This window comes from Equus przewalskii, chromosome 15 (assembly GCF_037783145.1).
Source record: "Equus przewalskii isolate Varuska chromosome 15, EquPr2, whole genome shotgun sequence".
NCBI lineage: Eukaryota > Metazoa > Chordata > Mammalia > Perissodactyla > Equidae > Equus > Equus przewalskii.
In genome coordinates this window covers 42,005,294-42,077,382 of record NC_091845.1, presented here as the reverse complement: position 1 = coordinate 42,077,382, position 72,089 = coordinate 42,005,294, and the positions used below count along the sequence as shown (strand labels likewise).

Genomic DNA, 72,089 nt, shown 5'->3' with positions numbered 1-72,089 from the left:
ATTGGCACCTGTGCTAACATCTGTTACCAATCTTTTTTTCTTCTTCTTCTTCTCCCCAAAGCCCTTCAGTATATAGTTGTATATTCTAGTTGGAATTCTTTCTGGTTGTGCTATATGGGATGCTGCCTCAGCATGGCTTGATGAGCGGTGCCATGTCCGTGCCCAGGATCTGAACTGGCAAAATCCTGGGCCGCCAAAGCGGAGCACACGAACTTAACCACTTGGGCACAGGGCCAGCCCCTTGTCTCTTGTATTTTTGATGATAGCCATTCTAACAGGTATGAGGTGATATCTCATAGTGGCTTTGACTTGCATTTCCCTGATGCCTGTTGGTCATTTGTATGTGGTCTTTGGAAAGATGTCTATATGCCCAATTTTTAATTGAATTGTTTGGATTTTTTGCTATTGAGTTGTGTGAATTCCTTATGTATTTTGGATATTAACCCCTTATTGGATAGATGGTTTGCAAATATTTTCTCCCATTAAGTAGATTGCCTTTTCCTTTTGCTGATTATTTCTTTTGCTGTGCAAAAGTTTTTTAGTTTGATGTAGTCCCACTTGTTGATTTTTGCTTTTGTTGCGTGTGTTTTTGGTGTCATATCCAAAAGATCATTGTCAAGACTAATGTCAGGGAGCTTTTTCCCTGTGTTTTCTTCTAGTAGTTTTATTTTCAGGTCTTCTATTTAAGCCTTTAATCCATTTCAAGTTAATTTTTGTGAGTGATATAAGATAAGAGTCCAATTGAATTTTTCTGCATGTGAATATCCAGTTCTTCAAACACTATTTATTAAGGAGACTATCCTTTTCCCATTGAGTGTTCTTGGCTCCCGTGTCAAATATTAGTAGATCATATATGTATGGGTTTATTTCTGGGCTCTCAATTCTGTCCCATTGGTCAGTGTGTCTGTGTTTTTTATGGCAATACCATACTGTTATGATTACTATAGCTCTGTAATAAAGTTTGAAATCAGGAATTATGATGCCTCCAGCTTAGTTCTTCTTTCTCAGGATTGTTTTGGCTTTTGGGTTTTTTTGTGGTTCCGTACAAATTTTAGGACTTTTTTCTTTTTCTGTGAACAATGCCTTTGGAGTTTTGATAGAGATTGCATTGAATCTATAGAGGGCTTTTGGTACAACGCACACTTTAACAATATTAATTGTGCCCATTCAAGAACACAGGATATCTTTCCATTTATTTGTGTCTTCAATTTCTCTCATCAATGTCTTATAATTTTCAACGTACAGATCTTTCACTTCCTTGGTTACATTTATTCCTGTGTTTTACTCTTTTTGATGCTATTGTAATTGGGATTGTTTTCTTTACTTCTTTTTCAGATAGTTCTTTGTTAGAGTATAGAAACGAAACTAATTTTTATATGTTGATTTTGTATCCTGCAACTTTACTGAACTTTTTAATTAGTTCTAATAGTTTTTTGATGGATTTTTTAGGGTTTTCTGTATATAATATCATATCATCTGCAAACAGGGACAACTTTATTTCTTCCTTTCTGATTTGGATGCCTTTTGTTTTTTTTTTCTTGCTGAATTGCTCTGCCTAGGACTTCCAGTACTGTGCTGAATAGGAGTAGTAAGAGTGGGCACCTTTATCTTGTTCCTGATCTTAGGGGGAAAGCTTTTAACCTTTTACCATTGAGTATGATGTTAACTGTGGGTTTGCTGTATATGGCCTTTATTACATTGAGGTATGATCCTTCAATACTCAATTTGTTGAGTTTCTGTCATGAAAGGATGTTGAATTTTGTCAAATGCTTTTTGTGCATCTATTGAGATGATCATATGATTTTTATCTTTCATTCTATTAAAGTGGTGTATCACATTTATTGATTTGCACATATTGAACCATCCTTGCATCCCAGGGATAAATTCCTCTTGATCATGGCATATGATCCTTCTAATGTGCTGTTTGCTAGTATTTTGCTGAGTACTTTTGCATCTATATTCCTCAGGGATATTGGCCTGTAGTTTTCTTTTCTTGTAGTGTCCTTGTCTGGCTTTGATATCAGGGTAATGCTGGCCTCATAAAATAAGTTTGGAAGTGTTCCCTCTTCTTAAATATTGAGGAGGATTGATGTTAATTCTTCTTTAAATGTTTGGTAGAATTCACCAGTGAAACCATCTGGTCTTGGCTTTTTCTTTTCTGAAAGTTTTTGATTACCATTTCAATCTACTTATTCATTGTTGGTCTGTTCAGAGTTTCAATCTGATTCTATCCTCTGTCATCTCCACTCTACTGTTGAGCCCATCCAGCAAATTTTATATTTTAGTTATTGTATTTTTCAGTTCTATAACTTCTATTCACTTTTTTATAAGTTCTGTTTCTTTGATGAAATTTTAAAAATTCTTTCAAGAGAATAATTTCTTGTTGAAGCATTTTAATGATGGCTGCTTTAAAATCTTTCTCACAAAGATTGGTGCTAACATCTGATTCATGTCAGTGTTGGTGTATATTGGTTGTCTTTTCTCATTAAAGTTGTGATTTTCCTTGTTCTGCCTACGGCAAATGATTTTTTATTGTATCCTGGACATTTTGGATGTTATTTTATGAGGCTCTGGATCCTACTTAATCTTCTTTTGCATTAGTGAGCAGTCCTTCTGTTGAAGCGTAGTGTGAGGGGAGGGTGGGTGCTTATATTCATCTTCCTGCTGAGCCCTACCAACACCACCTTGGCAAAAGTGGAGTGCTGACTCACAGTGCCTCTTTATAGCGGCATGCTGGGCACTGTGAGTTTGCGGGTGAGTTCGACTCCCTGCTGGGTCTTCTTGATACCTTGAGTCTTGCTGATGCCTTCTAAGTGAAAGTAGGATGCCAACAGCCACTGCCTCCCTCGAGTGGGGCTGTAAACTCTGCTCCTTTCTGGGTCTCCCTGACGCTGGTGGAGGAGGTGGAAAATCAAGTGGCTAGCCCCACCTCATACTGTTTCATTCAGTCTTGATGCTGATGGGGTTGGAGGCTCAGTTCCACACTGGGCCCCCACTGACACCAACAGGCAAGGGGACCAGAGTGCCTGTGAGCTCTGCTTCATGCCATCTTATTCTGTCCCTTTCTGCTGGGTGGTTGAGGAGGTTCAGCTCCCCACTGGGCCCCAGTGACACCAGGCATGGGGCGAGAGTGGAGCACTTACCAACCCTTATTTGCGTTGCTTTGTTCAGTCTCCTTAATGCTGGGTGGGAGTGGAACTTCAGCTCTCTGCTGGAATTTCAGGGGCAGCATCTGCAAGCTTATCTCTTATCCCTTATCCATTGTCCTGCACTCAAGGACCACAAGTTTCCTGCTTCCTATTTACTCATCAAAGGTACCACTCCTTCTAAGGTCCCTGATGCCCCCTGCCCCTTGACCTCCTCATCACACATAGAACCCTCCCTGCTTGCCAGGGGACCCCTGAGAATAATTGGAGGGCAGTCATTCTGGCCTGCTTCATATTCCCAGTACCACAGCCACCTCTTCAGAAGCTTTGGGGTACCTGGAGTCCTTTGGCCTGAACGTGCCTGGGAGTCATGTCTCCTTGGCTGGACCATAGCCAATGGCTGACTGGGGTGGAAGCAGGGAAGCCCAGCTCCCTTGCCCACAGGATCAGGCTGGAGCTGGGTCTTTGTCTGAGTTCACCCCTTTCCCTGTCTGGCTTCCCCTGCATCCCTTTCCAGTTTCTCCTATAAGTTCTTCCTTAATAAGTCACACGTATGGGGAAAAAAAGCAAAGGAAGCCCATCAGATAGTACATCTTCCTTGTCCCCAGGCTGCTCTGTGCGTCCTCTCTCTGCCAGCCTCCCTGGGTACACTCCCCTCCTCCCAAATCTTTCCAGGTGCTTTCCAAAACTGATGTTCCATGACAAACAAAAGCATCCACACCATCAGTGCATAGCCCTGGCCTCACATGAGAATCACCTAGGGGGACTTTTCAAAAATATAGATGCTCAGATGACCCCAATAAGGTCAGAACCTAGACAGCCACGTTTTACAAAAGTTCTCCAAGGTGATTCTCACCTGTAGCCAGGGTCAAGAACCCACCTTGATTTGCTGTGTATTGGGATCATCTGCAGGTGCTTAAAAATATTCTGGATAAAATGGTAAGTGAAGAAAGCACAATCTATTTGATCAATATACGGTATAAACATTACAAACAATTGAAACAGTAGGCACCAAAGAAATGGGATCCTTTCATTCTTTTGTCAATTCTTTTCTATAAATTTCAAATTTTCTTCACTGAGAAGGTATATATATATATATATATATATATATATATACACCCTCAAACATATAAATAAACAACTTTCTTTGAAGTGTGTTTTACGTATCATTTCGAGTGTACGATTTAATGATTTTTAACAAGCTTACTCAGTGGTGCAATCATCACCATAAATCTGTTTTTCATCCCCCAAAGATCTCTCACTCCCATTTACAGTTACTCCCTGTTCCCGGCCCCAGGCAACCACTAATTTACTTTGTCTCTACAAATTTACCTTTTTGGGACATTTCATACAAACGGAATCATACAACACGTGGCTTCTTGTGTCTGACTTCTTTCACTTAGCATATTGGGGTTTTTTGTTTTTGTTTTTGTTTTTGTTTTTTTGAGGAAGATTAGCCCTAAGCTAACTACTGCCAATCCTCCTCTTTTTGCTGAGGAAGACTGGCCCTGAGCTAACATCCACGCCCATCTCCCTCTACTTAATACATGGGACGCCAACCACAGCATGGCTTTTGCCAAGTGGTGCCATGTCTGCACCTGGGATCCGAACCGGCGAACCCCGGGCCGCCGAGAAGCGGAACATGCAAACTTAATTGCTGTGCCACTGGGCCGGCCCCTAGCATGTTGTTTTTGAGGTTCATCCATTATGTACCATGCAGCAGTAGTCCACTCCGTTTCATTGCCTATTGTATGGACACCCATTTTGCCTATCTATTCGCCAGTTGATGGATATTTAGGTTGTTTCTGCTTTTTGACTATTATGAAAAATACTGTTATGAACATCCATGGCAAGTTTTTTTTGTGGACACATATTTTTATTTCTCTTGGGTATATACGTAGAAGTGAAATTGCTAGGTGATATGGTAACGCTATGTTTAACATTTTGAGGAAACGCTGAACTGTTTTCCAAAGTGGCTGCACCATTTTATATTTCCACCAGTGACGCAGGATGTATGAGGGTTTCGTTTCTCCACACCCTTGCCAACATTTGTTACTGCTTGTCCTATTTATTACAGTCATGCTAATGGGTGTGAAATGGTATCTCATCGTGGTTTTAATTCACAATTTGCGTTTCTCTAATGACTAATGATGTTGAGCATCTTTTCACACTTTATTAGCCATTCATAAATCTTCTTTGGTGGAATATCTGTTCATATCTTCTGCCTACTTTGTGATCGGGTTGTTTGTTTTCTTGCTATTGGGTGGTTTGAGTTCTTCGTAAATTCTGGATACAAGTCTTTTATCAGATATGTGTTTTGTAAATGTTTTCTCCCAATCTATTTCCTGTCTTTTCATTTTCTTAACGGTATCTTTCGAAGTGCAAAAGTTTTGAATTTTGACAAGGTCCATTTTACCAATTTTTTCTATTTATGAACCATGCTTTTGGTATTGCAGCTAGGAAAACTTTGCCTGGCTCAAAGTCTAAAGATTTTCTCCTTTGTTTTCTTCTAACAGTTTAATTGTTTTAGCTCTAACTTCAAAATCTATGATTCACTCTGAGTTAATCTTTACATATGGTGAGAGGTGAAGGTCTAAATCCATCTTTTTGCCTACTCGTACTTTTATTATGAAACTTGTTTTATAATGTAAATATTAATAGCAGCTTAATATTCCATTTCATGAACATGTTATAAATACTGGGGTCCTGGTAAGTGTTTACAAACTGCCTCTCAAAAAAAAAACAAAAAAAACCAGCACTGATTTGTAGCCTTTGCCAATTCCTTGGCGTAAATACTCCAACCATGTCCAATTTCCAGGTACCAACGTTACAGAACCTATCTTGGAGTTGGGAAGAGATGGCAGTTGACTTTTGTGAACTGCTACAAGCTGGCTGCAGCACAGAGTCGAAAGAAAGATTTCTTGGACTCTCAAGGTCTGGTGAATCTGTTGTTGAATCTGCTTAACCAATCCCCTGGGGTTTTTCCCCTCAATATACAAAAGGTGTCTGAAAAAGGAGGAAGAAGCAGTCTATTTTATTCACGGCTATAAATGAATGCTGGACTTCCAGGGGGTTTCTAGTTCTCCCTTATAATGAGCACAGCTGTGGGCAACATCCTTGCAGCCTTTCTGTGGTCACATTTGGTAATGCCTGTCATATTTACTTTCAGAACAACTCCCAGCCTTGCTTCCTGGTGAAGACAAAGAAAATCGAGTTTTGACAAAACAAGAGAAATACAAAGCTGCTTGAACTTCCGCAATTTTGTGAAGACACGTATTCAAAGTTTAAATTATGAGGGTGACTTCTCCTTTTTTTCTCCCTCTCAGGAACCAAGTATTGAATTAAACAAATGCTACAGGGCAAAATAGTTGTCTTGACAGGCACCAGGATGAGGTCAAGTGTGAATGGCCACAAGGTGTCAGCTTCCGGACAGTATCTTGTGCATAAAAGCAATGCAAGGAAATCACTGGAGTGTGACCTGTTTCAAAGAAAATGCACGGAGAAACTTCCTTATGAGGAAAAGCTTGTAAGAAGCATAAATAAAATGAGAGGACTGCTCTGGGACTGGTGCTTGTCAGGGTTAGTTACTAAATACCCGTCTGCAGTTCCATGGCTTTATCCACATTGTTACAAGGCTCGAAGGGGCAGAGGCCTGGGATGCGGGGAAGGGTAAGCGATGAGAGTTTCCGGGGAGAGGGGACAGTGAGTAGTGTGGGGACAAGAGGGTTTTGAGCAATTTTCACAACCTGCTGAGGCCTGTATCCCAAGTCTTTATAACTACTGTTATTTTAACTACCCTTTTGGATTAATACGAAAAGTGAGACTCAGAGACATGTTAAAGTGCTCACTCAGCGTCTGCTGGCAAATCCATCCCTGTCTTTTAAAGGCTGTGCTCAAGTGTACGCTGTGAGTCACCTCCTGAATTGAAAACTCAAACTCCACATTTTATCATGGCCTCCTGCTCTGCCCCATCTCCCAGATCATCAGCCCCCCTCCCCTGCCCTGTCCCGGCCCCTGGCTCTCCCAGCACACTGTGGAAGAAATGTTTTACAGTTCCCGGAGGGCATCACACTTCTGCGTCTCTATTCACACCATACCCGCATCCTAGAATGCTGATCCCAACTTGTTCTTTGAGGAAACATCTGCTCATCTTTTTCTTTTCTGTCTCTTTCTCTTTCCCCAGCTTTCCCACTCTCTATTCCCTTCCCCTTTTCTTTTTCTTCTTCATTTCTTTCTTTTCACAAAGAATAGTTTTCTTCCAATGTGCTCATTTAAAAAAATGGAGAGCCCTGGAAGAGGGTACAGAAGAAAACCAACATCACCCTTTGTGGTGGCTTTGTGTGGTGTAGGTCTAGTTAAGCTAGAACCACATTTCCCAGAATCCCTTGCTTGTAGGGTGAGCACCTGCCAGGAGAGATCATTGATGTGCGATCTGTGGGAGTGAGGCAACAGCCACAATGTTGTGCTCTGAGGGAGGAAGCGGGTGCCAAGCTGTGTCGCGGCTTACACACACTGTTGTCCATCTGCTGGCTCCCTGGCTCCCTGGCTCCCTGGCACAGCGCCTGTAGGTCCTTCTTCTCCCCTCCTGTTCCCGAGTCCTGGGCCAGGCACCCATGCATCTCCATGGTGAAGGTGCAGCTCCCCCTACAAGTTGTTCTCCACATGGTTTGGCCTCACGGGGTCTGGTGGTCTGTGTGGGTTGTGGTTTGTCCTTACAGTTCCACTTTGTCCTTGCTGTTGTCCATATCTAGCTTTCCTTCCTGACTGCCCGTGTGGCTGATCTATAGAGGCTTCCCACTCAGTGTTAGATGTGGAGGTGACAGCCTGCATAGACTCACCCACTGCTTCCCATAGTTGCATACAATCCAATTCCTAAACCTACTGCAGAGGTCCTCAAACTTTCTCAGTTCACAGTGCCCCGAATGTCTCAGTATGTTTTTCTCAGTACCCCTGGGCTGAGAGGAATACCAAACAATTCCACCAATTAAGTGGTTAGGTCCAAACAACTTAAGTATTTTCGTTTGTAGCTATCTGAGAAGAAAATACATATAAATTGAAATAAAAAGTAATATTTGATTATATTTTTAAATAATTAGTACCAATGGGATATGTCTATCTACTGGACATGGCCCAACTTCTCAAACCTTGGAATCCAGTTGGACACTGTCTCTCTTATTTCCTGTTCCATGCTGCTTTATCTCAAACCACTGGAAACCCAGTTTTGTAAAGATATGACAACTTTGAAAGGCATGTATTGCCATCTAATATTGAAACTGTGACCCATCTCAACTAGTAGTTCCCAGGGTGTCCAAGAAATATCAGGTATCAATGTACAGCCCTTGAGAAGCAGAAATATTCCATGGCACCCCTGTGAATTCATTGCAGCCCCTTAGCACACAGTTTGGGAATGAGTTATGTGGGCTCGGCGAACCAAAGAGTCGAAAGAAAGATTTCTTGGACTCTCAAGGTCTGGTAGTAGTGCTCCTTTATTCAGAGAATAGCATGGGGACAGGACCCATGGGCAGTGACGAGTTGCAATGTGTTGAGGGTTAGGGCTAAATTGATAAGATATGGGTACATGACTTATTTTTACCAGACAAAGGAAAGATGATGTAAAAAGTCATTAAAACAGTATCAGTGCAGGTGGGGTCTGGTTACTGTGTGGTCGTATAACTTTAGATATGAATCGGGTCAGACAGATCAGCATGGAGGCCAGGACGCCTTGGGCTTCTCTCCCTGGGGCAGCCCCGATCCACATGCTGATGGCCTTATCTCATGTCATTTCTCTGATCAAATCCAGATTGATACACACATGATCCCACAAACATTTTGGGTGTATTCTCTTCCTGTCTTTGTGTTCGGCAATATATTATAAAATATGAACCAGAAGAGTTCTGTATTTTTCTTTTTTATTTAATGTTAGTATTATGAGCATATTCACATGTCAATAAAATTCTTTAAAAATCGTTCATGTATGTATCATATGCCATATTTACCAATATTTATTTAAACCTTCCCCAGTTATTGAACTTTCCACCTGTATTCAATTTTACTATTATGTGTGAATACTTCCTTAAAATAGATTCCTAGGAGCAGTATTACCAGATGAACTTCTTAAACAATCTTAATACCTATTGCCAAATTGCATTTGAGAAATATTGCACTAATTTATATTCCCATCAAAAATATATGATAGCGACTGTTTCGCCTCATCATTTCCTGCACTATTTTAATTAATGAAATTAAATAAAATTTCTTCACTGTTTTAGCAGGCAAAAGAAGGATTTCATTTTCATTAGCATTTCTTTGATTACTATCATGGTTATTTTTACGTTAATGACTCTTGCATTTCTTCTATGATCTGTTTATATCTTTGTTTATTTTTTAAAATAATCAGGCATATGGAATAATTGTACAGTTGGAAAATCCCAATGGTTTTCTTATCGATTTGTAAGATTGCTTTATATTTAGGGGAGTTGACATTTGGCATCTTTGCCTTAATTTTTAGTTTTTTACTTATGTTATTTCTTTGCCATAACATCTTTGTATTTCCTGCTTTATAATGTGTGTCAGTATACGCGCAGGCAAATATCTCTCCCAGTACAATACTTTTCTTTCTTTCTTTTTTTGTGAGGAAGATTGTGGTGGGACACCACCACAGCATGGCTTGATGATTGGTGTGTACGTCTGCACCTGGGATCCGAACCTGCAAACCCCAGACCCCCAAAGCAGAGCACGTGAACTTAACCACTATGCCACTGGGCTGGTCCCCAATACCCTTCATTTTTGAAATTTGCTTAGACTGTCTCATCTGATTGCTTCTCCAAATGATATTTAGATTTATTAAATTAAATACAAAATGCTTCTGGGGTTGAACAAAGCTGCAAAGTCATTTGGTGCTGGCCTTTCAAGTCTCTGGTCAGGCGTCGTTTCATCGAGCCCAATTCCCCTGGTTGAACTGACCATCTCATGTGGCTCCTGCCCCATCAGGGTACACAGAAGGCTCCAGAGCATGTGTGGGTGACAGGCAATATATTATATAGTGGTCTTCGTACCCCTGGGGTCTTCATACCCCCGGAGTCTGGCTCAAGCGGCTTGTACTGAGTAAAGGGATAAATCAATGAGTGGGTGAGTATTGGCATATGGATGAATGAATAAACAAATAAATGGATAAATAAAATTTACTGGCAGCCCTCCTTTTCCCCTTCCCATGTCCCCTTCCAGAGACTCTTTCTCCTCTTGCTTTCCTGGGAGAACAGATCACAAAAGAGACTTACAGGCTTTCTGTAATTTAGTTGTGTCCAAAACGTCTGCTGATGGCTTCAGAAAATCTCACAGCTCCAGGCTTACAGGGTCCCTGTGTTTTAAATTATCCCAAGGCCTTGCCACAAGGCAGGAAAGACCGCCACCCACGGCCCTGGGAGGACTGGGATGCTGCAGATGGGAGGGGCGGGGCGGCACACATGTGAGGCTCACGCTGGAGGGCAGCTCTAGTTAAGGAGGTGTGCATGGGCAAGGGCTCCCACCACGGGGGCCTGGCAGGGGGATGCGGGCCTCCCAAATAACCCCTTCCTGCTTCCAGGAGGGACAGTGCTCAGGTGGAGACAGAATGGCAGCCCTGCCGATTCTCCTTAGACGGTCATGACGCCTCTTCCTTTCCTGCCGCCCAAGTTTCAGCCTTTTCGCTGTTTCTCAGCTCCTACCATAGAACGTGAGAATGGGAAATGAAAGGACCAGAATAAACCTTGGGCAACTTCAGAGCAGGATATCTCTGCTATGTCCAAATGCCTGCACAGCAGAGGGATGTGACTGCACGGAGCCGTGTCTGACACAGTGACAACCATGGACTTAAAAATCAGTGTTCTTTTTTCAAAATTTTACCCAGAGAATTTCATGGGAGAAAGTGTTAGTCATGCACTGAGTTGGTATATCATTTGAAGTGGCTAATTAAGAGGAAGACTGAGTGTGACAGGGAAGGAAATGTAAAATTAGCTAATGTCAGCGCTTCTACCTGCCCCTGCCAATACTGAGTCCTCTAAGTGTGGAAAAATCAAAATCTATTCCTTTGGGCTGATGTTTCTCAAGCTTTAGTTATTAGAATCACCGTTTTGATTTTTGCTACATCTTCACATGTTATATTACTTAAACATTGTACTTAAATAAGTAACCATATTTTAATTATAATAGTAAATCTTCATATGATACTAACCAGGTGCCAGCTCCTCTTCTAAGCCCTTCAGATGCATTTATTCATTTAATCCTTGTGACCACCCCATTGGATGGATGGTACTATTGTCTCCATTTCAAAGTTGGAGTCTCTGAGAAGTTAAGTAACTTGCCATAGTTACACACCTAATCAAAGACGTAAATAAGAAATGGAAGGCTATTATGCTAAAAAAAAAAGAAAATATAGGACAAAATGGAGAAACATTGGTATTTAAAGATGGGAAAGGAGCCCTTAAATTACACTTAAATAACGTAAGCCAAAAGACAAAACTTGATGAATTTTGTTTTATCAAGATTAAGGACGTCTATTCAATAAAGGATATTATACATTAAAGGAAGATACAGCTGAGACAATGATAGAAGTCCTTTGCTATGTCTAAAGCATTAAGAAATTAAACTCCAGAATCTACAAAGAACTTTTGCAAGTCAACAAGAAATGACAGCAAACCCAATAAAAAATAGTCAGAGATAAGAACAAGTAATTTACAAAAGAAGAAGTTTAAAAGCCTAGCAAGCAGATAGAGGTTCTAACTCATCAGTAATCAGAGAAATGAAAATGAAACAACTATGAGTGTCCCTTTTCTTGTTAGACTAGCAAAGATTAGAAAGCAGTATAAGGCCAAGTATTGGTAAGGATGTGGGGAGAGGCAGCTTCATGCACAGTTAGCGGTGACGTGGACTGAACTTATTTACTCTCTTTATAATCGATAGTTTCCAGTCCAAGTCTGTATGAGGATATTGCAGCTTCATTTGTGAGAACAGAGAGCTGGAAGTAATCTTGGTGTCCATCCCTAATGGAGTAGATAAGTAAAGCGTGGAGGATAGACTCTACGGAGTCCTGCACCACAGGTAAGAGGAATGGATTGGATATTCTACATAGCAATGTGGATGAGCTTGCAAACCAAGTGCTATGTTGAAAATTAAGAAACAGGTATTATTTTCCCAAATTAAAAATATTACATAAAAAACAACAGTATGTATTTTAAGGCATAAAAAGAAAATGAAACAGAATTACTGTATGATCCAGCATTTCCACTTCTGGGTATAGACCCAAAAGAATTGACAGCAGGGTCTCGAGGAGAGATTTGTTCACTCATGTTCATAGCAGCGTTATTCATAATAGCTGAAACAGAAGCAATTCAAGTGTCCATCAAAGGACGAATGGGTAAGCAAAATGTGGTAAATACATACAGTGGAATATTATTCAGCCTTAAAAAGGAAGAAATGCTGATGTATGTTACAACATGGATGAACCTTGAGGACATTGTGGTAAGTGAAGTAGCCAGTCACAAAAACACAAATACTGTGTGATTCCACATAAATGAGGGCCTGGCAGGAGGGACAAATGGAAGCTATTGTTTAATGAGTATGGAGTTTCACTTTTACAAGAGGAAAAGAGTTCTGGAGATGAATGGTGGTGATGGTTGTACAACATTATATATATATTTAATACCACTGAACTGTACACTTAAAAATGGGTAAGATGGTAAATTGTATGTGTTTTTTTGTAAATTTTTTTAAATTTAAAAAATAGGATAAAAAGAAAAGAAAATGATACACATTAAAAACCTTAGAATAGGGGGGCTGGCCCCGTGGCCGAGTGGTTAAGTTCGCGCGCTCCGCTGCAGGCGGCCCAGTGTTTCGTTGGTTCGAATCCTGGGCGCGGACATGGCACTGCTCATCAGACCACGCTGAGGCAGCATCCCACATGCCACAACTAGAAGAACCCACAACGAAGAATACACAACTATGTAGCAGGGGGCGTTGGGGAGAAAAAGGAAAAAATAAAAAATCTTTAAAAAAAAAAAAACCTTAGAATAGGACTCCTGCTTTTGGTCATGACATTTTTCCATTCATCTGTTGGTAGATGTTTGGGTTGTTTCCATACCTTGGCTATTGTGAACAATGCTGCAATGAACACAGGAGAACAGATATCTCTTTGAGATAATGATTTGGTTTCCTTTGGATATAGACCCAGAGTAGGATTACTGGATTACATGGTAGTTCTATTTTTAATTTCTTAAACTTCATACTGTTTTTCATAGTGGCTGTACCAGTTTACATTCCCACCAGCAGGGTACAAGGATTCCCTTTTCTCTACATCCTCACCAGGATTTGCTGTCTCTTGTCTTTTTGTTGATAGACATCCTGACAGGTGTGCAGTGATAACTCATTGTGGTTTTGACTTGATTTTCTTGATGACTAGTGATGTTGAGCACCTTTTCATGTACCTGTTGACTATGTGTATGCCTTTGGAAAAAAGTCTATTCAGGTCCTTTGCCCATTTTTTAGTTGATTCATTTGTTTTCTTGCTATCAAGTTGTCTGAGTTCCTTATATATTTTGGATAATAACCCCTTATGGGATATGTGGTTTGTAAATATTTTCTCCCACTCCATAGCTTGCCTTTTCATTTTGTTGATGGTTTCTTTTGCTGTACAGAACCTGGACCCTCGTGTACCAAAAAGTAGGGAAGTGCTCAAAAAATGATGGGAAGGCAGAGAAAAAGGACATGGGATCCAGCTTGAAGAGGCTCCCACTAGATAAATCTGGAACAATTTGTGCATCAAAATAAATAAAGACAATATTAAACTCTATTCCATTGAAGAAAAAAGGAATCCATGAGGTCATGGCGATATCAATAAATAAATGAATAAACAATTGGAGGAGAAAAGAAGCTTTTATTTTACATTAGAATGCCAACTAGTAATAATCACTTATTAATTAATAACTACAAAATACTTTACAGTGGAGAAACTGGTAGACACCTTCTAAATCAAGTGACAAAGTTTAACATCTTTAGTCACGGGGCAGGTTGGCACCATGTGCCTCCTGATATCATGCCCCCCAAAAGGAACCATCTACCAAGTAACTGTACTGTTCAAATATGTTGCGGTCACCAAAGACAAGAAAAGCCTGAAGAATTGCTCTTGATTGAAGGAAACTAGAAAGACATGACAACTGAAACAAGGGAGTCTGGATCCCGGGGTGATAAAGGCCGTTATTTGCAAAGTAGGCAAAATCGGAAAGACTGTAGATTATATGGTGATATTGTGTCAGTGTTAGTTTCCTGTTTTAAAAACATTCTGATGTGATGAGGCATCATATTTGCAACTTGCTCTCAAGTGGTTCTGGAGAAAAAATAGTATCTATTTTTTTATAAATATATATCTATAAAAATTATATCTATCTAGCTATCTATATATGTACCTATGTGCCTACCTACCTACCTATATGTCTATCTTTTGAGAGAGGGAGGAAGGAAGGGAGAGAATGATGAATTTAAGGCAAATGTGGCAAAATGCTGACAATCAGAGTCTAGGTGTGGGATACAGGAGTTTCTTGTGCTATTCTGGCAACCTCTCCGTAAGGGAGGAGTGGAGGAAACAGTAGGAACAACAGTAACAGGAGGTTGGGGTGTGACCGCATTCACACAGGAGCAGGGAAAGGAGGTGACAGGAGTGAGGCAGTTGGGAAGAGCTGAAGGTGTTCTGAGCCACTGAGGAGGGGCACTGGCAAGAGGCAGATCGCTTATCTGATAGAGTTGAAGAAAGATTGCTCCACTTTCCTGCTTTATGTCATGTAATTATCATAACAGCCCCGTGAGGTAGATACTAGTCTTATCCTCACTTTATAGATAAAGAAATTGGAGGCTCAGAGAGTCATCCATTCAACCAGCATGTACTGAGAGCTTACTATGTATCGAACTTTGCTGAAGTTACGCAAAAAATACTAAGTGTGATCGAATACGAGAGTGTGTGCATTTAGAAAACAATGCTGGAAGGAAATGCACTAAAATGTCAATATGCTAAGAGAGGCTGTGTTTGGGTAGTGAGATTACAGGTGCTTCCGTTTTCTTCTTTGGGCTTTTTACCCATTTCCAGTTCTCTACAATGAACATGTATGGCCTTTGTAACAAGAAAATAAATAATAAAATTATTTCAAAAATGGATTTGGAGGATGTTTTGAAATCTTCCTTGTTATGATATTGTTGGGGATCAAATATTGTTTTTTTATATACTTTTGTTTTAGGGGAAAATTTGCCCTAAGCTAACATCTGTTGCCAATCTTCCTCCTTTTTATTCCTTTCCACCCTTCACAAAGTCACAGTACATAGCTGTGTAGAATTGTCAATTCTCTGGTTTTCCCATGTGAGCCATGGCCACAGCATGGTACTGACAGACGAGTGGCGTGGTTCCATGCCTTGTTTAGTGAACCTGGGCAGCTGAAGCGGAGTGTGCCAAACTAACCACTAGGTCATCAGGGCTGGCTCTCATATATTGTTTTTTGATGCAGTTTTATTTTACCAAAGTAGCGGACAAATGTTTCTTAATTCCAATAAACCTCCTTCTTTCCACGCCACAGAGAGGGCTAGCAGGTTTATAAGTGGAGAGCTGACAACCAGCTTGACTCCCAAAGCCTATATTTGTCCACATTTTCTGTGTGGAAGCACAAGCCCAGGGCAGTGTGATCTCCTCCTCCCCAGACAAACGTTTTCCAGACCTTCATGATACCAGTTTCTTTGCACAAAGAAGGCATATGGCGGTAGTAGGTCCCTGCCTGAAGGGAAGGGAGGCTTGGTAAGAATACAACTCAAGTGTCCAGAAAGAGAGAAGCCAGCCCAATGGTGTCACTGTGCTGTAAGGGGACATCCATCCACTTAGGGTGCTTTCTCACTAATGGACTCCTTCCTCCCCTTTGCTGTCCTGGCACCACGGACTCCATAGCAGCCCCACCCATCCATCCTGGGTTCTGATGGCATCCCTGTGCCTGTCAACATCACAGAACGGACATCCCACCTGCATCTGTGTCTCCCAGAGCTCAGAGAGCTCACTTTGAACGGAGCAAGTCCTCAGTCGTGGTTGCTGGATTGAATTGATTTGTGCGAGCAATCAGGCGGAAATGGGTGGAGTAAATCAGGGTGCCTCCCTGGTGTGGAATTCAGTGCAGGCACCAGAAACAATGCTTTGGAATGATTTATTAGCCTGGAAAAGTGATCTCAACATACTAGTACTTAAAAACAACAACAGCAGAAGAGTGAGTACAATTGGAGTCCATCTTTGTTACAATCATAAATATACATAGGAAAAAACTAACTAAAAGAAAATACATTAAAAAATATACAGTGGTTGTCTTTGGGTAGTGGGATTATAGATGATTCTGCTTTTTCCCCCTCTGTATTTTTAAGCTTTTTTGGAAACAATTTTTGTTATTGGAAAAATAATTTTAAAAGAAATATATGTCTGAGGAAACAGGGAACAAAGACATAATAAATGAGAGATCCTTGGTGAGAGATGAAGTGTTAAGGACGCTAGAGTAAATAAGTTCCTTTGAACTAAGGGCTCTCTTATCCTTCTTAGAGATGGAGTCCCCAGCCTTCCTGGTAGGCATTCTCTTGCTTCCCAGCCTCAAACACCATCAGCCTGCACACGAGGCAATTTTTCGCTTATGGGTCCTATGTGGCAGCCCGAACCCTGATCCAGAAAACCAGAAGGCTTGGATGGAGAGCCAGAGGAAGAGAATCAACTGTCTCCTTTTGCCTGTTAGTGATTTCTGCAATAAAGCTGTCAGAATTTACTGCCACATCACCCAACTTATAGGGAAGGGAGATTCTGAAAAATATTCAGAAACAAAGGAATGGTAAATGGAAATAATGACTCTCTGTCCTCTATAGCTATTCAAGAAGTACGACACAATATATATAAGGGCTGTGTCTGGCCCGCTGCCTGAACTGTGGGACTGTAGTGAATATAAAAATTCTCTCTCAGGGCTTTCTTAGGTCTACCGCCAATAGCAGTTCCGCAATCCTGCTTCCCATTAGGTCTCGAGTTCTTCCATTATGAGTTCTGTGCTCCTCAGGGTTTCTGAGAGCCTGACCCTGCAGTGGGGTTGGGGTGGGTGGGTGGATGGAGGTGGCTGTGGCTTCTGATTGGCTCGGGGCTCAGAGTGGAGTCAACCATGGAAATCACCGCTTCCGAAATCATTGGTGGTAGGGTAGGGTCAGGGGACGCTACAGTGGCTTTGTTTACAAATGTTAATGTTCACAAATTTGAAATCCTTTTTGGGCCCAAGACATTCCCTGGCACCTTTTGTCCCATTTTGCACATTTATTTCCTTTCCACCAGGGAGAAGTTTGTGGCGAGGACTCAAGCTCCAGAGGTGGTTTAGTCTAGACCAACTTTAAGCTTCCTCAACCCTGAGTGGTGCAATTCTGTGCTGCAGCAGGTATCAGAATCTGGCAGGGACAGCCAAGCTGCCTCCTCTCTGGCCAGCATGCCTGGCAGGTCATTCTCGCAGGGTACTGGATGGGCCTCCAAGGGCCTGAGTCAGAACCCAGCAGAGAGTTCATGCTCCCCGGTGGAGGGGGACATGGAGCTGGCCCTGTCCAGCCTCTCTATGGAGAGGAAGGGGAGCCACTTAGCCAGGTGCACGGTCACGAGCCTGTGGAACAACTGGCGCAGGTACTTTCGGAACCTCTGGCCGACAAAGACGTAGATCACAGGGTTGACGCAGCAGTGCGTGTAGGCGATCACCTCTGTCACTTGTATGGCCAGGTCCAGCTGTTTGCTCTGCTCACACTCATTGGTGAAAAAGAAGTTTTGGAAAGCAGAAACAAACACGGTCAGATTGTAAGGGGTCCAAAACAGGAAGAAGATGATCATGATGACAAAAATCAGACGGATGGCTTTTGCCTTCTTCTCATTTGGCCGTCTGAGCAGAATCTTTATAATCCCTGTGTAGCAGATGATCATGACCAGCAGAGGCAAAACCAGCCCTAAGATGTTCATCTTCAGAGCCTGGAACTGTTTCCACTCTTTTAGGCTTTCAGAAGGGAAATGAAGACTGCAGGTGTAATGAGAGAATTCCCCCTGGGTCTTGGAAAAGCACAAGCCAGGGATGGAAGCCAAGAGGGCCAGGACCCAGGTGATGATGCTGGTCACGATACCCCAGGTGACAGTCCGGGCCCGCAGGGCAGACACGGCATGGACGATGGCCAGGTACCTGTCGATGGTCAGCAGGATGATGAAAAGGATCTCGCTGTACAAGCCTGTGTAGTAAAGCCCTGAGAGCAATTTACACAAGCCATCACCGAAAACCCAGTTATCCTTCAGCTTATAGTCAATCCAGAAGGGCAGCGTGAAGAGGAAGAGCAGGTCAGAAATGGCCAGGTTGAGAAGGTAGATGCTGGTCATACTTTTGAGCCTCTTGTATTGCATGAGGACCAGGACCACCAGGATGTTGCCGACCAGGCCAATGACAAACACCAGAGAGTACAGGGGGGGCAGCAGCTGGGCCCCAAAGGCCCTCAGCTGTTCCTTTTGGCATGGAGTTGCAACCCCGTAGTCAAATTCTGTTGTCATATCATAGTCGTTTGGGGTCACTGAAATTTCCATCCTGGCTTCTCCAGGTCAAGAAAATGGTTTCTGTGTTTACTTTGTTGATAAAGGCGATGGGCTCTGGACAACAAAGACAAGGCAGTGATTACATGTCTTCAACCACTTGACAACTGCTTACTGAATGCCTATTGTGTCCTGTGCCCTGGGATGCAACGGTAAGCAAGGAGGACCCAGATCTTCTCTTCCCTTGTGGAACTTATAGTCTAACTGGGGGTGCAGGCAATAAATAAATGAGTACACAAATCATTAATTCAATTGCTTTGGCAATGAGTGTTGTGAAGGGAAACTCCAGTGGGTGGAGAGCATAAACAAAGGAAGATCTCACCACACTACTCATAGCCAACATTTCCCAAGTGCTTCCCATGGACTCGGCATTGGACTTAGTGTTAAACAACCCTTGGAGGGGTGCCATTATTGTTCCCCATTTTAGAGGTGATGACATAGAAGTTTGGAGTGGTTAGGACACATATCTGGTGAGAACAAGAGCTGGACCTCAAACCTAGGTGGGTAAGCTGTCTTGTGCCCATTCCTGAAGCCACTTGGCTTTCCTGCTTCCAATCACAGAGCAATGGCTTTGCACTGTGGGGTCCACAGAAGGATGCTGAGAAGGAAAAAAGTTCTAACTGAGGGTTAAAAACTTACAGATGGATCTTGATGGCTTTTGGAGCTGCAATGATTCTCAGCCAGGGGTGACATAGCTCCAAGAAGGTACGTGAAAATGTGGTGTGGGCATTTTTTTTCTTTTTGGTTGTCTCAAAGATGGGGGCAGGTGGCAGTGCTATTGTCATTTGGCAGGCAGGGCCAAGGGTGTCCTGCAATGCAAAAATTATCCTACCCCAAACATCAATAGTGCTGCCATAGTGAAATCCTAGAAGGCCAACTCCATCCCTTACTAGATGAGGACACTGAGGGCACCGGAGTGGGCTCAGCCTGACCCACGTCACATTGCCATGAAGGGGCACAGCTAGGTCACTGGTAACTCCGTAGACCTGTGAGAGCTGTGAGGAGGATTCAGAGGAAAGTACAGGCCAGGTGGAGTGGAACGGCCTGGTGAGAAGTGGGGAGTCCGGGGAGGAATAGCACAGAACAACCTTGAGCTCAGCGACCAGGCGGTAGCCAGAGTTCTGCTGAAACAAGCTCTTAGGTATTTTTACCTAGGGCTGCCTTGAAACAAACAAAAAAGAACCACTGGATAGCTTGCTTTTGTAGGACTTCCCCCAACCCTTTCTTTTGAGCACTCATTTTCAATTACTAATTGAATACACCTCCCCAAAGATAGCATGGGCTTTGGTGTAACCTACCAGCTATGAGACCATGGACAAGTTAATCTACCTCTCTGAGCCTCAGTTCCTCCTCTGTATTGTGGGAAAGTAACTCTTACCTTGCAGGGCTACTGTAAGGTAATGTAGGAGAAAAGTGACCCCCTGGCTCTTACTGGGCCCTTAGTAAATATTAGGGTACCTCCTTCCCTGCAGTGGCCCTTCTCTGAGACCTGTCACCACCAGGAATGTCCCAGGTTCCAATCCTATTCTGGCTAATCTACCCCACTCCCCAAGTCCCCCCACCAAGTCTCTCTGTAGTTAATCTGGAAAATGAATGCTACTTGGCAATGATGGACAATGACAATCCCTCCCATGTGAGCTGCATTTTGAAATTTTCAATATATTGCCATCAGTCGGAATTGATTTGAGCTAAACGTCAATCAGTAAAGTAGGTGGTACCTACATCATAATTCCCATCTTGAACCTGGAGTGTCTAGTGCTCTTCCTTCTACACTGCTTAATGAATGTTTCCTGCTTACAAAATTCACATTTCTGCATGGGCTGTTGGAAATTAGGCACATGAGGAGTGTCGGGCACCCTGGCTAGGGGACTGTCATTTCCACTCAAATCCATCCCTATGGCTCACTCCTCCATCCCTGGACTTGCTTCTACCTGATCAGCTCTCTTTCTGGAGAAATCCAGGCTGAGAGTCACTAACCAAGCTGCGTTGGCGATTTCTGATTTCTGCTTCCTCTGCCAGTGCTGACAGTTCGGCTTGGCGGTCAGCACTTTTGGGTGAGCTGGCAGGTTTATCATGGAAGCAATAAGCAGCTTGGAGGCACAAAGTGCAAATGGTGCAACAATGAGCCTGTGGGTCTAGTTTCTGGAGAGTTTTGGCAAAGGTGAGGGCAAACTGAGTCAGCATTGTCAGGCACCGTTTGAAAAGAGAGTCTCCTCCATACCCCCTAGCCTCCAACTCCAGTCACTATTTTCCCAATTTGTCAGGCACCACACAACAACTCCAGGGTACGCTGCTCCTAAAGGGAGATCACTGGGTTGGGACCTTGGAGGAGAGGCCAAAGGACCATGTTGCCATGCAATCTGCCAGCACTGTTGTAGTCTGTGGCAAAAGTCTGCCCCAAGGTCACTGCACAGTGATCAGCTGTAGCCCTGGAGCCTGGAACCTTCCAGTGTCAGCATCCTTTAGCATAGGAGTGGGTGAAGTCTCCGAGTTGAGAAAGGACAGTCTGTGACAGTGGAGTGCCGAAGCTGGCTTATACTCGTTCATAAGAGCCAACAGCGGGCATCTCTTCCCACTTCTGCATTCTGCATGATGGTAGCTTGAAACTAATCCATGAATATTTACAGAAGGAAAACTGGCAAACATTAGAAATTAGGGCTCTTTTTTCAACATTGACCGGTACGTCAATGGCCCGCAGTCTGAATAGCCTAGAGCTGTCCTGCTAGTCAGCATGGGGACTAAAGGGTCAGTGAGTGGCACACAGCCTGGTGGCAGGCTGTGCAAACTTCTCGGAATTTCTAACTCTGAAAATCTGAGACCCTCCAGATTTTGTGGAGAAACAGTAGCCCCCTACCCCTCTGTCTTCAGAACAAAATTCTGACCTGCCTCTTTGTTAGTAGAGCAGAATGCATGCATCCCAAGAGGCCATCTGGCCAGCTCCCTGCCCACAGGTGGGTGAAATTCTACCTCCTCCCCAGACAGCCCACAGGCCTGATTTTGAGGATCCTTGGTTCAAGTTTTCTTAAGAAATTGATTCAGTATCTAATCATCCTTGCCTCTGAAAAGTTTTTTCTAATTAGTATTTCCCTCTTGCTATGATTTCTTCATATACCATGTTTGGTGTTCATTTACATGGGGAAATTTGTCAAGTAATTTCCTCTTGAGTAGCTTTCCACAGAAATTGCCTCTTGTCCCTTAATACTGGGCTGACTTTCTTAATCAGTCACCAGCAACCAATCATTCAAGAAAGCTCTCCCTTTTTTAAGCAAAAAACCTCTTATTTTGCATCTGAGCACACAGCCTTATAAATCCACCCAATCTCAGTCTTGCTATACAATTAATTGCTTCACAGATGCATCAATGAGCTCCTTAGACATTGGCCTGGCCCTCCAAGAATTCCCCACCTTTGAGGGGACACACAGGTAGACAAGTAATGCCCTGCGCAGGAGAAGGATGACAGCCTTCCCCAGCTGCATACCTGTCTTCAAAAAAGAGTGCCCTTGACAGCAACCAACAAGACAGAAAAGAAAAGTGCCACTTACTCTGGTTTCAAAGGATTTTGTCCACGAAGTCTCTGTTTCTGGGGCTTTTCGAGCCTGTATGACTTCAAGGCTCAAAATCCTGATTGAGTAGGAAGTGCTCACTTCCTGTGTGATGATGAAGACAGGACTCTGGGGTTCTCAGTTTTTCAGAATGACAAGAAAGGAACAAAGTTCTTCTTTCTGTATGGTTGGATGTCCTTGAATGGCCACAACACCTACCAGTGGTCAGTTCCTGGAGGCCAAGTTCATGCCAAGGCTGTCTCTGGTCACTGGGCTGCACTTCTCCCTGGGAGCTCTGCCTTAAGGGGATTGGGTAGGATGGGGTTGGGTGGAGTTGAGTGGGCTGAGGCGATGACAATGAGGAGTACCAGAACTTGTGAAGCAATCAATTGAAGGCTAGAAACGTGTGTGGGGGTGGCATGGGGGCAGGGCATACAGTTCTTGTGATCAGTGACTAGCCTTTTTTTTTTCTTTTAAAATTGCAAATGAGAGGATTTAAACATAACGCTGAGTCTTGTTCCTCAAAAAGATCTGGCTGATACGGTCTGAGAGAGGCTGCAGCTTCTCTTTGGCGCCCCCTATGTCCTCCACCTCTGACCGCTCTCTGTCCCCCTCTGCTCCCTTGTGTCCACCCCCCAAGTCCCACAGAGCAGTTTTACCTCGAGGAACCTCCAGCCTGGAGTGAGTACAGGGCTGTTGGTTGGGTTTCAGCCGTCCCTCTCTGGTCCCCGGCTCCTGTTTTATGCAATGGTCCGACACAGGCCGTGTTCACATCCCAGCTCTCCGCTGCAGACACGGGTGGATCACTGTGGCTTTCTCAGCCTGTTTCCCGCTGTGTCAAATGAGAGCACTGACTCCTCACACTCAGAGGAGGAAGCAGGAGGTCAGCTTGTGCATGAAAAATGCATGAGTGCCTGGCACGAGGAAAAACGTCTGACGAATGATGCTTGTTATGATTCTCCCCAGAGCTCCCAACACCTGCTCTGCCCCTGCGCTTGTGTCCCTCTGTTTCCATTTCCTTTCCTGTAAAATGGAGACTCTGCCAACCTTCCTCACAGGATTGCTGCAAAGCACCATTTCAGAAATCATGCATGTGAATGTGCCTTGAAAATGTCACATGTCCTTTCCAGGCTCAGTTTCCTCAGCCGTAAGATGAAGACTTTGGATGAGGTGGCTCCATGTCCCCTTTAGTGGACCATTCTGTGAATCTTCAGGGTCGGGTCTCACCTCTTTGTCAGCCTGTCCACAGAGAGATGGTGCAAGGAGGCAAAGGGTAACTAGATAGACAGGCAAAGGGTAACTGGACCTAGGAACTGGCTGCCTTTGCGCAGGGAGTAGAGCACGAGGAGAGCACCAGCGATGGATGAGCCTGGCAAATCAGACAGTCCTGTGTTCAGACCCTAGGTCTACCTTTTACTGACTTTGCACGTGTTATTAAAGTTCTTGACGGTCTCTTTCCTCTTTTGTAAAGCGAAGTTAATAATGTCCACTTTATAGAGAGGATTAAACGAAGATTATATACGTACATGTGAATGACTGATTTGGGGGAGTGCTCGAAACATTAGAGATGCCTGTCTTAATTTGGGCTCTCCCTTGCAGATGCAAAAGCTGAGACAAGGATGCAGGTGCAAGTAGTGTATTTGCAGGGGATCCCAGGAAACACTGCAAGGGATGGGAAAGTGGGACAGGGAAAGGGAGAAGCTGATGAAGGGCGTGTTATTGAGCCCCTGCCACTGAAGGCAAGCAGAGCTCCATCCTTGTGGGGAACTCAGGGGCCCCCTCAGAGTCGTCCCAACTCCGGGGCCAGAGGGGTGAGGACACCAGGCGCATATCCATCAAGTCTCTACCCACCCGTCACTGGTTGAGAGCTGCTTCTTGTGGTATTCTGGCTTGCTGTCTGCCCTGGCTGTGGATCAAAGCTGCTCCCCAGGCAAAAAGCCCCGGGTTTTCAGGAAGCAGCCTCCGGGGTGTAGACGTGCGTGTTAAGGGATGTGGCCATGGGGCATTGACAGCCTCTATGGTGCTCAGGAAATTGAGGTGCCTGCCAGTGTTAGCACAGCTGAGCTCCCAGCTGCTTCCCCACCAGGGGACTCTGCCAAATTGACCACCTCTCAGCCCCGCTGCCAGGAGTAGTAAATGGGAGGTCTGCAGGTGCCCGGCTTCTCATAGTACTTTGCCAGCAGGTCAGTTTCCAGAGGATGGAGGCTTATGAGGCCTGCCTCTTCCTTGGTCATGTCTAAGGTGAGAGACGTGGTCAGTACCTCTAAACCCTGACTGGCCTTCCAGCTCTGCTCTATACTTCTGTGGGGCCCACACGACAGAGAGGACATGCCAGGTAAATATGCTTGTTCACTTAACAAATATTTATTGAGCGCACACCATGTGCCAGGTGCTACGTTAGATGTTAGGGGTCTGGCAGTGACCAAGAGAAGCAGACACCATTCTTCAAGAGCTCACTGCTTAGCGAGGCTCACAGACTAAGTAAGTCACTGCAACAAGAAGCAACGTTTGTCACGGCCTGGGAAGTACCCTGGGCTGAGGGAGGATGCATCTGGGTAGGAGGGGATGGGAGAGCCCTCTAGAGCAGAGGTTCTCAAAGTGAGGACCCTGGACCAGCAGCACTGGCACCCCTTGGAAATTGCTAGTGATGAAAATTCTGGGTTCCTGTCCCAGACCTACTGAGTCAGAAATTCTGGGGTGGGGCCCAGCAGTCTGTTTTAACACACCCTCGGTATGATTCTGATGCACACTCAGGTGAGGGAACCATGCATTAGATTTTCGCTGGGCCTTTGGCCCAAAGTCCTATGTGATCTCTGTTCAGGAGAGCTGGGCTGGACCAGATGTGAGCTGGGAAGACTTCTTCCGCTTTAAGCTTGAAACCTAAACAAGAGGCTGCTCAGTGGCCTGTTCTGTCTCACCTTCCCAACACCCACACCCAGGTACCCTAGGGCATGCACACGTGCACACACACGCACACAGCCTTTTTTTTTTAAACATAGGCGGGGCATATGATAGACACTGTTTTCCATTTGCTTTTGTCACTGAACATCATACACGGGAGAGTCTTCTCCACAGCACACAGGCCCGAGCATTTAGGCAGTGGCGTAGCGCTTGATGTGGTGGGCACAGATAGAAGTATCAGTAAGGTGCACGCCTTTTAACCTTGGCTTTGTCCAGGGCTCTGGCTCCTTAATTTGACATGCCCTCCAGTGTCAACCCCATGGCCTGCCCTGCTGGCCCCTCCTTTTTCATCTCCTACAATTCCTTTTTGTGCCTCATCTAAGAAACCGGACCCTGACTCAGCCCTGTTTCTGCTTCTCCTTTTCTGTGTCAACCTCTACATCCCACAAACTCTTGTGTTCTGTGTAACCAGGACAGAGCAGGGCTGGCTCCTTGATTGCATGGGGCCTGGTTGTCATCGAGGCACACTTCAGGCTCGGCTGCTACACCAGCAGGTTAATTTCCAAGAGAGGGGACACGGTGTCATGATCATGCAGATCTCTCTGTTGCCTAATCCTGGGACACCCTGTCTGGCTACACGGCAGAAGAGGCTGCTTCTGACCCCTGGCCACTTTTCAGGACATGAAAGCCCAATTGGTGAGTGTCCCACAGAAGGACAAGGGGGGTTTTGGGAGACATAAGCAATTCCTAGGCAGTTGCCCACCCTGCCCCCTCCATACCACCTCCTTTTATCCGCTCTCACCCTCCTACCCCATTCCTCCCACCTCATTTAATTTCCTTCCCAGCCTCTCTTTCCCCCACCCCTCCCCACTCCGTATTTCTTCTATCCAGGTGGTCATTTTCCCTCCTTAATCTCTGCCTCTCCTTGCCTACCTGGCCTCTCCCAGGGTCTCACCCCCCAGCATTTGACAAACCAAAGGAAATGGGTCCAATAGTCCTTTGTCCCTCTCTCAGTTCTGCTCAGCTGCCCCATTGTGCTGGGTCACGTCCCAAAGTGAAAGAGGGTATTGGGCACATCCATGTCGGATTCCTTGCATCCTGCCTGGATCATCCAAGAAGCCACCTCCTCCCTGAAGCCCTCCCACCCTCCACAGCAGGGAATCAGTCATCCATGAGAGGCAGACAGTCTCTGAAGGTCTAAGCTTTTTGGGGGTGGTGGAAATTCCTTTGTTCATACCTAATGGTGTAGATTGGACACTTTTGACAATAAATAACAGGGCGATTCACTCAAAATAGCTCAAAAGAATAGAAACATTTTCTCACAAATCTAGATATTAGCTGTGGTCTTGTATTACTCTCTAACACTCTGTTGTAATAATCCTTGATGAGTTTACTACCCACAACATCTCTGTTTGTCTTTGCAACCTAATAACCTCAAAACTTAGGGGCTTAAATGACATTATTCTGTGATTCTGTGGATTAGGTGGGTGGTCCAAGGTGGCTTCGTTCCCATGTCTGGCAGTTGGTGCTTGTTGTCCATGAGACTGCCTCAGTTCTCTACGTGGTCTCTCTTCCGCCGGTTGGTCAAAGTGGCTTCTCTGCACGATGTCTCAGACATAAGCAGAAACTGCAAAGCATCTTAAGGCATAGCCTCAGAAGTCACATAATGTTACTTCTGCCACATGCTATCAGTCAGAGCAAATCTACAGAGCCAAGCCACAATTAGGGAGTCAGGAAACAGTATCTACCTTTTCAGAAGGAGTAATAAAGTCACATTATAAAGGGCTATGTGTACCAGGATGGAAGGACTTTGAAGCCATACTTAGCCTCTACCCAAAAGGCTAAACCACAAGTTTCCTCTTGCTCCTTCACCAAGGGGTTCCTGGAACTCCTCTCCTCTAATGGTCTTGTTTTTCCCATTTCTCAGCCACTCACTCCCATGATCCTAACCTCCAGATCTTACCATCACCAACATCTGTAGCCTTCATATCTCGCCTCCTAGCCTCTAAGCCTCCGACCCCACCTCCACTTTACTGCTCACTCTCACTAGCACCTTGGCTCCAGTGGTTCTTTGACCCCAGTAGGACCACTGATATTTCAATTTTCCACAGATCCTCAGCCTCCTCATGCCCTGACTTTCCATCATCCTGAAGTCCATGGGCCATCATTACTGTTCCTCCCTTACATACATCCTCAGTTCTTTTACTCTTTTCTGATCTTGCTGTGTCCACCTGGCAAAATTCCAGGCCTGGTGAGATCCAACTCCCCACCTGCACCCATGAGGTTGAATGCAGCTGGAGAAAACCACACGTGGCACTGACTGGGATCACTCTAAATTACTGATAGCCATATTCAAAGGGTCCTTGATGCCCACCAACTGCATTTTCCTCTCAGACATTACTTCACACCTTCTGCCTTTTCCCTGAACCTCCAAAACTACCTCTGTCATCCTCATTCTTCACTGATGACTTCGTTTCCTATGTCACCAGGAAAATAGGAGCCGTCAGAAGAGAATTTTTATGTGTCCCACCTCGCCTCTTGCCATCCATGCTTTCCCGGGAACCTTCTACTCTGTCTCCCTCTTGTTACTTGGATGGATTCTCCACACTGCCATCTAAGTCCTTCCATCGCCCTTTGCACAGGATCCCATCCTCTCTCACCCACTCAAGGACGCTGCTCTAGCCATTTGCTCTAGTGATGATCAGCAGCTTGTCTTGCTCTCCCGGATTCTTCTCATCAGCACAGGCACACAACTTTACTTCTCCTATCTTAAATAAGCAAACAAAAAAACAAACGAGCAGACAAAGTCTTCACTGATTCCACTTCCACCTCTGGTTACTGACTTGCTTCTGCAGTCCTCTTTATAATAATATTATTTAAAAGAGTTGCCTTTACTTGTGTCTGGTTCCACTCCACCCACGCTTTCTGGAACCCACTCTCCTCAGGCTCTGGCCTCCACCATGCCACTGCTCTTGTCAAGGTCACCAGTGACTTCCTTGTGGCTAAATCCAACGGGCAATTTTCAGGCCTCATTGGACTTGACTGCTCAGCACATTGACACCATTATCTCTCCCTCTTCCTGACAGTCTTTCTTCCCGTGTGTAGGACATCATACTCTCCTGGTTTTTCTCTTATTTCACTGGCATTCCTTTTCAGTTCCCACCGCTGGTTTCTGCTCAGTGTTCCAATTTCTTAAACTTGGCATGATCCAGGGCAGAGTCTTTGAACACCTTCCCTTTCCTATCCACACCCATCCCTGTGGTGGCACCCTTCTCTCTCATGGCTCCAAACGTCAAGTTCATGCTGAAGATGCCCAAACGTAAATCTCCAGCCTTGCTCTCCTCCCTCAAATCCAGGCTCATATCCAGCACTCTGTTCAATGTCTCCACTTGAGTTTCTAAAAGGCACCTCAAATTGAACTCCTGAAATCTCCTCAAAACTCTTTGCTGGCACTGTCGTCCTCATCTAGAGGTAAATGGCAACTCCATCCTTTTCCTTGGTCCTACCAAAGCCTTGGAGTTGTACTTGACCCAACTCTTTCAAACCTGACATGTAGTGTTTTTGCAAAACCTGTTGGGTCTATCTTCAAAACGTTTAAAGAATCCAGTCCCTCCTCATTATATACGCTGTCCCTACTTTGGTCCCAACCACCCAAGGCCACAGTCTCTTTCCAACATAGCAGCCAGAGTGATTCTTTGAGAGTTATTTCAGGTCAGGCTCTTCTCCACCAAGTCCTTATATTGGCCTACAAGGTGGCGCACCACCTGGCCCTCATTCCCTCTCTGAACTCGTCCCCTGTAACTCTCCCCTTTGCATACTCTGCTCCAGCCAAACTGGTCCCTGGGATGTCCTTAAACACACTAGGTGCATTTCCACCTGAGGGCTTTTGCATTTGCTCTTCCCTCTTCCTGGATACTCTTCCCCGAAATGCCTGCAGAGCTTGCTCCCTCATGTCCTTCATTTCTATACATATATGTAACTTTCTCAGTAAGGTGTTCTCTAACCATCTTATTTAAAATCAAATCTCCTCCCCCGCCGCCAGACATCTAAGACTCCCTCCATGACTTACTTATCACCACCTCATGTATATGTATTTACTTAGTTAGTGTTCACTGTTTTCCTCCAATGTAATGCCAGCTTCCTGAGGGTTAGAATGTTCCCTCTTCTGTTCATGGTTCTATCCCCACATATTATGTGCTCAATAAGAATTTTTGAATGGATAAATCACGAGAGGTTCAGAGGTAGGAGGCTACAGAGTTGGTTAACTTAGTGGCTCTTCAGCTTCATCCAGGACCCTGGGTTCTTCCCATCTCTTGGATACACCCAGACCGGTTCTGCTCACGACTATAAGATGGCTGCTGTGTCACATCCAGGCATGATGACATCTAACAGAAAAAAGGGCTGTTTCTTCCTTTTGTCAATTTATAGGAACAAGGAAGCTCAGAAGGGTCCTGGGAGGAAACAGCCACTTGAGAGGTGGATTCTCTGCAGTGAAACCTGGAGACGGCCCCTCCACTTGGCCTTCCCGGGCAGAGCGTGAGTGACAGTGACGGGGGGGAAAGCTCTGCAGTTCTTCTGCCACAGGAAGATGCTTAGCAGGAAGCAGACACTGGGGGGCAGGATTTGAGAGCCTACGAATGAAGGAAGAGCACATTATCTCCTCCCAGCTTCCTCACTCCCCCTCTCCCACCTGCCCAAATATGAGAGTGGGAGGGTGGGGGTTCCTGCTGGTAGAGAGCCCAGAGCATGGCCATTGAGCCTGCAAAAGCTCATGCTAAGGGCTGCTAACCAGACCGTGACAGGTCAGCGAGCCAGGGGCCCACAAGAACTGAATAGTGGCTCATTGTGGGTTGAGCCTGGTGGGAAGGCAGGGAGGAATGAAGAGGTTGATAATGATCCTTTGTACTTCAAATCCAAGCTGCAGACAGAGACGGGTACAGGTATGCACCTGTTACCTCTGCTTTCTGGTCTGAAAGCTCCAAGTGACATGGTTGGCTCATGCTGGTATTCGTTCCCTTCTACCTTACTCATCACACATCTATTAAGTGTCCTCTCTCTCTGTCAACCATTGGTCACTAAAAAGATAACTCAAAGATAAGTTAGATAAGTGGCTAAGTTTTCTTAAAAGTGGTTTAAGTTTCTCAAGTAGCTGTTTTCTCAGACCCATCAGAGCTTCCTGAAACTGGTGTTGGCTCAAAGTGAGGACTGTGGGCCAGCAGCATTAACAACATCTGGGAATTGTTGGAAATAAAGATTCTCAGACCCCATTCCAAGACCTGCCGGAACACAAGCCCTGGGAGGGTGTATTGGACCCAAGAAGCTGTGTTTGAACAAGTCATCCAAGCATTTCTTATTTATCTTATTTATGGCTACAGTTTGAGAATCCTTGCTAGACTCTTGCTGTTTCATGTGTGATGGTGAGACCTGAGCGCTTATCAGGAATGCTGACTCTCAGGTCCCACCCCGGGTCTACGGAAAGAGAATCTGCATTTTTACCAGATTCCCCCAGGGGTTTATTTGCACATTACAGTGTGAGACATCCTGGTCTAGAAGGTCATGGTCTAGTGGGATAAGACTCTGTGTAGAGTTCAAGAGATACACAGAGGAAGGTGGGTGGAGTCAAAAGTGCTTTGCAGAGATGTTTACCCTTAATCAGGGACTAGAGAGGAGTTGAAGTCTGCCGGAGGACCAAGGGCAGGAGACGGGTGAACGATGCTGCGGAACAAACAGCTCGACACACTCCAGTGCCTTTCAGAGTGTAGATGTGCAGTAAACATTGGTTGATTGGTTACTGGGTTTAGGGAGCACATTCGCTGGGCTGCCCAGGTAGATGGAGACCTCTAAGACCCACACTGAGGCTTAGTGGGGACGTCGTGGGTGCTGGAGTCAGACCCCCGACTTCATATCTGGTTCCCACGCTGAGTTGGTGAGGCTATGGAGAAAAAGCCACGCCTGCCCATTGCTGGTGGGGGTGGAAGTCGGGTGCCCCTCCATGGAGGGCTGTTTGACCATGTCTATCAGAATTCAAAACGTGTACATCTTTTGTTCTAATTCCGCTTCTAGGAATTTATCTTACAAATACATGCAGCAGAAGAGAGAGGTTACAAGGCTGTTCCCTGTGGTGTGGGGACTGGTTCAGGCCCATGGAATACTCTGCAGACTTCTGTATTGGTACGAAATGCTCCCAGGCTGGAGTGAACCAGCAAAGGCAGCGTGCATGTGCAGGATGCTGAGGCAGGTGACCTGGGGAGGCTCCAGTTGGAGGGCTCCATGTCTCTGGATGGAAGCACGATGCTCTGCCAATACTTGTGGTCTCCAGTGAGAGAACTGGATGGCTGGAGGAGAGACAGAGACTTATTTTTCACTGGATGCTATTTTTTACCATTTGACTTTTGTACCAAGAGCAACTGTAATCCATCTAGCAGCTTAAGGACCCCTGGGGGTCCCCAAAACCCATCCAAGAGGTCCCTAATGTCTTTCTTTTTCCAACTATTATCTGTGTGAGGCTTGTTTTCCTTCATAGACTTCAACCAAAGCAATATATCACAATGGGCTGGATGCAGAAGCAGCTCTGGGGATCCAGCTGCCTCCTATTTAGCCAGGCAATAGAGGTTTGCCAAAATGGAAAAACAACGCCACTCTTCCCACTAAAACTTTTTCATTTTGGAACACATAATTATTTTCATGGAAGTATCACTTATGTTAACATGTTACAGTTTTATTATTGTTATTTTAAGTAAATTACTGAATTTTTTGAAGTTCTCAGTTTTAATTTCTACTGCAGTAAATCTTAGTAATCCGAATAAACAAAAATTCTTTGGTGTCTTCAATTATACTTTAGAGTATAAAAATTCCTGAGACTGAAAAGCTTGAGAACCACTGTTCTAGGGCAGACCAGTATATTTAATTTATTTTAAACTCCTGGTTCCACCAATTAGTAGCCACTGACCCAGGGGAAGTTAACTATTTTTCTGAGCCTCACTTTTCTCTTCCCTGAGCAGTAATAAAAGGAGGCACACAGAGCATTTAGCACATAGTATGAACTCATTGAACGTCGTTGCTATGGTTACAGAAACCCTGCAGGACACTCAGGCTTCCAGCTCTACCTTTGGTGACATTAAGTTGGCAGCTCGAGCTCAGCCACGGGGATCTTTATACTACGGAAACTGGGAACAAGCAAATGCTACACTTCAGTGCCTTTTTTGTTTTTTCCTCCCGGAGAGTGGATTGTTAAGCATTTACTCACACACCCCCGCCAGGGTACCTACTGACCACGAATGTACAGGGACGATATCTGCATCGCTTTAATCTTAAATCCTTGAGGGCAAAGGGATCTGATAACATAAATTTTGCACCTGAGTTTCCACAAACCTTTGGTTCGGGCACAGAGTAGCTTTGACTTAGCCTGCCCTTTGCACAGCAGCTGGGGCCCAGTTCCCTGACAGCAGGGGAATCCCCTTGCGTTGGCCATGTGCCCACACACAAGACTGCCACGAGCCGTGGGCCCTGCCCCGCTGCCATCTTGGGTGGGCTCTTGCTGCTGTCACACAAACAGAACTTCAACCTGCGGGTGTGTGCCCTCGCTTGAGGCATCTTGCACCCACTTCATACTTCCCTTTTCTGGACTTTCTAGTCTCGTTACTGTCTTCCTTTTCCCTCTGTGGTTTTTTTGCTGGCGGAGTGAGGAAGGCGGGGTTGGTGTTTTGTTCTGTTTTCTGGCCTTCATCTTGGCTGCTTACTCTCCCCGAAGCCCCCATTGGCAGTTTGCCTGTCACCGAAACACACGTTCAAAGTTTTCATCTGATAATCCTGTATTCTGCCACCCTTGCAGACCAGACTTCCCCGGGTCACTGAAGACAGCGCAGGGGCGGGTCCGTGGAGGGGTGCGTCTTCTGGGGCCCCTGACCAGCCTCTTCCATCCTGTGCCTAGCTCTGCCGGGATTTCCTCCTCCAGGGCACCCCCGGTGAGCACCCCCTTTCTGCTCCAGTGCCTCTGCCTCCCTCTTCACTGCTGTCCAGACAGTGCTCCTTTCACATCTGTAATTCCCATTTTGAGCAACCGTTCCTCTTTCTGATACTTCCAGTCATGCCTGTTTCACGATGTCTCTGTAAAGGGGACCTGGAGCCCCTACAAAGGCCTTTACAAAGATGGTCACTGGGGGACCTCCACAGGGTGGGTAAACTTGGCCTCCTTACTCTGGGCTTTAGTTTTCAGTGGCCTTGGTGAAAGAGAGCACTGGAGAGGGCCTGCTCCTGGGTGTAGGAACAAAGAGCTCTGGTTCTTCTTCCAGAAGCTCAAGGAGGGAGTTCTGTCAGTATGGCCCACTGGGGGTCTGACCGCTAAGCAAATTACCACACAGGGAACTAAGACAGGGTCAGTGGACTGCCCCTCTCAGAGTTGTGCGTGGAGTAGAGAGGACAACAGCTCAAGGTGCGAACGGCCATGACTGCCAGCACCTGCCATGACCCAGTCCTCCCCAGGGCATTCTTGGGCCTTGGCAAAAGCTTCCTCCAGAGAATGATGTTCAGGATTCCTCCTGAGGTCTGGACTGTAGCCCAGAAAGTCAGAGAGGCATGGCCTCCCGGGCTGTCCCTCTCTCTGGGAGAATGGGGGTTGGCAGTCTCCAACTCAAAGGGCTGACGTCTGAATTCCTGTTTCAGAATAGTGAGACAAGAAGAAGCAGGACTGGTGCCACACCCCCACCACCAATCCACGCCAACACGGCAGCCACGGCTCCACTGCCCACGTCCCAGAGAGTGGCACGCCCGGGGCATTCTGGATAGACAAGGTGGATGTGGGGAGATAGAGGTTTCACAGGGGTAGATGAACTTCCAGGTAAGCTGAGCAGGTGAGAGATCTGGCATATAATTTGGGGACGTTACAGGGAGAGACACTGACTGCCAGCCTGGCTGCATTACTTTCTCTTACCTAATTTGCCTCCCTCTTGCTGCTGCCTTGTCTTCTGAAGCCACCAATCAGGCAGCCTTAGGCTTCCTCTTGAAGGGCAGCCCAGGCTGGCAGAGAACTCAGGGGAAAAGCCTCAAGGGCCCCTCTCTCTCTGGGTGCCGCCTCATAGATCTGGTACCCCAGGGCCTGGGCTTTAGCCTCTGCCATCATGAGTGTCCAGGCACACTGTGGCCTCCCTTTGTCCGAGCAACAGGCAATGGCACTGTCTCCTGGCAAGCAACAAGCACCCTAGCATGGGTGTGAATCACGGCTCCATCAGACGCTAGCCACATGACCTTGGGCGATTTTCTTTACCATTGGTCTGAGCCTCAGTTTCCCCACCTATAAAATAGGGATAATAATATTTCCTTCTCAGGATTGTTGCAAGAATTGAATATGGTTTCATATGTGCCTGGCACTTAGGCATTCAGCTGATGGGGGCTATGTAGCCGTCTATTTCTTCATCCCAAACCTCAGTGAAACTGCCAAATACGCATTGAGTGCCTCCTATGTGAAGGAAAGCTGTCCAAGATGCCCCTGCCCACCCCGTGCTGAAAAGAGGAAGGAGAGAATATCTCAAGGAAGTGCTCTAAAAACTTCCCGTCTGGCTCCAGCCAAAATTAGCACTACGGTCTTACATGCCTGGTTTTAAAACTCTTTGATTTTGAACTTGTTTATATACCAACATGCACTATTTTATTATATCATGTAACTTGTATTACATCTTTTCTCTCCAACTAGATTGTAAGTTTCTCGACAGCTGGACCTAGGGGCATTCCTTCTTTGCAAATTTTCCACAGCGCCCAACACTGAGCCGCTTGCAGAAGAGGTGGTTGATATAAAAGACTTGCTGGTTAAGGTTGATGCTACTGTGTGTGAACACAAGTGAGAGTAGAGTCTGACATCTTTTATTCAGAGTGACAGACATTATCATGCAGCTACTTGATATATTCATTTTCCCTCTTCATCCTGCCTCAGTGTGGTTAGAAGTGAAGGGATAAATGAGAGAGGCATTTTGTATCCTGTGGCGGGCCCAGAATTTGGCCAGGGGCAGTGTGGCGCGAGTTGGAAACATGGATGGCGGTATTGGAGAATGGCTGGAGACTGGAGCACGATTCAAAAATGTAAGCCCAAGGTGTTTGCAAACAGAATCACCATCAGATGTGACTGGAGGATGCCAGGAGAGGGGTAGATGTGAGCAGGAGTGCCCATAGCCAGAAACAGGTCAGAGATAACTCTCAGATAAAGGACTTACATACAGAACAGATTTAAAAAACTCCTAGAAGTCAAAATGAAAATAACAAACAATCGATTTTTTTTATATAGGCAAAAGACTTGATTAGGCACTTCATAGAAGAAGATATTCAAATAACCAAAACATATGTGAAAAGGTGCTCAACATCATTAATCATTTGAGAAACACAAATAAAAACCACAATGAGATAGCAGCACATTCCCACCAGAATGGCTAAAGTGGAAAAGGAAGGAAGGAAGAAAAGAAGGAAACCCTAGTAACAGGCAACACCAAGTGCTGGTGAGCATGGGGAGCAACTAGAGCTTGCACACGCTGCTGGGGGAAGCACGAGTGGGCACGGCCACTTGGAAAACCGTGTGGCAGTACGCGAAGCTAAATGTATGCCTCCTCTACGGCCCAGAAATTCTACTTCAAGCTATAGACCCAAGGGAAAGAAGAGCATATGAACCCAAAAGATGTGTACAAGAATGTTACTAGTAACTTTATTCATAATATCCCAAACTGCACATTTTAAATTCCTATCAACAGTAAAATGTGCAAATTGTGGTATATTCATATGATGAAATACTATACAGCTATATAAAAGAACAATCTCCTACTATTGCTACATACTGTATGACTCCATTTATACTGAATTCAAGAAGAGTCAAAACTAATCTACAGTGACAGAAATAAAATAGCAGTCACCTCTGTGGGTACTGACTGCGAAGAAGCACTAGGCGACATTTTGGGCTTCTGGCAACGTCCTGACTGGTGGTTACATGCAAAAACTCAACATTACTGTACTTTAGGCATTTTACCATAGGCACGTTACATTTTAATAAAAAAATTTAAAGTATTTTTTCAATTTTGAGATAAATTGCCCAAGAATGTGATTGCTGGCTTGTATTGTAAGCATGTGTTTTGGTTTTATAAGAAACTGCCATACCCTTTTTCCAGAGTGGCTGTATTATTTTATATTCCAACAGCAGCATATGAGTGATCCAATTTCTTCCCATCCTTGCCAGCATTTGATTTTGTCACTACACATCTTCCTCTCCTTACGATGGGGTTACATCCCCATAAACCCATCAGAAGTTGAAAATATCGTAAGCCAAAAAACGCGTTTAATACACCTAACCTACCAAACATCATAGCTTACCCTAACCTACCTTACACATGCTCCTGACACTTACATTAGCCTACAGTTGGGCTAAATCATCTAACACAAAGTCTATTTTATAATAAAGTGTTGAATATCTCATGTAGTTTACTCAATACTGTACTGAAAGTGAAAAAGAGAATGACTGTGTGGGTACAGAATGGTTGTAAGCGTACTGGTTGTTTATCATGATCGCATGGCTGACTGGGAGCTGTGGCGGCTGCCACTGCCCAGCCTCACAAGGGAGTATGGTACTCTCTCTAGCTAGCCCAGGACAAGATCAAAATTCAAACTTCTCAGTACAGTTTCTACTGAATGCCTATAGCTCTCGCACCATCGTAAAGCTGAAAGATTGTAAGTTGAACCACCATAAGTCTGGGACCGTCTGTATTTTTTATTTCGATCTTTCCAACAAATGTGTGGTGAGATCTCATTGTACTTTTAATGTGCATTTTCCTAATGGCTAATAATATTGAACATCCCTGCATGTGCTTAGTTGCCATCTGTACGTCCTCTTCAGTGACATGTCTGTTCATGTCTTGACCCATTTTCTAATTGGATTGTTTGCTTTGGAGTTTTGAGAGCACTTTATATTTTAGATACAAATATTTTGTTGGACATTATGTTTGCAAATATTTTCTCTGAGTCTGCAGCTTGTATTTTCATCTGTTTAACAGAGTGTTTCACAGAGAAAAGTTTTTAATTGTGATGAAGCCTAATTTATCGATTTTTCTTTTTATGGATGATGCTTTGACATCAAGTCTAAGAAGTCTTTGCCTAGCCCTGGATCTCAAAGATTTCTCCTTTGTTATCCTCTAAAGTTTTATAGTTTTACATTTAACGATTAAATCTGTGATAATTTTTTTTTTTGAGGAAGATTAGCCCTGAGCTAACATGCACCACCAATCTTCCTCTTTTATTTGCTGAGGAAGAGTGTCCCTGAATTAACATCTATGTCCATCTTCCTCTGCTTTATATGTGGAATGCCTGCCGCAGCATGGCTGACAAGCAGTGCATAGGTCTGCACCCGGGATCCGAACCAGTGAACCCCAGGCCGCCGAAGCGGAACGTGTGAACTTAACCACTGTGCCACTGGGCCAGCCCCTAAATCTGTGATAAATTTTGAGTTAATTTTTGTATAAGATGTGAGGTTTAGGTTGAGGTTTATTACTTTTTTTTCCTGCCTCTGGATGTCTAACTGCCCAGCATCATTTGTTGGACAGGCTATTATTCTTCTTGTTGAATAGCATTGTACCGTTGTAGAAAAGCAGTTGGACATATTCGTGAGTCCAGTTCTGCATTCTCTATTTTGCCCCATTGGTCTATCTGTCTATCCCTCTGCCAAAACCTCACTGTTTGGATTACTGTAAGTATGTAGTAAGTCCTGAAATCAGATAAAGTAATCCCTCCTACTTTATTCCTCTTTTTCAAAATTGTTCTAGCTATTTTAAGTCCTGTGACTTCCCATGTAAATTTAAGAATAATAAACTTGTCTATGTCTACAAAAAATCTTGCTGGGGGAGCCGGTCTCATGTCCTAATGGTTAAGTTCAGTGCACTCCACTTCAGCAGCAATAGAGGAGCTCAGGGTGAAGCTTCCTCAGGTAAAAAGAGGAAGATTGGCAACAAACGTTAGCTCAGGGCAAATCTTCCTCAGGAGGGAAAAAAAAAACCTTAATGAAATTTTGATGCAAATTGCTTTAAACCTACACATCAGTTTGGGGAAAAACTGACATCTTTACTATGTTGAGTCTTCCAATCCATGAACATAGTATGTCTCTCTACATTTATTTAGGTCTTCATTGATTTAGTTATCAGCATTTTGCAGTTTTCAGCATACACGTCCTATACCTGTTTTGTTAGATTTATACCTAAGTATAATCTAATAGCTTTTTCATGCAATTGTAAATGATATTGTGTCTTTAATTTTGGTTTCTAATTGTTCATTAATATATAAAAATATGATTGATTTTTGTTTGTTGGGTTTTTTTCCTGCAACATGGTTGAACTCACTTATTGGTTCTAAGAGTTTTTGGTAGATTCCATGGGATTTTCCATGTAGACAACCACATCATCCTGATATAGGGACAGTTTTATTTCCTCCTTTTCAATCTGTATGTCTTTTCTTTCTTTTTCTTCCTTATTTCACTAGCTAGGACTTATGGTTGGACAGGAGTGGTGGAAATGAACATCCTTGCCTTGTTCCTGATCTTAAAGGAAAGCATTCAGCCTTTCCCCAGTGAGTGTGATATTGTCTCTGGGCTCTTTGCAGATGCTGTTTATCAAGTTGAGGAAGTTTTTCTCTATTCGTATAATTCACTGAGAGTTTTTATCACGAAGGGGTGGAATATTTTGTCTAATGTTTTCTCTGTGTTAATATTCAATGAATTGGTCCATTTCATCTAAATTGTTTCATTTATGAGCATAAAATTATTCATAGTTTTCTCTTATTATCTCTTTTAATGACTGAAGAATCTGTAGTGACATCCCTGTTTTATTCCTGACATTAATGATTTGTGTCTCCACTCTCTCTGGCCTTCTCTCTCTCTCTCTCTCTCTCTCTTCAGTCTTGCTAGAGTTTTATCACTTTTAATTATTTCTGAAGAATCAGCTTTTTGTTTCATCGATTTTGTCTATTGTTTTTGTTGTCAATGTTATTGATTTGAGCTCTTATCTTTGCCTTTTCCTTCTTTGCTTATGTTGGGTTTCTTTTGCCTTTTTTCTAGTTTCTTGAGGAAGAAACTTAGATTATTGACATGAGATTGCTTTTTTTTTCTAATGTAAGTGTTTAGTGGCTGCATATTTTCCTCTCAGAACTGCTTTTGCTGCATCTTACATATCTTGATATGTTATATTTTTTGTTTTCATTTAGTTCTATGTATTTTTTGTCTCCTTCGAGACTTCCTCTTTGACTCATGTATTATCTAAAAGTATGCTTTTAAATTTTCAAGTGTTTAGAAACTTTCCTGTTATTTTTCTGTTATTAATTTTTAATTGGTTCTATTGTGGTCTGAGAATATATTCTGTATAATTTCAATTTTTAAAAAATTTTCAAGGCCCTGGCTATGGTTTATCTTGATGAATGTTGCATGGGTTCTTGAAACATTTACTAGTTGTGAAGGCATCAGAATTCTATGTTAATTCCCTTCCTGCCCAAAATACCTAGAGATTTTTTCATGGCCCAACCTTGACCAACATGGGAAGCTTACAACCCACTTCAGCACAGCAACGCTTCCTAAATCCCTTCTGGACTTTCTGTCTTCTTTTCCCAAACTCTTTCTCACCTGCTGTCCCATTGCTAGATGTTTTCCTTTCTCTTTTCCGGCCCCACACAGCCTTTCCAATCTTCCTAGTGCCAGCCTCATCTTTCTTCCAAGATTTCATGTCACACCCACACCTTGTTCCAGTTCTACCTAGAGAAATTCCTTTTCTCTCTGGAATTTAAAAATTTGGCTCTCCCCCTCACCATCATCTCATTAAGAATTTTCTTTGTGCTCCACTCTCCTTAAAATGCAGAGGGGATGGTAAATAGCGAATAACATTCTCCATCTCCTAGGGCTGAGCTTGACCTCACCCTTTTATCTGTGGTGCAGCTGTCTTCTTGGCCATCTGGTCTGAGGTCTAGGTTGTGGGAAGCATATTCTCTAGACCTTCTAGAATCTTTGAATAAAAACAGAATCTTGATATTCCTGATGCCATGGGTTATTTCGAAATCTGCTGTTGATATTTCATTGCTCCTCTCATGGAAGGGAAAAAATGCTGTAATTGATTTGTTCTCTCAGATGCTAACAACAGAGGCTTAGGAGTCAAGAAAGCCCCAGACACAAATCTATTCTCTGCCGCTTGATAGCCTTGAAATCATGGTGGGTCATGTAGTCTTACATTGCTTTAATCGTCATCTGTAAATTGGACACTTAGAGAATTGTGAGGATAAACGTAATGAAACATCCAAAAGCACTCGGCATGGAACTGCTCAAAAGATGTTAGCTTTTCTTACCATGTGTTACCTTGTTGTTATGGTGTTGCTGTTATCGATGACAGTGATGTTATGTGTCAGTATCTCTTTTCTCTTCCTCTTTCTGGCTTTTCTGTGTCTGGTCAGAAAGCTACATGCATATACCTGGGAGCATTAGCAATTCCTGGGCACACAGATAGACTGCATTTCTAGACTCTCTTGCATTTATGTGTGGTCACATCACTGAATTCTAGCCAATGGAATGTGGACAGAAATGACATGAGCAATTTCCAGGCCTGTTCATAAAGTCCTTATATGAGCATTCCTTCATACTCTTCCTCATTCCTCTTGAGTGACACAGCTGCATACATTTTCATCTTGTTTGCCAACTTCAGCGATATCAGCCTCACAATATGTAAGATGCCTAGGTCCCTGAATTAATGCATAGAGGCAGACCGCTACCAATTAGTAATCCTGATAAGCTGTACCTGATCAAGAAATACACTCTTGGGGCTGGCCTGGTGGTGTAGTGGTTGGGTTTGGACACTCTACTTCAGTGGTCCAGGGTTTGTGGGTTCAGATTCTGAGCATGGACCCACACACTGCTCATCAAGCCATGCTGTGGTGGCATCCCACATGCAACATAGAGGAAGATTGGCACAGATGTTAGCTCAGTGACAATCTTCCTCAAGCAAAAAGAGGAAGATTGACAACAGAAGTTAGCGCAGGACCAATCTTCCTCATCAAAAAAAAAAAAAGAAGTAAAAAGAAAAACTCTCTTACATGTTTAAGCCCATTATCCATTTTGGAGTTTGTTAGTAGCTAGCATTTTCTTAACTAACACATAAATTGGGACCTTGAAGTGGTGCCATAGAAAAACCTGAAATATATAGCATCAGTTTAATGTTCAAGCAGTGGGCTGCAAAGAAACTGATGTTAAGAACTGGAAAGCTGTGATTGCCTGGAATTGGGGGCAGGGAGGGATGGACTGCAAAGGGACACAAGGAATCTCTTGGAGGTGATGGAAGTGTTTCATATCTTAACTATGGGAATTGTTTCCCAGGTGTATACCACTGCTGAAATGTACCAGATTATAGACATAAGTTGATACAATTTATTGTCCAAAAATTATATCTTAATAAGTTGTTGGAAAAACCCCGCAACTGCCATCCATAGTAAACTCCCTATCTTCAATCAGGTTCCCAGACCCTGAGGCAAGAATTCATGTGTGAGTGATTTAGTAAATGAGTGCCCTCAGAAAAAGCCAGCGAGGGAGTGAGGAAGCAGGACAGGGAGGGAGGAAGCCAGCAGGAGCGTCCCCGAGGGAAGCCTCTGCCTGATCTCAAAGCGGGGCTCTGGAGCAAAAGCCTCAGAGTTTGTCCTGCCTCAGCTCGAGGAGGAAGGAGGGGTTCCTTCTGGCTGTCTGCACAGGAGGGTAAAATGGCTCCCGTAGCCTGAGGACAGCCCTTTACTGTCACAGGTGTAGGGGGCCAAGCAAAGGGATGTGGAAACTGGGGACAGAGTGCACAGAAATGGTTGGAGGGACTCAAGAGGATCGAGCCGTGCGCCACCCATGTCCGTTACACCCTCCTAGAAGGAGAACTCATTCCTTCTTACAGGGAAACATAATGTGTGCATTTTCTTCTGGTTTTTTAAAAAGAAATGTAGAATTAAAGCAAAGGTGTTCTGACATAAAAATAAGCTGCTGAACCTTGGGCATGGGCCACTGGAGTAGGAGGGCGGTCCAGCGCCAACTGAAACACTCCTCCTACCCAATGCCTCATGCCACCCGGCCATCTGCAACCCCTCCAGCCACATCCATAGACCTCAAGGGAGACTGCAGACCCAGTTAGGGCAGGAACTAGAATCAGATAGAAGCCATTCCAGGATGAGCTCTACCATTTTCTGGTTGGGTGATCTTGGGCTGTTGCTTAACGGACTCTCCTCAGTTCCTCTTCTGAAAGATGACAAAAAAAAAAAAAGCATTTACCTCACAAGGTCACCAAGAAGTGCATGCTCACAGCCACCACACAGGTGGCTTGCTCCATCCTTGGTTTAATTCTGGATTTGAGTTGCAGGCCAATGCAAAGCTAGACTCTGCTTTTCTATTTTCTTCAACTCTTGAGAGGTCCACTGCCTCCCCAAATAACATCGCTTCCACACGCTCACTCCAGTCTTTCTTGTAGATTAGCCTATGAGGGGGAAAGTCCTTCTTGTAAAGGCTTGCTTCTGTGGAGTTTTGAGCTTCACAGAAGGGCAGTGTGCTGTCAATGGAGGGAACTCAGAAATGCACTTGACCACCCATGTGCCAGAGGCAGGCTCTGCTGGCTACATAAGCCTTCCATGAACTCCACTGGGAAAATGTTAATGAAAGGAGGCACATGGCTCGAGCCCAGCCGTTCTACCCCAGGTCGGCCCAAGACCCTGCACCCAGGAGCAGGTGACAGAAGATGGGTGTAACTAAAGCGAGTCGTGTACTTCTCCCTAATGCTCTGGCAATCACTTCCTTTCACATGCTCAAGGCCGTGGTTGACCTGTGCTGTCCTGCAAGAAATTCGTGACCCTTTCATAGCTTCTGAAGGTTGTTTGTTTTTCCTTCAGAGGCTCCTATACTCCTAAACTGTCTTCTCTTTGGTTTATTGTTGTTTTGGTTGTTTCACCGCCGAAATGTTTCTGATTTAGTTAACGTGACATTGAGAATCTGGAAGATGGGAGAGTATTAGTATTTGGGGTCAAGTTTTCCCATGTACCTTAGGATACCTGTGAGCTAAGTGCCTTGAGTAGCCTGAAGAAAGCATCAAAAACCTCTTGCCCATCTTGTGAAGAGCCAGGCAGAACAAGCCACTCTGGACCTCGGGGAAACCACCCTGGGTTCTGTCTTTATCTTTGGTCACAAGGCCATCCTCAGCTTCAGCTGACGGACAGTAGGCTCTTGTCCTTCAGACAGTGGTATAGTGCAGGGAAAAAGAGTACTCAGTGGACAGTCTGCACTTTGGGGTAGAGCCCAGCTCCGCCCTCCTTGGGCTTTTTGCCAAGTCCCTTGCTCGGTTTCGGTTTCCTCATCTACAACATGGTGTACGAGAGCATCCCTGCCCACCTTGTGGGGCTGCGATTGAGACCCCTGTCAAAATGACAGACAGCAGTTTGCAACTGTACCATGCTGTGTCAGTGTGCTGACCGGTCATCAGACCAGCATCACCCAGAGTTCTTCTAAGGAATCCTTGTCTTGACAGATGTTAATAGGTATTATTTGAAAAAAGAAAAAATTTTCTACATTAAAAATAGCTTTGGAATGTTAGGTTAACCAAGTTAAAACTGGTTCTGCACTGCGGGATTTCTCAGAGAATTTAATGTACTGTGAATCTCCGTGAGTACTTTCCAAACAGTGTGTGACAGAATCACCTTTATGTAGAAACCTGTGGGGCTCCACACAACACCCTCTACTAGAAAGACTAGATTAGATAACACAACCATCTTTGAGTGGAGGACGTTTCAGATTTCGTGCCAACAATAATGTTAATGTTTGGGTTATAAGAGACATCAAATACAGTAGGACGAATTAGTTAGTTTAACCAAGAGATAGTTAGTGAGAAGCTACAACCGGAAAGACCTAAGGCTCCTGATACCAAAAAAAGCCCAGGAGGAATCCTTGATGTGTGTGAAGTATCTGACCAAGATCTCTCAGAGTCACTACGTGCCCTTCCAGAGTCCGCACAGGCTCCTGAGTCATACTTCTACCAAGAATTGTATATGATTGTATTTATCCTCACATAACTTAACCCTCATCTTAACTTTATCTAAAGCTTAATCTCTCAATGGATGAGAAAGCGTTGCCCTGACCAGAGCACCCAACTGAAGCATTCCCATGACCCCTGGCTTTCATGTGGAGCACACAGTAGAGTCACTCTCATGAAGATCTGAGTCACTGCTGGATTCAACACTCTCCCATTAATTCATCCCATACTTCCATTTTCCTCCCCAGAACCATCACCCTTTTAGATCACTTCATTTTAGCTTTCCTCCACAGCCATTTCTAGCGCTTAGCTTGTTTCACGAGGTAATGAAGTTCCTTGGTTGTTTAAAACATTTCAGGAGAATTCCAAGTCCACAATGAGTGGTAAGGACTAAGAGGCAGTTGACGAGGATCATTTCCTAGATAGAGGGCTCACTCCCATACACAGCCCTCAGCCCTGCTACTCACCGTCCTTGTCACAAGGGAAACCCACTGTGTGTACACCAGGCTTCCACCTCCCCTTTGCCAGAGGTGGAGTGACTTTTGAATTAGTAAATTTGGAAAGAATAGCTGGGAAGACTTGGCTCAGCCCCGCCCTTTTTCCTCTTGAAAGAGAGCTGCCTGTGGGTCTTGGTGTTGCCTTTGCATCAGTAGATAAGTTGTCCAGTTCTATGGTTTAGTTAACAGGCTCTTTTTTGGCCTCTCAATTTCTTAACTTGCTCAGAACTAGGCAGTAAAGTGGGTAGAGGGTAGCACTTATTTCTCCCCAGATGATAGTGAGCACCAGAAAACTAAGTAGGCCATAGATGCTGCAGGAGTTAGAGGAGGAGGTGAGCACCAAGGGCCTGCTACATTAAGACATAGCTAATCATGGTTTGTGCTGGTTGAGTACTTCCTACAAGCCAGCATTGTGCGAAGCACTTCTCCTATGGTACCCTACCTAATCCTCACATCAGGGTGGGTGCTATAATCTCCATTTACAGATGAGGAAGCCAAAGCACATTGCTAACTGACAGGGATTGGAGTCCAGTCTTTCTAAGGAGAAAGGGATATCCTCATAGGGAAGGCTGGACCTTGACTGCAGATAAGACTCAGACCAGCAGATAAAAGAGAAAACTGAAGGAGGTAAATGAGCAAACATGAGATGGTGGAGCTACCCAAGGCATGTCTGGGAACCAGTGAGTACCCCAGGTGACCTGAGTGGCAGAAAGATTTTGTGGGGATATATGGCCCAAGAAATGCAACTGGAAATCCTGGAGTTGGGTGAGGCCTCTGGAATTCTCTAATCCAACCTCTCACCTGTGAAGTAAGTTTTCCTTATTCTTAAATAAAAATTGTATTACAAAAATGGCAGTGGTCCATTATTCCTTCATTTGTTCAATATGTATGTACCATATGCCAATGGTGTGCAGGCACGGGGAGGTGGCGGCAAGCAGGGAAGGCCTGGTCCTCAGCCCCGGGGAGCTGTCCTCACAGGGGTGGATATGCAGCATGTAGAAGGCCACATGGGCTGTGCTTCACCAGCTCCAGCAGTGGGCTCTCAGGATGGCCCCCCTCCCTCTCAGGGAGACCCTGCGGAGACTGCTCTTGTTCACTGGGGTAGAGGTCTGCCTCGCTGTAACCTCTTTACCCTGGGTTGCCTCAAGGAACCCCTGGGAAAGGCCAACTCAACAATAATGTAAAACAGCCAAGGACTTGTTGTCTTCTCTTTTTCAGACCAGAGGCTTCCAGTTCCTCTAACTCTTCTGACAGGCGTTCTGCCGATTCAACTGAGACTGAATGCTGGCTGTCAAGCTCCCTCAAACTGGAGCCCCCATGATGCCCATGAGCCCTCCCAGCAGTCTTTATCCTTTCTTCCTATCTTTTCTTTATCATTTGAAGCATATAGTACAGTCCTGCATCGATCGCAGATGTCTGATAAATACTTGTTGAATTTCATTGACTTGTCCACTTAGCCAGTTTATCAAAGATCACACCATACATAGTCAGAGCTCTTCCCACACATTGAGTGAGCACCTGATCTGTTCCCAGAACCATGCTAGGTCTCCTGGACACATCAATCCATAGAGCAGGAACATGGCTCTGCTCTGTGAAGCTTATGTCACAATGATACTCTACCCACAACTTATGTTTTCTTAGCCCTGTATATTCAACAGAGCCTTTTTACATATTTGTTATCGTAGTTGGTTCCACGGCAACCCTATGATGTAGTTATTAGTATTTCCGGTTTACAGATGAGAAAGCTGAGGTCCAGCAAGATTAAATGATCACCCCAAGGTCACACAGCAGTGGGTGCCACAACTGAAATTCAACTCAAGTCTTCTTGGGTTGTCCAAACCTATGCTACAATTTGCCTCATCAAAGTCTACGAAGAGCTCTATAGAATAATCAGGTTATCCCCTAGTTCTCATTCTTCCTTCACGGGGAAATTTCAATTTCATTTTTCATTCTGCTTCCCCATGGGTCAAAGCAATGCTTCTTCAAGAATTATCCCCTCCTTCCAAAAAAAATAAACCCTGCCAGGAGAATGCAGAACCCCTGAAATAGCTGCTGAACATCAGCAGTGTTCTCAAGGATTTCTCAACTGAGTGTTTAGTGTGTTCTCTCAGTCACAGAAAAGAAGAACTGCACCAAACTTGCTATCTTTCTGAAAACTTGCAAAACCTGAGAAGCTAGCCTGTTTAAAACAGGAAGCTGTGTAGTTTCCTACCTTACTAATGTCTCTGATCAGATGGTATCTCCGGTCCATGAGTGGCAAGACCTAAGCTATCACTGGACGCATAAAGGACTTTGCTAAATTAGCAGGTACCTCTTGTTTTCTTTTTGTTCTCATCAGGGCAAGAACTTACTAAATGCAACAAAAGTTGTTTATTTAGAAGTGACTTCCAGGTAGACTGTTATGTTTCTAGGAAAAGGGAGACGAAGCGAGGGGTCTGGGCAGGTGGCAGCAATACCTTGGGTCGAGGAGGCAGAGGAGAGGAAGGTCCTGCACAATTTACTAGGTAGAACGAGGCCAAAGAGGGGGAGCACATTGTAAAATATGTCCTTTTTCTTCTTGCTTTCCTCCATTTTCCCTTTCTTTCTCCCATCCATACGATGATGTGCTTGCCTCTTCCACTCATCCAAACTTGGCCATTGACACCTCTTCAGCCAACATGACCAACTGTGCCCACGACCTTCCCTATGTTTTCATAAATTCTCAACTATTGAGGATAGGACCACGGCAAAAGAGTTACGCTTAGTAGTTTTGTGTTTATTCACATTGACTTGTAAGAAACAGCCAGCGAAAATATAATTTACATATGTGTGTAGATATATTTGTATATTACTTTTGTATATATACGTATATATTTCAAGTTTTCATTGAAATTCCAGTCTACGGCAAGCTATTAGGTGAATCAGTCGATGGATCGCTTTGGTGTATTTTTGTCTGGCTCCACAAGGTTGACTGCTTGCTTTCCCTGGACCTGCATTAGAGGGTAGGGATAAAAAGCCTTCCTAATCTTCTGGAAACCCTGGATTGGTTGAGGATGGAAGTTAACTGTTCTTTGACAAGTGTTTTGAGGGAGGGCGATGGGAATATGGGGTCTTTGGCACATGGAAGCCGTAGGAGTTGGAGGGTATCTGCAGCTCTTTTCAGAAGGTGGCATGATTACACTGAATGGTGCGGGCTGTTACTTCTTCTGGGGGAAGAATGACTCAATAAGAAAAAAGCAGATATACCCAGCAGAAGAAAATGTGTAAAGGGCACAAACAGATAATTCGCAGGAAAGGAAATACAAATGACTAATAATTAAAGTTAAAAAAAACCCCTCAGTAATTAAATAAATATTAGTTACAACAATGACTCCCTTTTGCCCATATAATTGACCAACTAATTTTTTTTTTAAATCTTCTCTGTGTTGATGGATGCTTGCTGAGACTGGCACTGTCACGTACTAGTGCCAAGAGTAAATAGATTGTGACACACTTTCTGGAAGCGACTTGGCAAAATGCTTCAAGAAATATGATTACAGGTGGAAATTATGCTTTGGGAAATCTACTTTAAGGAAATAAAAAAATTGCAGACAAAGATGTTTGTTGCAGCATTATTTAATAAAAGTGCAAATTGGGAACAACTTAATCGTACAATGATAAGACAATGATTAAATAACCATGAATACCTATACAATATATTGGAGTCATTACAAATTACATTTTCAAATAATTTTTAACTATATGGAAGCAGGTGCAGGATATAAAATTTAAAATATCATAATACAAAATGATATACAAGTGTGATATCAATTATAACAAACATGGTACCTGAAAAAGAAGCAGTGTTTCTCTTTCTATGGCACAGGTGGAGGTGGAAATAGCAGGGGCCAGGAAGCTGAGCCCTCTGGTCACATTGAGCACCCCCCAACCGTGTTATTTTAACTGCGTGGGCGTACCTTCCCTATGAAAACGTATACTTCACGATCATCTCTTTCGAGTAAATAACATATCAGCCTGCATACAGATACTAAAAATCAGCTACATTTGAAACACCTCTATTGAAATACAAAGAGTAAGTCTAATCTTTGGACAAGGAAGTCGTAAAAATATCCAAAATCACTTGACAGGTGGATGAAACCAAGCCACTTAAAATGCATCACCCACACTCCCAGAATGGGGTGCAACTTTTGCTCTAGTAACTAATCATAATGATTAGCAGCTGTGGAGGTCGTGCGCCGCCCTAACATAGAGATGCTGGGATATGTCGGCAGCTGGGAAAAAGATTGTATTTATTCATGATTTCAGCTTCGGGAGGTTCCTGTGCGTTTCCAGGGAGGGAGCTCTCTGGCTCACCAGGCAGCCCATTCTGTTCCTGCACAGTTTGGGCGTTCTCAGCAAGCTCTTTCCCCCAATGTCATCAAATTTCTGCTCTCTGGAGGGTTACTCCCTCTTTTACAGAAAAAGTTAGCGTATCATAGAATTTTCTGTCTCAAAGGGACTAAAACATTGCCTAATCCAATCCTTGAATAAAAAAAGATTAGATAACCAAGGATGTACAAATAGTGGCCAAAAAAAAAAAGGAACTAAAATAAATCTGAAGACTTTTCATTTTTCATACAAAACATTCAAAGTTCTTCCAACTGTGGCTGATGTTTCTGGAGCTTTATCATCCTAGCCTGTCCTGTACTCCAGGTTGACACTAACCCTCTTAAACTGTGGTACCTGAGATAGAACATAATGTTTCAAGTGTATAGTCTAACGGTGAAAAGCAGAGTACAAATTATTCTGCTCCATCCTTCCATCCATCTAAGAAGTATTTATGAAGCAGCTATCACTTGCCGGTAGCGTTCTGGGCACCTGTCCTGCACTAACATGGGGACTGCCTGCCACTTGCAACTGAGGATATTCTTCATTCTACCCCTAAATTTCCCCTTTTCTTCTCAACTAAGCTTAAGGAAGTTGGAAGGTATGTAACTTGGAGATAGAAAACAGATTCATAAAATTTAGGAGGGACTTCATGTCATCTAGTCCAGGAGATGTCAACCTAGGCTGCACATGGGAGTCACTGGGGGAGCTTTAAGAGTCACTAAGGACTGGGTCCCACCTCGAGAGATTCTAATTTAATTGTTCAGGGGAATGGCCTGGCGTTGGGATTTCAAAAGCTCTCCAGTGAGTCCCAAGTGCAGCCAGACTGAGAACGACTGCTGTAGTCAACCTTCCTCTCACTGTGGAAATCCCCTCCCGCAATGTCCCCGACGGGCAGCCAGGCAGTCTCAGCTTGAATTCCTCATCACACCTTGCTCAGGGCCTCACGAGGCACCCATAATTTTGGATAATCCTGCTCAAGCTCTTTCTTATGTTGTGGTTGAATTTCCCTCTTTGAACTACCTCCTGCTGGTTCTGGGGGATGACCCTGGGAGTCAAACATGATTCTGATTCTCATCTACACAGCAAATATCTTGCTGTCTCTCCTACCCACACATCTCTTCTCCAGGGTGGGTACCTCGGGTTCCTTCAAAGTATCTTTGTTGGATGAGGTTTCCTCTCAACTGCATTTCACTTGGGCAATGTTCACATTAAATGTCTTGCCTGGGACCTAGCACAGTGCTTTGGTTATAGTCTCAGACCACTTTAAAACCCCATCACATGCTAATCTGTAACTCTAGTTAACCATAGAGTCAGTGTGTGATGGGGTTTTAAAAGAAACCCCTGCTGCATATAAACTTAGATTAAATTAATAGATGTGTTGTATATAGATTACGGGAAATGATCATTTCACAGGATCCTAAGGTGGTCAAAATTAAGTGCCTAGTAGAACTCTCCTTTATTCCTGATTGTCTTTAATTTGCCTGGAATTCTACCTCTCTATCCACCCATTTACTACCTACTTGTCCTCTTCGTGAAAGGTAATTCGACCTCTCATGTCGCTCCATTGGACATGTCAGTAAATAAATGGATTAATATAATCCTGGTTTCCCATCAGGTTATTTAATTTGGTTGTGATCCAAATCCATTTGTAGAAATTCAAACTCCTCATTTACTATAACTAAAGAATTTAATGAAGGCTGAAACGCCTTGTTAAAACAAATTTTGGCTACTAATCATTTGATAGGTTTTTCTATAACCATGGGTAGTGGGCTCTGTAGCCCACTGGTTATTTGTGGAAACATAAAAACATCTCTTTAGGCAGAAAAGATACTTCCTCCTCCAAGGTCGTCTTGTACTATCTTGGACAGGATCTAAAAAATTTGGCATACCTGAGGACACAGTCCTTACTATCTACACTTCCTTTTCTGGTGCTCTTATCAATGTCATGGCTTTAAATATCATCTATGTGATGACAAATGTCAACTTTATATCTTCAGCCAAGAGTTCTCCCCTGGAGCTTTATATCCAACCACCTACTGGTCCTCTCCACTTGGATGGCATAGAGGCGTCTCAGACTTGACATGCCCCAAACCAGGCTTATTTTCCCTCAGCCTTCTTCAACTCAGTTAATGGCAACTCCATCCTTCCAGTTGCTCAGGTCAAAATTCTTAGGGTTACCCTTGACTATTTCTCACCTACATCCTGTCTCTCAACAAATCCTATAGTGCTGCTTCTGCATTTATACAGATTCCATCCACTTCTCACCCTTTTTACTCCTACCACCATGTCCAATCCAGTATCATATCTTGCCTGGATTATCACATGAGCTTCTTTACTGGTCTGTTTTTTCTAAGTTTCCTTCCGCAGTCTATTCTCCACATGGCAGCCAAAACAATCCTTATAAAATATAAGTTGGATCATGTCACGCCTTTAATGAAAACTCTCCAATGGTTCCCATCCCATTCAGAGAAAAGCCAAAATTCTTCAGTGGCTGCATGGCTACACTGGACCCCTGCCCACCTCTACCCCATACCTCTCTGACACCTTCTCCTGATACTCGCCCCTCACTCATCTTCTGGCCACACTGGCCTTCTTTCTCTTCTAAGTACACGTCTAGCAACTCTCCCATCTTAGGATATTTGCACTTGCTGTTTCTTTGCCTGGAACTCTCATCCCTCAGATACCTGTCTGACTCATTCCCTCACTTCTCTCAAGTCTTTTCTCAAATGTCACCTCGGAGGGCTTTTTGTTGACCCCCCTCCAATTTAAAATTGCACCTGTCCAACCCCACCCTACTCCCTTTCCCCATCTCCTATCTTATCTTTCTCTGTAGCACTCATGGCCATTGAGACACTGTAGTTTTTAGCTATTTGTTATCTGTGGCCCCAACTCCATGAACCTCCATGAAGTCAGGAATGTTGGTCTATTCTGTTCGCTGACATGCCTGTGTCCCTGGAGCAGTGCCTGCCTGTCATAGGTGCTAATAAGTGATTGTTGAATGAATGACTGAAGAACCCCATGAGGCAGTAACTCTTCTCATCAGCACGTTACACGTCAGGATTCTGAGGCAGAGATGCTAAGCTATTTGCTCTAGGTCGCACAGTCATTTCTTCAGACCTAGGAATTAAATTATTATCCTACACTGAGGAGGACCAGGGATACATAAGAAAGAAAAGTCTTATGGCTACAGATTCCCTGGCACCAGATACCAATGAAGCCAAAAGTACCTAGGGCCTTGGGCATGGGACATGATCTTAACACCAGTGCTGTAGGAATGATCACCACTGGGAGTCACCTTCAGACGGGGCTCTGCCAGATGGGCAGGTAGATTTGGAGTGGTGAGCAGTGACTTCATATCTGCTCTCTTCTCTATACTCGTTGGATGATTTATCAAGTTCACCTGAGGGGCTGATCCCCTCAAAAAGACTAAGCACTTAATTAAACACACACACACACATGCACACACACACCCCAGATTAGTGATCTTACTAATCTGGGATGCCATTTAGCATGTGGTCTTCTGTCACTCATGCCTGATCTTAACCAAATTCTCGTTATTGTCAAGGATCAGCACTGTTCATTATTAGGCATAGTGGTTTTCCACTTTAGCAAAGTTTTAGAATAAAATGGATTTTAAATTAATAGTATCTTTTTTCTCCTGTCTGACAAGAGCTTATTGACATTTACTTCTAAAAACATTCAGACTAGTTTGAGAAATATTGCAAATGGTTAACTCAGACTATCTCTGGCTTTGGCTGCCATAGATGGATCACATGCTATGGCACTGTTATTACTGGGTGTCATGACTTCTACGTAGAGTAGATGTCCACAGTGAGGAAATGGTGCTGAAATTGAGAAAGGTGTTTGCCATCAGACCACAGGTCCGCATCCAGTGGGCTGATGCTGACAGGCAGGTGAGGCTCCAGAGAATGTCTAGGTTTCTTTGAGTCCAGAACACCTGGATTCAAGTTCTAACTTAGCCATTTGCCATCTGTGTAATCATAAGTTATGGAATTGCTCTGAGCTCAGTTTTTTTAGCCGTAGAATCAGAATAATAAAAATATCTACTTCACACTGCCACTGTGATAAATCATATGAAGTAAGTTTCTAGAGGGGAACATCAAACAAGCATCTACTCAAAAAATATTAATTTTATTATCCCTTAAAGATAAAAAGTATTCAGAAAACTTCCTCTTTTTATTTTTTCAGGCTTATACCCAATGATTTAATTTTTGAATTGCCATTCATTCTTGAAGATTCAAATTCTTAAGAGCTTTTATTAAAATTAGGACTGTCTTAAAGAACAATGAAGGGCCTATTAATTAGTCTGTGCTTTGGGGCCTTTGAAAAGTCAGGGGGGCGTCCCATTAAAATCAGGAACCAGACAAAAGTACAGATACCACTGCTGTTTAACATCACTGTGGCAGTTCCAGCCAAAGCAGTAGGGCAGGAAAAACAAATGAGGAATACAAGAAAGGAAGTTCTAATCTTATCACTGTTTCACAGATAATAGGATTATCTAGGAGGCGGCCCTGTGGTGTAGTGGTTAATTTCCCACGCTCTGCTGAGGCAGCCGAGGCTTTGCAGGTTAGGGTCCCAGGGACAGACTCATCAGGCACTGCTCATCAAGCCATGCTGCGGCAGCATTGCACATACAAAATAGAGGAAGATTGACACAGATGTTAGCTGAGCAACAATTTTCCTCAAGCAAAAAGAGGAAGATTGGCAGCAGATGTTAGCTCAGGGCCAATCTTCCTCACACACACACAAAACAGTTATCTACCTAGAAGTCCTAAAGGAATTTATTTTTACAAAACAGTAAGATGGGGCCGGCCTCATGGCTGAGTGGTTAAGTTTCTGCGTTCCTCTTAGGCAGCCAAGGGTTTCGCGGTTCAGATCCTGGGCGCGGATATGGTACCACTCATCAAGCCATGCTGAGGTGGCATCCCACATGCCACAACTAGAAGGACCCACAACTAAAATATATAACTATGTACTGAGGGGCTGTGGGGAGAAGAAGAAGAAAAGAAAAAAGATTGGCAACAGATGTTAGCTCAGGGCCAATCTTAAAAAAAAAAAAAAAAATAGTAAGATGACCAGCTTAAAAAATATAAAATAATTTTCTTTCCTGAATACCAATAACTGGTCAGAAAATTTATTAGGGAAAAATATCTCATTCACAGTAACCTCAGATATATATAGGTAGATAAAAAATACAAAGGTAGGTAAAAGCAATAAGAAATGTGCAAGACTAGTAACTAAAAGAACTCCAGAAAGTAGAGTAAGTAAACATATCAAGTTCCCAGATATAAAAACTTGATATTATAAAGTTATCAATTCTTCCTAAGTTTATTTACAAATGTAATATAATCCCACTCTAAATTATGTTTCTGTAAGTAATTGACCAAGTGATCCTAAAGTCTGTCTAATAGGACAAATGGCTCTAACAGGTAAGACATATGTGAAAATAAATAATGAAAGGGAGTGGCATAATCAGATAATCTATATAAACAATCTAACAAATCTATAAAAGTTAAACGAGTGTTTCTGGCACAGAAACAGGAGATCAATGGCGTGGAATGTAAAGTACACAAACAGAATCAGGAATACTAAAGAATATATGACGAGGCGATGTCTCAAGCCCAAGGAGGAGAGGGTGGCGGTTTACCATATGGTGTTTTTAAACTGGCCAACCATTTCAAAAGAGAAGTAAAATGGAAATGCACTTCATGCCATCTATCAAACTAAATTAAACATAGATTTATATGTATAAAAATTGAGCCACAAAGATTTAAAATATATATAAACATTTATGTAACCTTGGGATGTGGAGGCTCTTACTAAATGGAACCGTCAGGCAATAAGAGTGTGGGCTTTGGAGCCCAAGGACACAGGATCGAGTCCCAGCCCTGCTGTGAACTAGCAGAATAGCCTCAGGCAAGTGACTGAGCCTTGCCAAGCCCCTGTTTACTCATCTATAAAATGAGGATGTAAACACCTACCTTGCAAAGTTTTGAGGATGGCCCAAGGAAGACCAAATTATTGTTGACTCATCTCACAGTGATTACGAGTAAAGAATGTAAACTTTCTGACCTCAGAGACTATTTTCTTTTCCATATGTTGTCCCTTCCCAGATGGTTGAAGACGATAAAGAAACAAAATACATCATACAAAGAAAGTTTTTGACCATATCATGCATTATTTGATTCATGGTGAAAATGCATATTTCTTCCCTTCAGAGGCACTGTGTGGACTACCGCTCAGGACCAAGGAGTTGGAGTCACAGTGCACTGGTTTTCTTTGGGGTGTCTTTGGAGTTTAAGAAGCCTCTCTGAGTTGACGCTCATTAGGAGGGGCTCTGGCTTACATTTGGGGAGGCATTTGAGGGTGCAGGGAAATAGTCTCCATTTCTTCAAAGACAGGGAGGTTTGAATTATTGGAAACTCCTGGAAGTGCCCTTCTCGTGTTCCCTCAGGGACGTCTAAGCACAGTGCCCAGCCACACAGGCTGAAGGTCTGGGGCCCAGCAAGAGAAGAGCAGGGGCCTTGTATTTATCCTCCAACCTCAGAATTTGCCAAGAACACTACGATTCGTAGAGTAGCAAGGAGAAGAGAAAATGTGGGTGTGGTCGTATCACACACTGGATAATTTGGAGGCATCCTGGGAGCTGCTGTCCCCATGTCTGCATGGAAGTGCATGCCATGGTCATCTGAAGGGCCTTCTCAGTGTTCCCGTGGAGGCTGGCTGAGCCCCCGCCTGGGCAGGTCCCAAGACTGTAAGAAAAATCTCCCTTCCCCGGTCTAGTAGTTGGACGTTAGCCCCACCCAAGATCAAAGAAGAGACTCAAGCTACCAACGTTTCTAAACTTCAAAACAAAATTCAAATGCTTTCCCTAGTGTGGCCTCCACCTCAAGTTTCTTAGATCTCAGTTTGTGGTTTCAAGTTCTCATGAGTAAACCCTTCAACTTGTGATTTACCTAGGTTTCCAAACCAATTACCTTAAGAAAATGTATTCGCCAAATCTTCCAGCAGTCCCTGCTTAAAAGCACTTGCTTTCAACTACAATTTAATTGATAAAGGAATATTAAAAAAATTTTAATTTGACAACTTTAAAAATTATAATCCTCTTTCCTGCCACAGTTATCTTAATTATGTGCTTATTGCCTTTTATATGTACATATAGTTTCATGTGGTTGCAATCTTCATTTATACACTTTACGTTCTCTTCATTTTTCATAAACATTTGCCTGTGATTCTATCTCATCTCCAAAACTAGTTTCAACGACTACATAATCATTTCTTGTATAAATGGACTACAATTTATTCAAAATACCTTTCATGTATCAAACATTTAGACTATTCCCACATTTCTTTGTTTCTTTCTATTATGAAAATGATGCTGTAATGAACATCTTCGTGCACATTGTGTTTTGGTTTGGTCAACTTTTTCCCCTTAGGGTAAATTCCTAGGAGTAGAACTATTGAATCAAAGCCATGTGTATCTTGATGGTTCTTCCTATATATATAATTTCCAAATTTATTGAATCAAGTTACATTGTATCAGCAATAAGACCTCCAGATTGGCTGCAAGCTCATCAGCATTGAGTGTCATCACCTAAGTGTTTTTTTGATAATTAAAATGGCATTCCTAACTTAAATATATTTTCTAAAGAAGGGTTCCAATTCTAGATGTTTATTCTCAACTCAACTTTGCAACATTCATTAAAATTTAAACTTGGTGAATGTAAAACTGTGCTTGTTAACATGGAGAGGTATTCATTACACATTACACAGTGAAAATGGAGCCTGCATATAGTTAGTTGGACCTGGCCGGACAGGAATTGGGGGAGAGGGCTCCTCTCCTTCTGACTCCAGGAATCGCAAGAAAAGAGAGAATGGTCATGGAAGGAAGCAGTCACACCTGTGGGTTTCTATCTCCTCATTCAGTCTTTGACCAGAACTGGGGGGGTATAGGGGGCTGTTTGATAAACTGGGAGGACCCCCAAGAAGATGTCTCTCTTCAAAGCACCTCCTGACCCACATGGAGTGGCCGGTGAAATTCAGTTGGTGATCAGGCAGAAAAAAGATCTAGTTTACACTCTTGAGCATCCCTTGGTTTGTACATGACATGAACATAGAGTCAAGGAGGAGCATGTCTGCCTAGGTGCCTGCCAGTTCAGGAGAAGATGCACAGCCTGGGCCAGGACTCTAGTGGAGATGTGGCAGTAACAGAGGGTTCTCCATTGCAGCCAGAGCTGAGGGAACACTCCATCACTCCATCACCTGGGAGATGTCCAATGCCCAGGGAAGACTGAGAATGAAAGGATCATGAGGCCATTAGCTACAAACCATTGCAGCACATGCCAGCAAAAGGCTCAGGTTTCAGACTAGTTGGCCCCACCTCAGCAGACACCAACCACATAAATCAAGTACCAATAGGAGACCAGAGCACCCCTCTCCACTCTGCCTGTGCCTCTGGTCATGCTGGCCCCACCCCCATACTTCCACTGCCAGCTTAGAGACGACCAGTGAGAGAAGAAAAGAAACTGAAGTTATAAGCTGGCAACATAAAGAGGATGAGTAAAACCTAAAGTCATCATTCAGATGAACCACTATGGACTAAAATTTGTGAATCCTTTTTCCTGCTACCCAGCAGGGGGGAAGCTGCTACAGAGATCCAAATAGTTTCAGAGACTAAAGAAACCTCATTTACACTGCAAAGTTGAGTTGTACTATGAGTAATTTTAGTGAACTAGCTAAAGTAGTATAATCTCATTTTTGGTAAAACTTGTACCCATGTCTGCATATCTGCATAGAGAAATGTTAATAGTGGTAAACTTCAAGGTGAGATTTGGAATGGTTTTTACTTTCCTTTATTGTTTATTTCCTATTACCATCTCATTTTTCTAAAATACAAAAAGCCATTTTTAAAAGTCTAATTCAAATCTCTTGACTATTTCAGACCTAAATATTTATTTTGGTTAGGACTGTGTAGACAGTATGTGTATGAGAATCATATCTGTTTTCATATCTCTGACCTCACGTACCTAGTAATCAAGGACTCGGCTTCTGACCCTAGAGAACCTGCATGGTTTGCTGTGCTTTGTGCTCTAGAGCTCTCAAAAGATTCTACAATTCTGTCGTACTGATCATGTTGGTTTCATGGAAGTGACACAGGAGTTAAAGGCATGATCCTCAAGTTGAACAAAATTTTAGTGAATTTTTTAAAAAGTTTAACTTGTTTTTAGATCGGTCTGGGAGAAAAGGAAAGAAAATACGAATGATTAGTGATAAGTAGAGGCTACGATACCTTTGTTGTCCGGAGCAAGCAGCTCTGCTCCTTCCTGGCTTTAGACACTGAGGTTTAGAGGCTCACTCTCTGTGACTGTAAATGCATAACAGACAAAATGATAGGCATTTTTTCTCAGCTTCTGTGGAGTATGCCAATAGGAGTAAGAATGCTAATAAGATCATGCAAATCAGTTGTTTCTCAATTCCGTTTTCCATCTCAAAAGCCTCAATTCGTCAGTGGGTGGTGTGCCAGGACAGAGCCATGAAAACAGATCAACAAGTTCCAGCCAGAGACCCTACTTTTTTCCTAATTTCATGTGAAGTGGCTTCTCATCGTCTTTCTTTCACTTCTCTTTCCTACCAGCTTTACAGCTTTTTTGAGTTTGAAATATGACCTGACATACACTCTCTCATTGCATCTTCACCACAACCTTGAGTGATACCATGACCCTTATTTTGGAGATGAGTAAAGAAGGCTCGGAGTTAAGGGCTTGTCCAAGCTGGTGAGAGGGATGGCTTGGGACGTTTCTGCATCTCCCATCTCTACTCTCACTTTGCACAGAACCCTCCCAGGTGCTGACTTTTGGGGGCTCCGTATTCCATTAAGAAGCAAAAACAATTCCTTGCCATGGCTTCAATTATTGCATTTCGAAGACTTACCTTGAGAAATGCCCATTGACTTGTACATTCATATCCTCACACGTGTCCCCTGCTCACAGAAAGGAGAAAGTCAGGGGGACTCCATCCAATGAAGCAGTGCAGAGATTAACTGCCCTTCATGGGGCTCCTTCCTTGTCTGTTTTTCTTCTCCTCCAGCAAGTCTGTGATCTTAAGAAAAGCAAGCACTGGCCCTAAGGATCCTGGTCTAAAAATATCAAATTTAATAAGAAATTCCATTGGCCTACTCCTTCGGCTCAACTCCTTTTTGAAGGAGAAACTCTAAAGGGTTTACTGTTGGCACATGACCATCTTGTCTCAGCGTTCTCAGGAGCAGGAAAACGGAAACAACCTAGCTTAATGCTGCTTGCAGTTCTAATTGTTACAATAGTTAATAATAATTATAATAGCTAAGTCTTCAAAAGTTAAGCTTAAAAATCACTGCATTTGAATCTAGTGATGAGGTAATTGGACATAGACACCAAAGATCTAGCCTGAACTTTTGCACTTACTTTCAGAGGATTTTGCGTAAATTACCAAATTTCCTTAAGGTTCAATTTCCCATTAATTATGACCAACAGCACATTGTTATGGGGCCATGGAGAGGGGTAGTTATTTGTAATAATAACAATCACCATTATTATTATTACAAGCATTTGGTTTTTAAACAGGCAAGATGATTTTGAAAGTCATATATAAAATGTAAAACATAAAATGGAAAATGCCTTAAAAGATACAGTAATAATAATAATTATTATATTATTATCCAGCCTGGGTTTTTTTGTTTTGTGTTTCCTCCTTCAAATGCTTTCAGAAGCCAATATCCCCATTCTTCACCACCATCCCCACCATTTCTGTTTCTTTTCCCATCATGGGTCATGTTGACTTTCAAAACTTCAGCTCTTTCATTCCTGACACCTCCCCTGTAGCATCTCTGATATACTTTTTGAAGTACATGCTGAAGAACCTTTAAATATATAGGTTGTTTATCACACGTAGTTTTTGTTGATCATGCCTAATTGCGGGGTTGTTTTTCTCTTCTTCTTTCACAGAGACAAGGAAAATGGCGACCACATTAGATGGGACTGAGACTGTGGGTGAGGCTGAAGGAACCACACCTTATGACTATGATGGGTCACTGCCATGTGAAAAAATCAACATCAAGATGCTGGCGGCCCAGTTCCTGCCCCCACTGTATTCTCTGGTGGTCGTGATTGGTCTGCTGGGCAATCTGATGGTGGTGGTGATCCTCACAAAATACAAGAGGCTCCGGATTATGACCAACATCTTCCTGTTCAATTTGGCAATTTCTGACTTGCTCTTTCTTTTCACTCTGCCATTCTGGATTCACTATGTTTGGCGGGATGAGTGGGTTTTTGGCCATCACATGTGTAAGTTCCTCATTGGGCTTTGTTACACGGGCTTGTACAGCGAGATCTTTTTCATCATCCTGTTGACGCTAGACCGGTATCTGGCCATCGTCCACGCTGTGTTTGCCCTTCGAACCCGGACCGTCACTTTTGGCATCATAACCAGTGTCTTCACCTGGGGCCTGGCAGGGCTAGCAGCCCTCCCTGAATTTATCTTCCATGGGTTCCAAGAGGAATTTGGTCAGTATGTCTGCCTTCCTTTCTACCCAGAAGCAGCAGAAAATATCTGGAAGAGTACCCATGTTCTGAGAATGAATATCTTGAGTCTCGCTCTGCCTTTGCTCATTATGGCTGTCTGCTACTCAGGAATCATTAAAACACTGCTGAGATGTCCTAACAAGAAAAAGTACAAGGCCATCCGGCTCATTTTTGTCATCATGGTGGTCTTTTTCGTTTTCTGGGCACCTTACAACCTGGTTCTCTTTTTCTCCACTTTTCAAACAACCTTCCTTGGGACCAGCTGTGATCAGAGCAAACAGCTGGACATGGCCCTGCTGGTGACAGAGATGATCGCCTACACGCACTGCTGTGTCAACCCTGTGATCTACGCATTTGTTGGCGAGAGGTTCCAGAAGAACCTCCACCACTTTTTCCACACGTACGTGGCCATCTACCTGTGCAAATACATCCCATTCCTTCCTAGTGAGAAATTGGAAAGAGCCAGCTCTGTATCCCCATCAACAGGGGAGCAGGAACTCTCTGCTGCATTTTAGGTCAGATGCAGAAAATCGCCTCTAGAAGATGCGCTGGGCAGATGAAGCAAACACGTTAAGTCAATCACATTGACCTCTACGCCAGTCCTTTGAACTTCCAGTGCAACACTGAAGCACTTGAAGACATTAAAATATGTACACAAAGGTGGCAGTGTATTTATGCACCCCAAAGTCATTACCAAAGGTCAAAGGCTGGGCAGTTGACTAATCATCAACCCTTAAAAGCAGAGCTTTGCTTGATTCTCTGAAGATTTACAGACATTTTAATGCATCTGAATGTTAGATAATTACTATATGCAGCTACAAATGGGTAAAACTCTTTATATTTTAAAACTGAACTTCAGCCAACTATCAACACAAATGAAACATATTTCACAAAATACAATAAATCAATTGCATTACTTCTTAATGTGCCGTGCCTAGCTCTTTCCTTGCTTGATGAAAAGACTCTTTTAATTTTAGTTTACAGATTTGTACTATCAAGCAACATAATAGCATGTCATACTTGCTCCCAATATTCTTGACAGTGAATTGATTTCCTAGTCACACAGAATGACCAAATTTTCCATGAGTGACTGCATAGAAGAGCAATTTGGTATTTTCACCATAAAGAATAAAGGCCCTACTCATAGAAACTTCTCAGAGCCCTGAAATGTGCGGACATAGCCTCCCAAACCCCAGTCTCACTGTTCATCCAACAACTGTGTTTAGGTGACACAGACAGAATGCACACACATTGCTTTAGACTAAGTGAAAGATGCTAAAATGTGTAAGATAAACACAATCCTTGTCCCTACGAAACCTTCCGTCTAGTAGGGGATGTAAGACAGAAACAACCAGCTCCAGTGCAAACACTCAATGCTACGCCAGGGCTGGAAGGGAGCTGAAATCTGAGGGAGGAAGACTTCATGGAGGAAGTGGCTTTTGAGAAGGTGCTGAAGGTGGTGCAGAATTTAGAGAGGATTTGGGGGAAGGTGCCTTAAGCCAACGGAATGGCCAGTACAAAGGAAGAAGGGAGGGCACAAACATTTGCGGGCAGTAGAGTGCGGTGGGAAGATTGGGATAGGACATGCACTTCAGGCAAAGCATCTTGGGCTTTGTTTGGAAGGCAGGGTGAGCTATTGAAGGGTTTAGAGCAGGGAGTAAAACAATCAACATGGTGCATTAGGAAGATGACTGGTAACACATAGAGGATGGAGTCGAGGTCCCAGAACCATGCAGGGAGGTAAGTTAGGAGACAAGCGCAAGTGTGGAGACAAGGAAAGATCAACAGCTGATAACGGAGGTGCCAGGAGCACCCAGAGAAGAATCTGGCCAAGACACAGCATGAAGGATCAAAGTACCAGGAGCGATATATGGTTGGTTGAAAAAAACAAACGGCAAAACAGAATGCATCATATGCAGAAAAAAAAAAAAAGGAGTTACACACACACTTTGCATTGTGCTTAGATGCATGAACATCTCTTAAAGTGCACAAAAGAAAGCAGCAGCAATGGTTGTGTTTGGGGAGGGATATGGTTAGAGAACAGGAGAAAGAGTGCGACTGTTCTCCTAATACCTTTTGCGCCTTTTGGACTTTTAGCCATGGGAACATGTTATCTACTCAAAACATAGACAAAACTTTAGAAGTATATATATATACATGTAAAAATAAAAGGGTAGGCTGCTATTCAGATGTAGTATCCACTTACCAGCTTTAAGGACATTAGAAGCCACCTGCCAGGAATTAACTCTGCCGCCTGGTCTGATCATCTCCAAGCCCCCGGGTAGCCCAGGTAGACCCACATCTTGCTAAAGTATTAGGAACTGGCTGCTCAAAGTCTACAAAACAGATTGTAAAACAACGAGGAAGGTGGGGCAGGGCGGATAATCCCACAGCATCATCTCCCATTGGCTGTAAGACCAAGTGTATTCCCATTGTTCAGAAAGGTGTACTTAGATTTCATAAGTTCATTCATTCATCTGGTCACTTATCATTCAGTCATTCAGTAAATATTTGCTGAGTACCTACCATGTTCTCAGCTAAGTCCTGGGCAAACAAATTTAAATACATCGTGGGCCCTGTCTTTAGGGAGCTCACCATCAGATTGAATTGGACACTGTTCTTGTCCTGCACTGCCAGAGTTCAAAATCATATCTTAAGAAAATTGCCAATGCCAAATGAGAGAAACTTCTAGTTTAAGAGCAGGAAAGATTCAAAGTCCAAACATGGCACTTCCTAGTCAAATGTGTGGAGAAGGGATATGCGTGTTCTTGGCCATCCATTCCATCCAGCTTTGACTGCTGGTGAGTGGCCTTGACTTCTCTTACCTTCACACTTGTCTGAAAGTTCTTAACTCAATCTGACCCCTCATAGGCAGCACAGGATGTGAACCTGGAACACTAAACCACGTAACACGAATCTCAATTTAGCTAGGAAACTTTTAAGTACCTTTTCTCTTTCTTGTGGTTCAGTCAAAATGTAAATAAAGCAATCATTTAAAAACTTATCTCTACCTCACTGGTTCTCTCTTGCGTTGTGAATTAGTGTCTGCCCTCAGGTAACCACAAGTGCAGGATATAGGTGCTTGTTCATACTCCCCTGGCCCCTGAAAGCTTTCAGGAGCTTTGTCACCCACACAAAACTGCTCATAACCAAATCATGGATTCACTGTGCTCCATTTTGCTCCCCAGCCCCACACTGTCCAACAGAACAATCTACTGTGATACAAATGTTCTATAGCTGTGTTGTCCAATATGTCCACCACTAGCCACATGCAGCTACTGAGCGCTTGAAATGTGGATGATGCGACCGAGGAACTGAATTTTTAATTTTTATTCACTTTTCATTTAAATAGCCACATGTGGCTAGTGCCTACTACACGTAGTTAGTGGCGCAGCACTAGCCCCTTCAAACCTGCCCCTTCATGTCTGTTCTACCAACGCATCAAGCTTCTGGTAGTCAGCATACACATCGTGAACATTGCATGACTGACTAGGGAAAATGCCAGTGAAGCAAAGATGAGTAAGATCCATTTCTAGAAAACTCATTCGCCATTCTGTGGAAGAGGCCCATCTGACTCAAATGACTATAAAGTGATGGGGGCCCAAAGGCCTGCTAAAGAAAGTCGATTGGAGAAAATGAAGAAATGTACACAGAGAAAGTGACATTGTGCTCAAGAGCAGTTCCTGAGCAAGAATTTGAGAGCAGTTTATTTGGAAAGTGCAGAAAACTCTGGTAGGGAGTAGGGAAGTCAAACAGGAAGAAGAAGATGCCAGCAAAGGGTATATTATCAAGCTGCCTTCCACCAGGGCTGACTAGAGCTCAAAACTGTTAGAAAACTCCAGGAAACAGTGTGACTCGCAGTCTTCGTTAGCTCATCCGAGGGGTAAGGGAGTTGGGGTATTTCCGTGCCACTGCTGTCAGTCACTGGCTGATGGCTGCTCCTGGGGGATGTTAATTTACCAGCATCTCCGGCTTGCCTGGCTCTGGCCTTCCCAGCTTTGGGGAAAGCTCCTGGGCAGTAAGATGCAGACACTGGACGCTGGCAGCCAGCTGGGCACACTCAGTTAAGGCTTGAGCGATAAAGCATTTGCTACATAGTTGAATGGGTTTATGAACAACTTTTTCATGAAGCAAAGGGTAGAAGTGAGAGTAGTGTCCAGGCAGGTGGGTCAATTGCCTAGAGTGACCTTGACAATGGCAGGTGGTCTTGAACGCATGTCGGCATTGACTTCCCTGCTCCTCCTCCTTTTCGTTGAGTGTCATGCTTTGCTAGTTTAAAAAAAGATGATCCTTCTTCAGCTTGAGTTTCTGAGGTTTTCTTCAAATTCCAGAGTTAAAATTGTAAAGTCCTCACATCACCTGAACAAAGCAGTTTCCTGTCCTTCATAGTCATTGGACTTTCAGTGACTTCACTGAGGTTTTCTTCCATTTCTGCCCCAGTAAATCCCAGTAAATGGTTAGGGTCACCATTCATCTCTCTCTACTCACTGATCTAATCCAGAACTCAGTGAACTGTAACCCATGGGCCAAATCTGGCTCACTGCCTGCTCTGTAGACGGAGTTTCACTGGAACACAGTCATGCTCCTTTGTTTATGATTGTCTGTGGCTGTTTGTAGAGGGTGCCTGGTGCCACCTACCTTGGATGGGAAGAGGACAGCATGGCGGGTGCTTGTCTCTCACCTCAAACCCAGTAAGAGCAATGCCAGTGGGACCACTGAGAGCATGATACAAGGTACTGTGGTTAAAGAGGCCCTGTGCATTGGGATCCGACACTCAGCCAGGAAATCAGCAGACAAGGGACTGGCCAGCCAGCTGCTTTGAGGGTGGAGTGGAGGAAAATTGTCACTGTCTCGGGATGGATCTATACTTCCAGAGTTGATTTTGGCGGGATTCTTTTCTGTGGACTACATGAGAGAGAGCCAATTGGAGGATTTCTAATCTCGTCCAAGAAGACTGCCTGGATGAAACTTGTGTGTGGGACCCCACAAGAAAATGTGTGCACAGTAGACCGCCAAAACAACAGAGGACAATGGGAAGTTGTGAGCCAGCGTAAATGCCTTTTTTAAAATCACAGGAGTCATGTTGACTATTCCCAGGGATGTCTCCACGACTTTAAAAAAGCAGCCATTAGAGAAACAATCAACTTTTAAACAGGTGCCAGTCCCAGGGGAGTGACATCATCTTATGACAGGGCCAGTCAAGCAAAAACTTTCCTAAGCCCAACTTTCCTTCCTTTCCTAGTGCCCACCCAGTCGGAGGACCAGAACCCATGGTTGGCAAGCTGGGGAAGGAACAGAAATGCCAGGAAGGGGGTTGGCGCTGTGGCCGAGTGGTTAAGTTCGTGTGCTCTGCTTCGGCAGCCTAGGGTTTTGCTGGTTCGGATCCTGGGCGCGGAAATGGCACTGCTCATCAGGCCATGTTGAGGCGGCATCCCACATGCCACAACTAGAAGGACCCACAACTAAAAAATATACAACTATGTACTGGGGGGATTTGGGGAGAAAAAGCATAAAAAAAAAAAAAGAAGATTGGCAAGAGTTGTTAGCTCAGGTGCCAATCTTTAAAAAAAAAAAAGAAAGAAAGAAGTGCCAGGAGGGAGAGACATTAGTAGGATGGCGCCCCCACTCCTCTCTCTTCCAAGTGGTTCATCTCTCAGCTACCTGGGGGGTGGAGGGAAGATTTAAATACAAAATCAAGTTGAGTTTTGATATTCCTATGGGGATCAACTCTTCAATTTCTCAATTGAAACTCTGTCCTTTTGTGACCTCAAATGGTCACGGGATTGTACTGAAGTGTGATGACAATAGTCACGAGACTGCCCAAGTTTTCATTCAAGGCTAGAAGAACTTCAGCTTCTAATTCAATTCAAAGGGATATGAGACACAGAAGTAAAGACACTTTCTGTTTATACCCCATGAATCTTGTTGCTTCACCATATTGGTGGCAAATTCAAAGCTCCCACGGGCCCAGCCCCGTGGCCGAATGATTGGGTTCGTGTGCTCCACTTCAGTGGCCCAAGGTTTCACTGGTTCGGATCCTGGGCATAGACACGGCACTGCTCATCAGGCCATGCTGAGGCGGCATCCCACATAGCACAGCCAGAGGGACCCAGAGCTAGAGTAAACGACTATGTACTGGAGTGCTTTGGGGAGAAGAAGAAGAAGAAGAAGAAGAAGAAAAATGATTGGCAACAGATATTAGCTTAGGAGAGAATCTTTAAAAAAAAAATCAAAGGTCTCAAATTTCAGCTCCCTAAGGTCCACATAGAGCTTACATGAATTTGCAGGACGGTCCTGCAGGATTTAAATGGATATTAGAACCCAGATCCTGGCTGGCAAATAAGACAAAGGAAAAAAAGCAAAATTATCTTAAATACGCATGCAGTCACACACTGCATAATGACATTTTGGTTAATGACGGACCACATATATGACAGTGGTCCCATAAAATTAGTACCATATACCTAGGTGTGTAGTAGGCTATTCATCTAAGGGTTGTATAAGTACACTCTGTGATGTTCACACGTCAACAAAATTGCCTAACGACACATTTCTCAGAACATGTCTCTGTCTTTAAGCAACACATGACTGTATAGATATAAATATAGATATGGATATGGGCTTGAGTATAGAAATACCTAATAATGCCTTTAAAATCCTATATAGCTAGATTTTGCCTATTTTCGTAGTTAGCCTTTTCTGGCTAAGTGAAAGCTAGCCCGCTGGCCACAGCCCAAGGCTGTCAGAAGGGCTGCCTCTTGCAATCTAGACTTTCTGCACTGAGAAAACCTCTCAATTTTCAGATAGGCCAAGCCTCTGCCTAGCTCACTTTGACATCCTGGCAAATTGGCCGCAACCCTCAGATGGTCCCTTGGTAACACGAGCTTCAGTTACAATTGCAGTGAGAAACATGAACACTAGAGGGCCTTCATCCGTGCTGGAGCCGCAGCTAGGCCTGTGCAGAGTCATTCGGTCAGCAGAGAATCTGCCCATATACTGGGCAGGAAGTGAGGTTTTGATGCTATTACAGCAAGAAACTCAGGAATGCCTATGCCTGATGTTGTCTAACTGTGTTGCAAAACTCTGAGGCTGCCATTTATAACCCTAGGAATTGTGCAATGCAGTGGCCAGGAGGGAGCAACAAGATGGGCAAGGCAGCTTCACGTTGTTATTCCCTGGGCTGACTCCTGGTTCCCTGACATTGGGCTTTGGTCAACTGGTTGCAGTTCAAGGCTTATGAAATTCCACTATCTCTTCTTAAACCAAGATTCAAATCTTATTCCAGAGGGCCACATCCAAGTCCAAAGCAATGGGTATTGCTGAAACACGTGTGAGGAGAACAGAACAGAGGAAAGTGGGATATAGCACCTGCCCCTATGAGGACACCCTGACTCAACATGCTGCTGCTCAGAGGGTGAAAATAGGCTAGACCTGTTGGGGCGTGTGTGGGGCCTTTCACCTACAATGGCCCAACTGCTAGGATATGTGGCCCAATCCATGTTCTGACATCTGATCATCAGAACAGCAAGCCCTTTGACCTGGGGACAAGTGCGAATGGACAGAGAGACAGACATTTTGCCCATGATATGTTGTTCAGTCAAGATGCTGCTCCTCTGTCAAACCCCAACAGGCCACATTTACTGAACATCTACAATTGTCTTGGTCTTTATCGGGGGAGGTAAAGAAAATGGTAAAACAAAAACATGGTTGCTGGCCATAAGAAGATAATTTATCCAATGAAGGAGTGTGGGGGATATTCTGTCGCCCCTGCCCAGATCCACTCTCCGCCCTTCTCTACCCTGCTCTGTGCCTGAGAAGCTGCCCTGAATGGACCACGCCAGTATTCTCCCTTGCTGTCTAGATTAAGCCCATGGGGGACACCTGAACAAGAAGAAGGGAAGGGAGTAAGATCAGCGTATTTATTCCCCCTGCCCCTTCCTGCAGCAGCACTGGGGCCTGGCTGCATTCCCCGACAGCAGGCCCACCTCCCAGCTCCAGACCTCTCCACGCGGTTTCTCCCACCCCTCACCCCTTCAGGCCTGGTAATAATTCCTGCTGTTTCTTGTCTCAGGAGACTGCAGTGTCCCTTCATCCTGCTATCACTTTTGCAAATGGTCTCTTTATTAAACTCTCCTCAAATTGTCCAATTTGAGTATGTCAACTGTTTCCTGTTGGGACTCTGAGTGACATGAGGAGACAATATATGGCATAGGAAAACAATTTGGCAATAAAGAAAAAATATGGTAAGTGTCAAGCAAGCATTCAAGGAAGCCTTCCTGAAGGAGGGGCTAGACTGGGTCTTAAAGACAGGAAGCTACCCTCTGAGGAGAGCCGAGGGAAGGGGTTAAGCAAGGGCAGAGTTGAGAATGTTCAGGAAACAGAGACTAACAGTCAATGTGGAAGGGAGAAACTGAGCAGATTAGGAGTGAGAGGTTTGGAGGCCTCTTTGATGCCTGAATAAGAACCTCAAATGCCAAGAGTTTGAATGTACCCTGTTGGCCACAGGGAGTGACACTGCTCTAGACACAAACTGGGGGGTTTGCTTGGCTCATGATGATTCCTGTAGTGACCATCACCAGGCTCCTCCCAGCTCCCTCTTGACTTTTTTGATCCAGGGGTGATTGATCCTAGCCTGACCTAAGCTTGGCCAGTTGGGATTTGAAAACTCAAATGAAGACACACAGAGATGGGTGAAACTGATTGACCCTATGGCGATGGCCTAGAAAGAGGCTCCACGACCTCCTCCTGAGGGCCAGTGGTCCTTCCTTCTTCCACTCTGTGAGCTGTCCAAACCTTGCCCATACAGTTATCCTTGGCTGAAGTTGGCGTTTGTTTATAAATCGAAAAGACTAATTGGTGTGGAAATGAGTGCTAGAGAGCAGGTTGCAGACATCAGACTGCCAGGGAGGTGAGATATCCATCCATATTCCAGAATGGGAAAGTGGTAGCCCATGTGATAGAGAAGTAAAACAATTAGTCTGCCCACTGAGAACAGTGTCTGGCCAGGGATGGGTCGTGGGTGGCAGGAAGATGTTACTTATTCACCAATCTAAAGGGGACCAGGAATGGCAGAGCCAGAGCGTAGGATGGCTGCTTCTGAAGGCACTGAGCAGCTTAAAGCAAGAAAAAAACCACTCAAATACTGAAATTTTCATCTTCAAGTTAGAGTGAAACAGAACCTTTCTGTGATCGTGTTGAAAAAACTCTTATTACTTGAAGCTGTCCAGTTCAGACTATTGGAAACCAATTCAGAGCCTGAAAGGGCAGGGGTCTTAATTATAATATGCATTGAATTCACATATTTGCCAAAAAGCATGTATAAGCATTAGGGCATCAATTGAGACAGACCGAGAACCAGTGGGAATGGGGATATCTGGAAAGATGCAGAGGACCCTGGCATAGTGGTTAAGTTTGCATGCTCTGCTTCAGTGGCCTGGGGTTCATGGGTTTGGATCCTGGATGCGGACCTAGCATTGTTCATCAAGCCATGCTGTGGTGGCATCCCACATAGAATAGAGGAAGATTGGCACATGTGTTAGTTCAGCGACAACCTTCCTCAAGCAAAGGGAGGAGGATTGGCAACAGATGTTCACTCAGGGCCAATCTTCCTCACCAAAAAAAAAAACAAACAAAAACAAAATCTAGGTTTGGATTTGAGAGTGCTTAAAAGTGGGCAGAACAGAATTTTGGATTGGGCTGAGTTTATTGATATGTGCACTCATCAGAAATACTGAACTCAATGGCTAAGGTTCTAAGAGTTTGCTGCTTGGGCTAATACAGACTTGAACCAAAGGCTAGTCCATGCTAGGTGAGTGTGAAAGGCCAAGGATCCCTTGGAATAACCTAGAGGAAGACCGGAACATTCTATTATCGCTATCATGTGGGTTCTGAACCTCACTCTCTCCAGGGCAGAGAAGAGCCTCCTCTCTTTTGTCATGAAAACAAGATTGGGGAGGGAATGTCATCTGGCATGGTGGTGGGCGGAGCTATAATTGAAATACAATCCTTGACCTCAATGAGGTAAAGAGTGTACTAAGTGTGGGTGTTTTATCTGCCAGAAACAGTCATTATAAAAGTCAACAGAAAAAGGATGGTGATTGGGGCTCAAGGAGTGATCTGACATCCAGAAGTCTGTTTTCATTCATTGCCGGGAGCCGTGAGCCTACCAGTTAAGCCTCTGCCTTGTGACACGGTCCGGGAGAGAGATGAGGGGACACACGGTGACCCTCAAGGGAATCTACCAGGCTGCCCCTGCAACAAGTCTCCCTGGTACTTCTGACTTTCCTGCTTCTTCTCACTCTGTTCTGCACCTGGGATTATTTCAAGGGAAGTCAGCCCGGCCCTGGGAATGAGAATGATACAATGCAATATTCTAGGAAAGTTCTGGGGAAAAACATATTCTAGGGAAAGAACATTCTGACCCGTCCTTTGGTCGGGTGAAGCGATGGGAGTGGAGAGGGAACAAAGAAATCTGTAGCCCCCACAGATCTCTCTGGGAGGACGGTGGTTGCCATGGCCCATTGAGTCAGGAGGCCGCTGGGGGTAGCCTCCTTGAAGTAAAGAATTACAGAAGCTTGACTGCCCCCAGGCCTACACACAATCAATTGCTCTTAGGCAGAACCTTGACTCCCCCCGGGTCTACACACAATCAATTGCTCTTAGGACTATTGTCTACCTTGCAATCAATTACTCTTAGGACTATTGTCTACCTTGCAAAAACCCGCTTACGTGAGCCAAAAATATGTACTGGAACTGTTTCATCAAATCATCCTTGCATATCCTGAGCCCTATATAAATCATACATACACAAAATAAAGTTAGACTCGGACCCCAAACTCCTTGTCTCACTGCCTCCTCCTTCACCGACGCCGTCCATCCCTCAGGAGACCCTGTTCCGGCTGGGGCTGGACCCCGGCAATTCATTACGGGGATCCCAGGAATGAAATCATATCTTGCTCAAGAAAATTTTAGGTCTGGCGAAAACCAAACCTGTCTTGAATTGCTTTAGTAAAGAATGTGGCCTCTCTCCAAATTCTCGGAAGTGAGTCATTTCACGAAACCCGGGCCTCTTGAATGATAAGGAAACCACACACCTTTGAGGAAGAGCTTTACAACATTGCCACTCATGAAAAAATTCACCCCAGCCTTGCCCAAACGGACGTGCAGCCAATTTTGCTGGAATAACACACACTGGGAAAAGAAATACCCACACTTTTCAGGTCTCATTGGATTCCAGTTGCAAATTACAGTAATTCCAAAAGACCCAGGAAATTGTTGTGGCCAGGCTCGGAGTAGGTGCTCATGAGAGCCAGGTGACAGAGTTTTGATGTGACTTTGTATCATTATAGACTGAATAGGGCCCTGAATGCCCTGAGATTGTTTTCACTAGTTCCCCAGTGCAGTGTGGGAGGATATACTCAGCAA

At 44.0% G+C, this 72,089-nt stretch overlaps 2 protein-coding genes across 2 annotated transcripts; one reads left to right on the top strand and one right to left on the bottom strand.

The window, feature by feature from the left end:
* Positions 1-16,334: 16,334 nt before the first annotated feature.
* On the bottom strand, positions 16,335-23,180 carry CCR1 (C-C motif chemokine receptor 1). Its single transcript, XM_008526429.2, has 2 exons — positions 22,314-23,180; positions 16,335-18,828 (listed from the first exon to the last, which is right to left on the bottom strand). Exon 2 carries the CDS (start codon positions 18,763-18,765, stop codon positions 17,698-17,700), a length of 1,068 nt encoding a protein of 355 aa, XP_008524651.2. The 5' UTR covers positions 18,766-18,828; positions 22,314-23,180; the 3' UTR covers positions 16,335-17,697.
* Positions 23,181-46,825: 23,645 nt separating this feature from the next.
* Positions 46,826-61,589, top strand: CCR3 (C-C motif chemokine receptor 3). The gene is made up of 2 exons (XM_008526430.2): positions 46,826-47,049; positions 60,090-61,589. Exon 2 carries the CDS (start codon positions 60,101-60,103, stop codon positions 61,178-61,180), a length of 1,080 nt encoding a protein of 359 aa, XP_008524652.1. The 5' UTR covers positions 46,826-47,049; positions 60,090-60,100; the 3' UTR covers positions 61,181-61,589.
* The last annotated feature ends 10,500 nt before the right edge of the window (positions 61,590-72,089 follow it).

What these genes read in the sequence shown, in the direction of transcription:
- CCR1 (XM_008526429.2), bottom strand. Translation starts at nt 18,765, where the DNA reads ATGGAAATTTCAGTGACCCCAAACGACTATGATATGACAACAGAATTT.
- CCR3 (XM_008526430.2), top strand. Translation starts at nt 60,101, where the DNA reads ATGGCGACCACATTAGATGGGACTGAGACTGTGGGTGAGGCTGAAGGA.